Here is a 72,089-nt window from a genome sequence, read left to right as displayed (position 1 = left end):
GCTATACCTCCCAGAGGTATTTGAACATGGAACAATACCTGAACCCAGAGAGGTGGATTTCTGATAGTAGGAAGTGGGATGGGGGTTGGGGTGGGCAAAGCAGGGCAGGGAGGATTGGGGGGTGAGGGCAGAGTCTTTTCCTCCACCCTCATCTCATATCCCTAAAGCAACTTCTGTGTCTGCTCAGGACAGGACAGAAGCCTTGGAGGATTCTGGAAGTGAGCTGAGCAAGAGCTTCTCTCCTCTGTACTTTGAGAGGCCAAGCAGGGCTGTGACCTCGGGATTGAGAAGGAAGTACTGGTCTCATTATATGCATTTACCATGACTGCTGTTTTAAACGCCGATACTGCCACACAGTACAGAAATAGATCCATTATAGGTCTACTTTAGCCTCGGGGCTTGAACACAGGTCACTAGAAAATCCAAGATTGCACAGTAATTCAAAATCTTAAGAAAAAGAAAAAAATTATCTTCAGCACCCATCTTCTCTTCCCCCACCCCCGACCCCTCGGCCGCACTCCCCAGCATAGCAGGGAGCGTCTCTTCATTTCTGTAGTGCCCTGGAATAAACAGCTCTTCCATTGAACTTGAAATTTACATTTTTTCTTCAGCTATTAATTGATAAGAGCAGCTCGTTTTACCTCTCACGCTTGGAAGTAAGATTACAGGGTAAATAAACTGGGTCAGGTTTAGCAGGATGGACGTGAACTGCTCCCTAATTCCTCTTAATCTCTGGTAAAGGAATAACTAGGATTGGGACGTCAACATTCAATAAACAATTACTGTATGTCGCTCCTTCCAACGCGATCTAAATCCGTCCTCTGTTCCCTGAAAGACAGTGGCAATCTCCTTGTTTTGTTCTAGCCCGCCAGAGGAGGGGAGGTGTAGGAGGAGTCTGATTTCATTTATATTAATTTTTAGAGCATCGGGAGCTTGTGTTTGACTTGAAACAGATCAGGGAAAAGGGGTCAGTGAACAAGGGCTTTCTCGACTACTGATCACCACCCCGTGCTCAGCATTTCATGAGCCTGGCTTCTCCTTTCCCCGAGCGTGAGAATCATTATCCAATTATTAATCTCACCCCAGAGTTCTGAGGAGCTTATGACGCCCGTCGCAGTTAATGAAGACTTTTACCTATAGATCTGGCGCTAAATCATTGTGATTGACCAAGTGCCCGCAGTATGGCAGGCACTGATAGAATTGACAGAAGGGAAAAAGAATTAAACAGGAGGAAATTAAGAAGCGGAAGAAGGAGAAGGCGCCAGAAAGGAGGAGGGGAGCAGTTCACAAAACCAGCCTGTGGCCTCATTAGCCAAAAGGGGCCGTTGAAGAAGAACTCACCAAGTAATCTGCCTCTACTTTAATTATTCATTTATATATATTTATGTGGCACACTTTCCCTAGGGAACTCAATGTACTTTGCAAACATATTAAATAATTAACTCTCGCAAGTCTGAGTGAAGTGGGAAGGCAGCAAAATTACTCCATAAAAGGCCAGTCGTGTTAGCGAGTGACGAGTGATGACTGGATGTCACTTTGGTGAGGTAATCCCCTGTGAAACTTACCAGGGGCCATAGGGCAAAAGAGCACCTTCCAGAGCAAGCAGTTTTAGTTTATATATATAAATAATGGTAGCTGACAGATAGATGATAGATAGATAGATAGATAGATAGACATAAATAGATATGAATTACTATAGAAACCATTATATTTTGAGGGAGGGTATTATTAGAAGGCAGTTGAATGGGGTACATTAAAACAAAATACTGCCTTCAAGACAAAAACAGAACTTAGGAAGTATTTCAAAGTAAGGGTGTCGATTGTGGCATTAAATACAATGAAACTGCAAAGGTCGAATGCCAAATGATGTGCAATAGCATGTACTAGGTTGTGTATAAACATGTTTTGAGTTTCTAAAATTTTATCCTCACTGTCCTGTTGACAGGACACCATTCAAAAAACAAACAAACCCGTAACACAAATGGTTTAAACTTCTCTCCGGAAAGTATAAACGTGTCCAAATCAGTGGAGGACAAAAACAAACAAATAAAAAACTTAAGAAATTATTAAAAAGCAGAAGTGAAAGTGGCAGCTGTTTAGATGCAGAGTGAGTAGGGCGGCCACATTGTCATCCAAAGAGTCTGGCCTCCTGGGCGAAGGCCTCTTGCCGGTTACAGGAACAGACTCCTGTTCAGTGCATCTCCAACCTGGCAAATTGGAATCCACACACGTAGGAGGACAGGACGGTCCTTGGAGAGATCCTGGTAATTAAAACCACAACATGTGTTTGTTCGTGTACATACCACCCAGCCACACCTCAGCAGCAGCTAATGTTAAGATGTGGCCAATGAACCTACAGAGAGTTTCAGCGTAGGAGAGAGAGGATGATTAACAAGAAGACAGGTTTTCTTACCTTTTTAAAATGAAAAATGACCTTGCTCAAACCACTAGCAGGAACTTAAATTAAAAAGGGAAGGTTGATGAGTTGGAAAGGAAGAAACTTTTTTTAAAAAAAGCAAATAAAACCACTCTAGTTGATTCTAGTTGATTTCCAACCCCACGTGGAATCCTAACTGCTTTCAGTTTTTCAGTTATTTAGTTACTTACTTTTTTATTTTTATTTTTTTTAAGAAAAAGCAACTTGGTGTGTGGGATAGAATTGATTCTCCACTAATTCTCAATCAAGGCCTTTGAGAAAGTTGCTTGACCCTTCGGAGCTGCTTTATCCGTGAACATAATGATAGTCACTCTCAGGATTGTTCTGAGGATTACATGAAATGGTGTCGGGGGAAGTGCTTTGCAAACTACCTAAATGTGGGCTTATTAGTGTCACTTCTAACAGGATTGGAAGCCTTTACTGTTCAGGGCACATACTTCAGAGTGTCAGGATCTGAAAACTCAGATCTCTTCCTCCCACCCTCTTTCATAAGACAAACATCTCATCCTCCTGCCACTGAATGTTCCAAAATCATGCTCCATTTTCAAAGGTGTTGGTCTCATGTTCTTACTTCCTTCCCCCATTCCCCCCGCCCCGGACTAATTCAAGATTAGCTGGCTAATTTCAACATTAACCAGGGATCAGTCTTTTAGCCTTAATATAAACTCACCAATATTTCCCTGCCCAATCCTCCTGCTTCCAGCAGCAGCACAGACCACAAAACAAAGCAAGCCCTCCTCTCTTCATGTTCCTTCAGGGGCTGTAGATAAATTCTTTCCCCCCCAAATAAACATGCAGGCTGCCTGGAGTGACTTCCTTCTAGGGTTTTCGGATATTTACACCAAGTTTTCTAACTCCATTCACATTGTTAGTAAATGTGGCTTATACCTTCTAAATCTAAAAGATCAAAACCTTTTTTCAAATCATGTAAGCCATGGTATATTACTATTCTTAGCTGGTATTTTATTATTAGTCACATTATGAATCTATCGTAGGCTATTCACTTTTGCTTGAATATATACATATATAATTTGAATCTATTTTAGATATTACATCTAGAGAGCAAACAACTATATATTAGAGATGAGCTTAAACTTATTTTGCATATACAAAATATGTTTATATAATTTATATATTTGATGTACACATAATTTTATACAATTTATATATTTTATAAACACGTAAGTTTAAACTTGTCTATATCTAACCTCCACTCACCGGATTTCAATTTAAGGTGGTTAAAAGGTACTTCCATGACATTTCTAAATCCTGCATCTCCGACTACAAAAAAGAAACATCTGGCCCCAGCATCCTCCTGCACACCAAAAGGTTGTGCATTCAATTCATAGTCAGGCACATACCTAGGTTGTAGGTTCGGTTCCTGGTTGGGGTGCGTACAGGAGGCAACCGATCGATGTTTCTGTTTCTCTCTCTGGCCCCATTCCTCTATCTCTAAAATCGGTGAACATATCCTCCGGTGAGGATTAAAAAAAAAAAAAAGAATGAAAGAAACACCTGTTTACCTAACCAATTTAACAATAAGAAATAGGCAAAATAGTGGGAAAGCCCTGGGCTCATGGAGGTGAGAAGCAACACCCCTCAAATGACAATGCCGGACTCCCAAATGTGATTTCATTAAACCCCACAACACTCAGACAAGACTGCAGTCACTGCTTTTCTTTCACATTTCAGAAAAAGGAGAGTGGAGATGCAAGGAGATTTTGCCAGTTTTCAAGGTCGCTCACGTACAGCATGGTAAAGAGGCCGAGAGTCTAACACTGCCAGTCTGCCCGCTGCAGCAGCTGCAGCTGGACAGCGCTGTCTGGCCCGGGAGAGGAGGTGAGGGGACATGGGACCCTGTCAGAGCGCTCCGCTCCCTGGGGAAATGTTACAAAACTTTTCCATTTTACCATCCCATTGCCCACTGAAGCTGAGATGGGGAGTAATATTTAAAGACTCCAGAGCACAGAAAAAGCCAACAACCAGCTCCTTTTTTTGTTCCTCTGCAAAGGGAAAAATATGGCCAAGCCGCTTTTGCATCTCAAACTTAAAGTTCCAAAGCTGACTTGCAAAACCACAAGCTCAATTTTCTTCCACGAGTAGACAGGGGCCTGCCCCAGGCTTGGAAGTTTCAAGGAAGGCGATGTGTCTAAATAGTTTGAGAAGTGAAACTGATTTTAGTTTGAAAAACCTCTAGCCACATTCCAGATTTTAAAAAAATATATCGATGTAAAACATTCTGCAAATGACTGACAATCCTTGTTTTTATTTCACAAAACAAGCACACCAGGTTTATTAATTATGGATCAATTACAGTGGTTCCAAAGGTGTGTGTGTGTGTGTGTGTGTGTGTGTGTGTGCCCCAGAGGACACGTGGCAATGCTGGGAGAAATGTTTACTTGTCACAGCTAGGGGCATCTAATGGCTAGAGGGGAGTGGTGCTGATAAACATGATGGGGCACACAGGACAGTCTCCCAGATCAAAGAATGACCCAGCCCCAAATGTCCATAGCGCCAAGGCTGAGGAACCCTGCTCTATGCAATCTCAGTCAGTTCAGGGATTAGCTGCCTTTTCTCTTCCTCCACCTCCCCCGCCGAGAACCCTGCCCCTCAGAGGTTTATTGTGGCCTTAGCATGCTACGCCCTACAACAGCTTGAACTGAGAATACTTGTTCAGATCTTTTGAATCTCTGAATGTTGAGTACTTGGGAGTATGAGAATCGCTATGACGTTGTATTTTAATATTAGCATTATAAATGGAGTCCAGAACGTCCATATTTTGAATTTGTCTCCGTTTAATCTCGGCTGTAAATCGAAGGCCCGGCACAGCAAGGCCACACATCACCTTTCAAGGGAGAGATTATGCCAGTTGGTTGGGCGCTTTGTGTTCTATTAACGTTGAAACCAGGCTTCCCTGTCAGGCCGTTACAGCAAAACGCATTTGGATCTGCGGGCAGCGAGCACCGGCTTCCTGCCCACATGGCTCGTTGTGTGCAGAGGAGACAGCAGATCTGGACCACTGGAGCGTGTCCCTCTGCCACCCCTGAGCATCCTCCCTATTATCCACTCAGGCCTGGGAGACCAGCCTGCCCAGCTGCTAACAGCTGTCAGGGGACACCCATGATTGAGTCAAGCTGTGGACCAGGGGCTGTGTTTCTCAAGAACAAGAAGTTCTAAAGCCTTCTTCCTTGTTTGTCTCTGAGTCCCACAACCCACGCTGTGAAACTGGATCCCTTCCTGTCTTCTACCTATTCTTCCCTGTGTGTCATCTTTGCTCTTAAGATAAGGACAAAGCCCTTGAGGGCCCCCAAGGTCCTGCCCACATCTTTGCTCTCTCCATTCCTGCCACCCTGACCTTCATTGAGTCCTCATGTAAATGATACTCTCGCCCACCACAGGACCCTTGTATGAGCGGTTCCCATTTCCTGGAGCTCCCCATCCCTCCCCCCACTTCACTTAGTTAACTCACCTGCTCATTTAACAGACATCAACCCATTCTCACCTCCTCAAGGACATTCCCAGGCCTCCCGAAGTCAGATCCTTCTAATACACACTTCCATCGAAACATGTTCTTCCTTCAGAGAACTCACACTGATTATTTGTGTGACTATTTGAATAATATCTGGCTAGGACACATCCGTGTATTCTGAACACCAACCACACACTTGGCATGTAGTAGGGGCTGGGTATTTGTTGCCTGATCATTTAATTAAGCAAATGAATGAATGGATAAGTGAATGAAACTATCCTAAAATCTAAAATCAGGAGCAAAACCATAGGTATGAGACTGTGTGTGTGTTTAAGACCAGGTAACCATCTGGGTTGTCAGAATTTGGTATTTAGACTTTGGAAGGGAACAGTAGAGAAACTTGCCTACAAAGCATGCAACTGAGAAAAAAAAATTGTATACCTCACTTAGTGCATCAGTGAGTGAGAACAACTCCCACACTCTGCTCTAAGATGAAGCCAACATTCAGATCCTTGTCGCAAACTTGGCTCCGCTAGAATTCTCTGTTCTTCTTTATCCTGGTCCCACCACTTCCTAACGTGAAATATCTACAGCTGCTCTGTTTCTTTACTTATTTTTTTTTTTTTTTGGCAAGGTTAACCTTCCTTCTTCTGTTGTATGTTGTGCAATACCCAAGAGGCCAACACTACCGTTTGAGATATTTAAATATGACTTTGAGAAATGAGTCTGTCTTAGATATAAAAGCCTACAGTCACCATGATGAACATGACTGCAATGTTTAAAATCGCTAAATAAAGAGATGCAGCACTCTCTGCATATTCATTGCTGAAATGAATATTATATATGATTCCTGGTTTGGTAAGCATTCAAATAAGGCAGTAGGAGAGGATGTAGATTTACTTATTTTTATCAATGAAAACAACTTCCCTTGACCAAAGGAAGAATTGTTTTCTCTAGTCTAAAGAGCAATGTGTACACGGAGGCAGTTCTGTGTGTTAGTGTCTGAGCAAAGCTTTATTTTTATATTATTGTGTCATTTTATGCTCAGTCCCCCACTGCCTTGTCAGTGACAGCCACTCATTAAATCACTTAAACTATCATATAAAAATAAAGATGGATTTTAAGCTACACTGAGCCAGTCAGTCAGTTTGCAAATACTGATTGCTCCCCATGGGGTCCCAAGAATTCTTGCAGGTGATGGAGGTATATATTAAAGAAGTATATGGTCCGTTTCCATGAAAGGACTTAGAGAATAATCTAAGTGACAAATAGGTGAACCAGTAATCACAATAAGATTATTCAGATAAATACTGTCTTGGCAAAATGGATTGAAGTTCAGCAGTGGCTTCTCATCACATTTCAGTCAATATGATGCAGATGCTATGTTGGGCAGAGGAGGGAAGCTGTTCTGTGAATAAGAAACAGTTTGGTGAAAGGTTAGGTGATCATGATTCTGAGTGAAGAACCACTGAGAGGTCAGCTCAGTTAATATGCACCTGAGCTCCTCATATGTGGGACAGGTAAAGTCACAGGATAAACTCAGTGCATCTTCCAGAAACATCATTTCCACCTTTTGGCAGAAAAAAAAAAAAGTGTAATAGTTTTGTTTTTTTTCTCCCAAGTAAATGCTGTAATAGTTTTCAACACCGAAACAAACATGGTTATATTGGCCCTTGCCAGTTTGGCTCGGTGCATAGAGTGTCGCCTGTGAACTAACGGGCCCTGGTTTCGATTCCAGTCAAGGGCATGTACCTGAATTGCAGGCTCCATCCCCGGCCCTAGTTGGGCGCATGCAGGAGGCAACCAATTGATGTGTCTCTCTTACATCAATGTTTGTCTCTGTCTGTCTCTCCCCCTCCCTTCCACTCTCTCTAAAAATCAATGGAAAAATACCCTCGGGTGAGGATTAACAACAACAACAAAAAAATTAAAAATAACCCACAAACATGGCTATACCATGGAGAAGAATTTACAATAAAAACCATATGAAAATGTGAAGCCACCAGGACTCTCGTAGACCGTAAACTGGAGTAAAGATTGGTTCAACCACTCTCGAAAATGGTTTGGGAATATTGACTAGGTTAAAACATGCAAAATCCATGATTCAGCAAGTCACTTCTAGACACATACAGTCCCAAATTCTTGCTCAAGTATAGCAACAGATATTTACAAGAATGTTTGCCACCGTATCAATCATAATAGCCAACCACTGGATACAACCTCAATGCCCACCAACAATAAAATGTATGAGTAAATTGTGGTGCACTAAAGTAATAGATACATGGCAATGAAAACGGGTGGACTAGAACTATACATGCATCAGAGATGAATCTCACCAACATGTCCAGTGAAAGAAGCCATTCATAAAGGAATTAATAGTGCTTGATTCCATTTGCATAAAATCCAAAAAGAAGCAAAACCAGATGATAGCATCAGCAATCAAAATAGTGGTTGGTTTCCTTTTGGGAGAAGAGAGTGAGACAGGAATTTGTCCACCTGGTGGTCACGTGCCTTACAATTCATTAAGTTATATTCATATTTTGTGTACTTTTTGGAACGCATGTTATACATGAATCACATGATTAAGACTTTTTCTTAAAGTGTGCCACCATTTAAAAATAAAAATATCGGCGTTCAAAAAAAATACTGCTTGTGGGTGGGGCTACCTCCCACCTCTGTCTACCCCAAATTTGTTTAAGTGTGTGCTCATCGTTTGTGATTAAATTTGAGGCAGTGGCATGGGTGGGGTGGGGAGGGGGGGCGGCGTTATCCTATAAGACCTGGGAGCTAGAAGGTAGGTGGGAGCTGGCCAGGTGCTGATTCCTAGCCCTCGGGGAAATCCAATGGGGTTGCCATTGCCTGGGGACTGTGCCAAATATAAGCATTAGGCCCAGATTATCTGAAGCAACTGGAAACAGATTAATCAGCAGTAGAAGCAGAAATTGGGTTTAACTACAGCAGCCAGAGGGCAGAGCCAGATAAATGGCACCAAATGACAGATATAACTAACGGGTGAGGCAGTAAAGGGGAAGCAACTTGAGAGCAGTTGCTGTGGAGTCCAAGAGCAGGTCGGAAAGTAGAAAGATGAGTCAAGAGCTGGGGACTAGGGCTGACTCTCCCCTGCTGCCACGTCCCATCATTAAGATTCCAAGGACTCGGCTCAGTGGTTGAGCATCAACCTATGAACCAGGAGATCACGGTTTGATTCCCCATCAGGGCACATGCCCGGGTTGCGGGCTCAATCACCAGTGTGGGCTGTGCAGGAGGCAGACAATCAATGATTATCTCTCATCATTGATGTTTCTACCTCTCTCTCTCCCTCTCCCTTCCTCTCTGAAATAAATAAAAAATATATTAAAAAAAAAAAGATTCCAAGGACTCAGACAATTCTGAGTTCAAATCTGGGCTTTGGTGACGAAGGTATATTTGTCAAGGTAGGAGGAGAGAACACTTTTTGCCTAGCACTTTGTTAGCTTGATGGATCAGCTTCTAAGTATTTGAACATATGAGCTGGCTCCATTTATACTCTTGCCCCAGGGCCCATGAATGGTAGGGGGAAAACTGCTAGAGCCTCAGATTCCTCAATTAGGAGAAATTGCCTCTATGGCAAGAGCACATTTTAGTCATTGCTCTAGCTCAGTGGTCGGCAAACTCATTAGTCAACAGAGCCAAATATCAACAGTACAACGATTGAAATTTCTTTTGAGAGCCAAATTTTTTAAACTTAAACTTCTTCTAACGCCACTTCTTCAAAATAGACTCGCCCAGGCCGTGGTTATTTTGTGGAAGAGCCACACTCAAGGGGCCAAAGAGCCGCATGTGGCTCGCGAGCCGCGGTTTGCCGACCACTGCTCTAGCTTATCAAGATTTTTTTTGGCCGAAACCTGGCTCGGTGTATAGAGCATCAGCTTGCGGACTGAAGGTCCCAGGTTCGATTCCGGTCAAGGGCATGTACCTTGGTTGCGGGCACATCCCCATTGGGGGGAGTGTGCAGGAGGCAGCTGATCGATGTTTCTAACTCTCTATCCTTCTCCCTTCCTCTCTGTAAAAAATCAATAAAATATATTTTAAAAAAGATTTTTTTTGAACTCTGATTCTGACATACCAATGCCAGTTATTAGCTGTTTCCCATCCCCCAGCTATGGACAAACTCCACATTGATAAACTTGGCATCTGAATTACTCATGCCAATAAAAATGCTGAGCAGGACAGAAGGATGTACAGAGTTTTGCAGAAAGGTTAGAGATCTCCCCAAGATTGATGTCAGCCCATGAATCTGCACATTTTGGGGGCTATTGTTTGACCATCAACACAACCACCTAGTCAGTTCTGATCTACACATAGGGACATGGTGAGTGGTTCTTGAACTCTTGTAACCAATATACGTGGTGTTTGTGGTAGGCTGCTGCTCTAATACTCGGGAACTCCTGCAGAGAAGAAATGGAGTGTCAAGTCTGGTCACACACTGGGACTGGCCTGGTTCTTGGCGTTCACTGTCTTACTGCCCCTTCTGATGAATCTCCACTCTGTTTCCACTACTGGTTTGAAATGTGCAATTGAATTTGGCTACTTAATAAAGGCAGAGGTGAGCAGTACTAAAGGTATCAAGGCCAACCTTGAGGTTATCTCTGAAGTTTCTAGTTTTAATGGGAAAGGTGGCAGTGACTTTGGAGAACCAAAGTGCAAGGGTCAGCAAACTTTTTCCGGAAAGCACAAAATCATAAATATTTTGGACCTTGAGGGTTATACAGTCTCTACTGCAACTACTTAACTCTGCTTTGAAATCAACAAACGTAGGAAAGCAGCTATAGGCAATACTGAGTGGAATGTGGTGGCTGTGTTCCAATAAAACTTTATTTACAAGAATAAGTGGTGGGCTGGATATGGCTCCTGGGCCATAGTTTGCAGGTCCCTGTTCTAGCGTATAAATACTCCCTGAGACTAAGCAAAGAAATTTAGGAATTACATTAACTTTCTGAGTCAGTGAGAAAAATGATAGCAACACCGTGTATCCTACTTCCGGTCAACCTCATGTAGCCTGCAGATCAGAGGCCACCAGAAGAATCTACCTACAACACTGATCTGCTTGTGCCTTTCTCAGCCTAAAACCCTTCAGGGCTCACATTCACATGGGGTCTGGCCCAGTCACCCTGCCTTCTTTCCCAGACTCATCCTTTGTCACTGTCACATACCCTGTGCTGTCCAGCCATGCAGAGCTCTTGACTGTTTCCTTATTAGCTGTGCAGAGTCATGTCCCCACACCTTTGCTGGTGCTGCTCCTCTGCTGAGAAGACTCCCCTTGCCACTTGAAAACTCTTATTCATTGTCTGAGACATTGTTCAAATGTCTCTGCCTGCTGTTTCCCCTGAATCCATAAGTTGGGTTAATTTCCCCTCTTTTCTGTTCCCACCACACTCTCTACAGACCTATACTTCATCGATACAACTTCAGAGTGATCCCTTCTAATTGATAGGTATCAGTTAAGTTAAACCTTACCTTATACAGAATTTTTAAAATCTGTTGGCACACCCAGCTGGTGTGGCTCAGTGGTTGAGCATCAACCTGTGAACCAGGAAGTCACGGTTGGATTCCCATGGTCAGGGTACATGCCTGGGTTGTGGGCTCGATCCCCAGTGTGGGGTGTGCAAGAGGCAGCCAATCAATGATTCTCTCTCATCATTGATGTTTTTATCTCTCTTTCCCTTTCTCTTCCTCTCTGAAATCAATAAAAGATATATATATATATTTAAAAATCTGTTGGCTTCTTCCCTACTGGGTTGTGAACTCCTTACAGACCAGGCTGTACCTTATGAGTCTGCCTTCGCCCTGAGGTTAGCACTGCATCTGCCATGGGAAGAATGCTGAGCACATGTTTGCACAACTGTTTACCTCGGTGCGGAATCTCGTTGTGCTGGGCCACTGGGGTTCTGGGAATGATTCACAGTTTAGATTGTCTGCTATTTTTACAGGATACTTGCAGTGGCTTAGTAAGCGACTCTTCCTGACAAGGCTCTTGGGAACTGTTCATAAAGGACAGAATGATATTAAAATCAAATCAGGTTCAGAGGTAAATATACAAATCTCTCCTCCACCTGAACTACATGCTTCCTGCAAACCAGAAAGAAATGATCATTTTGGTTTCTACAGCCGTTGTATATTTATGAACATGCATTTTCTCTTTGAAAGGCACCTCATGAAAATTTCTTTCTCGTGTTAGATATGGGACCATGTTGCATCCTTTCTTTGCTTAGAATGGGTTTCCTAGATCTTGTTGATTTGATCTCCGGTTCCATTTTGAACACCCGCGTGATCATTTATTCAGTGGAACTCTAGCAAGCTCAAAAGGTGGCTGCAATTTTTCAAAGGGCCTCCTGGATGATCCCTCATGGGGTTAAATCCAGGGGAGAGAAGGACTCATGAAATGACAGATGTCTAAGGAGAAGAACAAATTGGTGTTTGGGACAAACACGCATTAATTGGTAATTGAACTCTGCCCCATCATCAGGGCTTCCGTAGCACCCACTTTCCAGATGCCGCTCTTTCTGCCAGTTAGTGAATTGGACTGACTGGGGTGGAGGAGGGAGGCAGATTACAGTTTTCTCTGCCCTCAGGCTCCCCCATTAGTCCTTGCCTTGGCTTGTCTGGAATGGGGGACCGGGGAGAAGGGTCACCTTTTTATAACTATACACATAGGCACCTATAGACACGACTGGTCCCCAGGAAACACAAGGCAAAAATTCCAAAGACTGGACACACGCAAAGCCTCAGTAAAAGCCTTACTTCCTCTAAAGCTTCAGACAGCCTCATATTTTTCTCCTTACTTGCCCCAAGAATTCTTGGGAAAGATTAGATGTATATGAATTCCTGCAGCTGGTAAGGCTGACTCAGTCCTGCCCCCGGTTAGGTCTGACGTCACCTCTCTCCCTGTATCCGGGTCCCTCGGGGCTGGCAGTGCGGCTCTGCAGGGAGAACCTAATCGGATCCAGGCAGCCCGATGCAGCCCGATGCGCAGGCCAGCGCCTCAAGGCTATGGAGGCCACAAAACAAGAGAGTGGAGGAGAAGAGGTGGGAATTCGTTTCTTTTAGGCTCGTCTGATTTCCTTGGGGCCTGAGGACGGCAGGGCATAAATAGATAATCAAAGGTTTTTACTTCCCCAGGTAAGAATTATGTAATCAGAGGATGCTACTTCCTTTGTTATTTGGAAACTTCACTGGAAGAAAATTCTCCTTGCATCTCAATTACACGGAGCATCTCCCCTCTGCTTTGACGTGGATGTCTTCACGCTCAAGTCAACAGCCGCTGAAGCTAATCAGATCATTCTGTGTAAACTAATACACACTGGAGTGTTAGAAATATATACCCCCTTTATGATCCTTTGAAGTGTGTGTGTGTGTGTGTGTGTGTGTGTGTGTGTGTGTGGTGGAGAGATACAGGATAACATGCATAACCCCTTTCAAAAATAGCCTTGTTTCCCTCTCCTGGACCCACTGAGCCCAGAAACATGGCCTTAAAACCCCTTCACTCCAGAGCTTCAAAGACGCCAAAGGGCCTGGCTGGTGTGGCTCAGTGGTAGAGCGTTGACCTGTGAACCAGGTCACAGTTTGATTCCAGTCAGGACACATGCCTGGGTTGCGGCAGCGCGATCCCCAGTGTGGCGCGTGCAGGATGCAGCCAATCAATGATTCTTTCTCATCATTCATGCTTCTATCTCTCTCTCCCTCTCCCTTCCTCTCTGAAATCAATAAACACATATATTTTTTAAAAAGATGCAAAAGGGCTCTGCCCACCCCCATTCCGAGAAGGCAAACCTTTTAGCTTCTCTTCGCAGGGGGAATCATTCTTCCCTTAGTGTATGACTTCTGACCTCCGAGGCTTCAGCTCCCCATTGCTCATGACTCCCAACTCTGCTTTTGACTTCTGAGCCCAGACTCTGCCATCTGCCTTCCTCCTGGACATCTCTACATATTGATCCCCCTGGCATCGCCAGCTCCACTTGTCCAAGCCAAGCATCCCCCGTCCCACCCTCAGCCCACCAAACCTGCTCTTCTGACAGCACCATGGCTATCCCCAGTCTGCTGATCCAGGAATCCAATGCCCCTGGTCAGCAAGTCTTTGCTGGGAAACAAGACTCACTCCCACGGTGCCCACGGCCAAGCATAGGTCCAGACACATCAGCCAGGGAAGCCTCGCTCTGCTGAGAAGCCACCTCCTTGCCTGTCTCCACATCCAGGCAGTCTTGCCCCCTCCATTCCCTCTCCCCTTGCTCTAGTTCAGGCTCTCAGCTTCTTTCCTAGACCTCCCCAAATGTGAGTGGAAGTGTGGTTCAGAGCAGAGCCCAGGACCAGACCACCGGGCCAGAGCCTACCTCCACCCCATTTCAGCTCTGCAATCTGAGTCACACCAGTTAATGTTCTGCTCCACAGTCCCCCTCCCCTTAAATAAGAATGATGCCATGGGGGCATTTAGAAAAAACAGGGGTTGACAGGCTTAAAAAGAAAAAAAAAACAGGTAGTAAATATTCCAGGTTTTCTAAGTTAAGATACAACATTAAGGCTATTATATAGGTACTTATATAACTAGAGAGAGAACAAATTTTCACAACATATTTTATTGACAAAGTTCAAAATCTATAATAATAAAAGCATAATATGCTAATTAGACTGGACAGCTGAACGACCTTCCGGACATCATTCTGGATGTTCTTCCAGATGAAGCCGCAGCAGCAGGGGCCAAGGTAGAGGCAATTAGGGGTGATCAGGCAGGCAGGAGAGCAGTTAGGGGTGATCAGGTAGGCAGGCAGAGGCAGTTAGGGGTGATCAGGCAGACAGGCAGAGTGGTTAGGGGCAATGAGGCAGGCAGGCAGGCAAGTGGTTAGGAGCCAGCAGTCCTGAATTACAAGAGGGATGTCCAACTGCCGGTTTAGGCCTGATCCCACTGCAGGATCATCAGCAGTCAGACATCCCCCAAGGGGTCCCGGATTGTGAGAGGGTGCAGGCCAGGCTGAGGGAGCCCCCCCTCCGGTGCACGAATTTTGTGCACCAGGACTCTAGTCCTATCTAATAAAAGAGTAATATGCAAATTAACCATCACTCTACTACACCCACAAGCCACGCCCACCAGTCAATCAGGAGTGAGTATGCAAATTAACCCAACCAAGATGGCTGTGGCCACGGAGCAAGCAGGAAGCTTGGGTTTCCCCGGCAACGGAGGAAGCCAAGCTTTCCGCACACCCTGGCAGGCCCAGGCCTCCACTCAAGCTACAAAGTTCCAATTATAGAAGATAAATAAATCCCAACAAAAATGGCTGCGGCCACAGAGCAAGCAGGAGGCTTGGCTCCGCTCAAGGCTACAAAGTTTCAATTATAGAAGATAAATAAATCCCAGATACCAGGGCCTCTGTTTGGGTTGCCGGGGGGGGTGTCTGGCCTGCAAACCACCACAGGGCCCTCGCCCAGGCCTTCCCACGCCCCAAGGGAACACCCACCCTGATCCAGGACACCCTTCAGGGCAAACCAGCCAGCCCCCACCCATGCACCAGGCCTCTATCCTATCTAATAAAAGAGTAATGTGCAAATTGACCATCACTCCAACACACAAGATGGCTGCCCCCATGTGGACACAAGATGGCTGCCACAAGATGGCCAGCAGGGGAGGGCAGTTGGGAGGGACCAGGTCTGCAAGGGAGGGCAGTTGGGGGTGACCAGGCCTGCAGGGGAGGGCAGTTAGGGGTGACCAGGCCTGCAGGGGAGGGCAATTAGGGGCAAACAGGCTGGCAGGGGAGCAGTTAGGCATCAATCAGGCTGGCAGGGGAGTGGTTAGGGGGTGATCAGGCTGGCAGGCAGAAGTGGTTAGGGGCAATCAGGAAGGCAGGCAGGCGAGCAGTTGGGAGCCAGCAGTCCTGGATTGTGAGAGGGATGTCCGACTGCCCATGTAGGCCCGATCCTACTGGGATCGGGCCTACATGGGCAGTCGGACATCCCTTGAGGGGTCCCAGATTGGAGAGGGTGCAGGCTGGACTGATGGACCTCCCCCCTCTACCCCCCGTGCATGAATTTCGTGCACTGGGCCACTAGTATAATAATAATGGAGGCCAATTTCATTTTTAACACAGGTCTGCTAATGAGAACAATGGAATTCACTTTGGGGGAAGGATAACATTTTGCTTAATTAAGGTTCAAAGCTAGTGTTCCCCATCATCAAAATCTATTGCAAATGTTTATCTGTGAAAACCATTCTTAGCTCCTGGGCTAAACATAAAAATAGGGGGTGAGCTGGATTTGGCCCACAGACCATAGTTTACTCTTCCAGGGGAAGAGTACAAGACAGTGCAAAGTACTTAACACACCATGAATATACAAAGGGTGGTGGTTATTGTAACTATTTCTTATCATCCTACCTACTTTCACCCTTGGCTTCCGTCATGTGAATGCTTAGGGTTTTCTTGAAGTGTTTCATCCCTCTGAGCAAAGGCTGTGTCTTTATCTCCTTAAGTATCCTCTCCTGCCCTTCTCTCTTCTTCCATCTCTTCCCATTCCTGAGGGATTTGTCCACACCCCCCTCAAGGTCCTGCTCAACATGACCCTTTACAGAGACCCCATCTTTCTGCTGTAACATTTGATCATTAATTTCCTTCTCTTTAAATTATGACTGGAAACTATGCATTCATTACTCATGATGTCTCAGTGCTGTGCTTGATCATATTATGTGCTCAGTAAATATTAGCTGAATAAATAAATGAACTTCCTACATGTGGACGGAAGACTCAGCAGAACCCTTCCTTGATTGCCCCCATTCCCAGGGAGCTCTTCATTCTTTGAGTACCTAAAACATTTGGCCCTCATCGATTTTCCTAAAAGAGATACATTCTAGAATAATGGCTAAGTGCCTTGGCTCTGGGTACAAATTCCAGCTTCATCACTTCCTAGCTTTGTGGGTTTATACAAGTTACTTAACTTCTCTGAGCCCCACTTCCTTGTTGGTAAAAAGAGGATAATAATGATACCCACCTCATGTTGCTTGCATATTAGATGAGATAAAGCCTATGAAACACCCAGCACAAGACTGCTCTATTGCTTTGCTCACATTTATTAATGACCATGGTTTAAGCCCTTTCATTAATATGTTTAATCTTCACAATGGCCCTACCAGGTAGGTACCATTGTTATCCTCATCTTACAGATGAGAAAACTGAGGCACAACGAGGTTGTATAACTTGTCTGTGGTCACATAGTCAATGTGGAAGAGCCCAGATTCAAAGCTGTGATGCTAGCTCCAGTGAGTAGACATCTCGCTCTGGGTAGAGATGTGCCTCTTCTGCAAGATTTTAGGCTCTTTGAGGGTCAGGAATGTGCTACAGAATTATTTGTACGCTTCCTAGCTACCAGCACAACACTGCCCATGGCAAGGCTCAGTGCCTATTTCCTAATTCATTTGCTCATCACTCCCCTACCCTGGTCCATAGGAGGGGTCCAAAGAATCTTCTAGAGAGATTTCCTCCTGTCTAGGCCTGACCACCAATGAGTACCTTTGTGTGTTAGAGAATGGGGCAGGAAGGGAAGCAGAAATGAGAGTAATGTAAGAGAGGAGTGCAGGTGGGGTGTGTGGGGAGAATTTCGTCTGCTCCTAGAGCCACCGTGGAATTTGAGTCTATCTTGGAGAAGTTCTGTTGCCTGCTGGGGGCACCAACCCTACCATCAGTGAGCAGCTCGGAGGACACTGATCAACACAGGCTGATTCCACTGATTGTAACATCACTGCCCCTCTTAATCAAAGTGATGTCATCCTCTGATTTCGGAAAGTGAAGGATAGCAAAATTAATGATGGCTCGAGTGGGCTCCTAATGGCCACAGACAGCCGAGGGGCTGTGGGGCTGCCGAGCTGCAGAGCTCGCTGCATCCCAATGATGTGTGCAGGCATTTCTTTGCTAACAAGGGTGCTGTAAGTCTTAATTGCCCAGAACCAAAGCCTCACCTTGCTGCCTGTCCCCTGGGAGCTCCCTGTGAAGTCTGGGAGCTTTGCCTGCAGTTCCGCCCCGTGAAAACTTGCCTGCAAATGTTTGCAAATTACCTTGAGTGCCTCTGATGGAAACCGGAGAGAATTATTTATTTTTAGAATACTGACATAGCCCGTTCTGCTTTGCCTGGCATATACCTCAATGTTCCTCCGATTCCACTCCCTTTACCTCTGATTAATTGTGAATTGCGGACCTCTTTTCTTCGTGGCTGATGGTGATCGTTGCATCTCTTAGGTCTTGCCCTCAGCCAAACCGTCTAGAAATGTCCTCTTGTTCTCACCCATTGCTTAGCAGCTCGTTCTCAAAAGCCTAATGCATTTTCCATTAGGAGAACTGATCAGCCCTTTCCTTTCCAGAAGTGGCACACCCAATCTCCCCACGTGGAGGAAGTTGTGAGTCCCCTGCACTGCTCTTCCTTCCCTCGGCAAGTAGATGTTCCTGGTACCCTGCCCAGGTCCCCCTGACTGGGGGCCGCTAATAGCTCAGAGCTGCTCCCTTCTCGAGACTTGCCCTGGGAGAAAAGCACCAGGCATTTTCACCTGGGGGTGCCGCGGAGGCTCTGCCTTCCCTCTGGGGAGTGCCCACAGCCAGGACTGCCTGATAATGAGGCACACGGCTGGCCCCCAATGCCCAAGAGCTTTCAAGGGGATGAGGCTGAGGCTAGACCACGTCTCCACCTGCCCTTTTCATGCCTCCTCACACCTTCCCAGGTTGTACCTGAGAGCCCTCCCTCAAGAAACTGCTTGCCCAAGAAGCCAGTCTCAGGCTCAGCTTCTTGGCAACCCTACCTAAGACACCTCTACACCACCCTTCCCACTGCAGGCAGAATCGTCTTTAAAACCTCGCTCTGATCATGTCCCTTTCTTTCGTAGAGCCTTCTATTCCTTCCACTGGCTCAACTTCACAGGCCTGGCACTGCTTACCTCTCCTGCCTCACCTCTCATTACACCTTCTGCCTCACCTGAGAGGGCACTTTTTCCAGAGGCTCACCCAGGCCCCCCACCTCCACCCCGTTGTTGGGCCTGGGGCATCTGTGTGTGTACCCATAGCCCTCTGTACTGACACTGCTGTAGCTTCCATCATATTGGAACTCGTTGCCTGCTTCTCTTTCTCCCCCTCTAGATTGCACACTCCTCTGGTATTCCCAAAGCCCACCAGGCATCTGGCCCATATGAGACTGTCAATAATTATTTGTTGAATGATGACATGAACCAATGAACGATTGGACTAGATATTTCATAAATGTTTAGTAATGACATGCAAATTCTAACTTTAAGTTAATGTAACAGGTCAACATTTGCCTACTTATGGTATATCTAAAGATTTCTAAATAGAAGGCCTCACTGGAAATGTATTAAAAGAATTCAATGTTTTCAGTATATACCTATATGCAATTACCTACACTGAGTGGCCAGATTATTATGATCTCTGAATACGTAATAATCTGGCCACTCAGTGTGTGTATGTATATATATATATATTAGAGGCCCAGTGCATGAATTCATGCATGGGTGGGGTCCGGCCAGCCTGGCCAGGGAGAGGGGACATGGGCGGTTGGCCGGCCTGCCTGCTGGTCGAACTCCTGGTCGAGGGGACAATTTGCATACTAGCCTTTTATTATATAGGATATACACTGAGTGGCCAGATTATTATGCGTTCAGAGATCATAATCATCTGGCCACTCAGTGTATATGCAATCTGGCCAGGGCGTCTAGTATAATCCATGTGTGAATGGGCCCCGGTGTCTCAGGAGGTTTCTATTTCTTTGGTCCCTTTGGTTGGCAATCAAAGACTTCCCAGCCCCACCAACCTCTGACTCTCTCACCAGTCCCTTGCTGAATTTTAAATCCCCTTGCCTGCTCCCAACAACAGTAAAATGAACAAATAAGAAACAAAGCAAAACAACCAAACCAAATTGCAATCCCAAGTGCAAGAGCCGCTCTGCTCATCTGAGGAAGAAACCTCAGTGAACAGCAGTGAACCATGCCTTAAAATCCGCCACTTCACAGCCGACTTTTCAGAAAAGCATCACCCTGCGAAGAAGTCGCTCTTCAATGCAAACCCGGTGCCTGGCAGAATCCCCCCGTGCCCCGACTTGCCTGGCTCTCACTTTGGAACTGGGTGTATCGGTCAGGAGAGGTGCATTAATTCCCGATGTCAACACAGACCGAAGCACCGACGCATTAGCAAATTACCAGTGATGGGTATGCAAATGGAACAAGAACAAATATTAAAACAGCCCTATCTCTGTTTGCCGCTACCGTGCCTTGTCCAAAATTCATAGAAATATTAATCCTCCTGGAATGTTTAGCAATGGACTATGTCATAACATTAGCATACGTGGTAACATTCTTGAGGAAGCTAATAATTATCTCTTGTTAGCAAGATCAACCTACTTTCACTGCAGGGACAGAAAAATGTTTTGACTTGCTAAGCTAAGCGAAACACCGTGGTAGGATAAATTAGGGCATTTACATTAACGATAATAAAGACACAGCTATAGTTCCCCTCTACATATAATTGATAAAACTGACAGAAAATAGACACAGTCCTAATAGAAGAACGCGTTATGAGTGGTTGGTTGAAACACAAAGAGACAAACTTTCTCCCACTGCTTATGTTATTATAGCTAATATTTATTAGGCACCCACTGTGCATGCACGACTCTTATCAGGGGCAAGGATAAAAACAAATTACTACCTGTCAGCCACGGGCACAGTAACTTCATTATGAGACTAAGCAGTACTCTTATTAAGTCTTTGGAATCTATTAAAAGTCTCATTTTGAAACAATGAACCAAGAGGAACAAATTTATGAATTGTGGATCCTCAGTATTAACCCAAAGACTCAGCCTTGGAGAAAGAGAAAAAAAAAATTCCTAAGAAAAAACAATTAATTTCTGCCAAGGAAAATCTAAGAACATACGTTCGCAGGCCCAGCCAGATGCCTCTGGCTGTGCTGTAACAGAGATGAGGCAAATATCTAATTTCACAGGGAAAAAATTTATAGACTAGACTGAATCAGGCAGAGTCCAAAAACCTTCCCTGCTGGGTTCTCAATCAAACAGCACAATAAATGACAATGTCCTCACATGTCCCAGATGTCCCTCTGATTTTGGCTCTGATCAGTATCATGTTGTCACCTCCGCTGATGTATCCAGACATAACTCACCCTTTGCATTCACGAGTTAAGTTTGCTTAGTGAACCGGGTAGATTGTTTGCAAAGTTGGCCATAATAAATCCTCACATCCGTGCGTGCACATCTCTCTGCAATGTCACTTTGCTCTGCCTCCTGTCAAGACTGCCTTGAACACGGGAAGGCTTTGCAATGTGCCTTGACCAAAGGAATGCAATGGAAGAGATGTTTTGGCGATTTCTGAGCTTAGGTCTTAAGGGACCTTGCAGCTTCCATTTTTAGAACACAGGGCCACCAGGTAAGGAAGCCTGGGCTAGCCATCTTGAAGATGAGAACTCAAATGGAGAGAAAATCCCAGCCAACAGCTAGTACCAGCTGCCAGATGTGTGTGTGTGTGTGTGTGTGTGTGTGTGTGTGTGTGTGTGTGGCCATCTTAGACTATCTAGTCCCAATGCTATGGACTGAATGTCTGTGTTCCCCTAAAACCCACATGTTGAATCCCTAATCCCCATGGATGGTATTTGTTTTTTTAGTTTGTTTGTTTAAATATTTTTATTGATTTCAGAGAGGAAGGGAGAGGGAGAGAGAGATAGAAACATCAATGATTGAGAGAGAATCATTGATTGGCTGCCTCCTGCACACCCCATACTGGGTATTGAGCCCTCAACTCCGCATGTGCCCTGACCGGAATTGAACTGTGACCTCCTGGTTTATAAGTTGATGCTCAACCACTGAGCCACACCAGCCTGTTGCTATGGTATTTGGAGGTAGGACCTTTGGGAAGTAATGAATACGGTCATGAATATGGAGCCCTCATGAATGAGATTGGTGCCCTTATAAGGAGACACACAAGAGAGGTGATCTGTTTCTGCTATAAGAAGACACAGGGAGAAGGGATCCAGCCACACATTGGGAAGAAGAGTCCTCACTAAATCAGCTGGAACCTTAATCTTGGACTTCCCAGCGCTTAGACCTGCGAGGAACCCATTTCTGTTGTTTGAGCCACAAGGTCTATGCTATTTTTGTTGCAGCAGCCTGAACAGAGTAAGACCCTGAGTCAGGCTATCAGGGGACTCCAGGAGAGATTCAGCAGGAGGGTCACCCTGTTGAACCCAGCACACTGCCGACCCTCGAAAGCATGAACAAATAAAATAGTTACTATTTTAAGCCGCTAAATTTTAAAGCAGTTTGTTACACGGCACGAGGTTACCAGACAACCACAATGTGACAGGCTTTAACATTTTGTGCATTATTTTAAAAGAGAGATTCTTCTATAACTCCTTGTACAGAGCAGCAGCCCCCAGAACCATGTTGATTTGTGAAGCTAAGGAATTTCTTCTCATTTCTTTCCCATCATCTCTTACAGAAATGTACACCGAGACTGAACTGTTCCACTTCCTTTGCCAAGGAAATAATGAAAATGGAAGGCTCAGAAATGCTTGTTCAATGGTTGACTGGTAGTTTGTTTACAGAGAAGTGGGTTGAAAGGCAGCTCCAGACATTCTCATCTGAAAGTCAGCTCCAGGCCAGCTCCAGGTTGAGGCCTCGCCAACCCTGCCACAACGGCAGCACCGTTGCCAAGACCCTGGGGCCAAGGGCAGGCCGTTGGGACAGGGTCCCCTGGATGGTGCCTCAGTCAGGGTTCTCCAGAGAAGTAGAACTAGAGGAGAAACAGAACCAACTCTCTTTATATAGATAAATACACTGAGTGGCCAGATTATTATGATCTCTGAACGCATAATAATCTGGCCACTCAGTGTATATCCTATATAATAAAAGGCTAATATGCAAATTGTCCCCTTGACTAGGAGTTCGACCAGCAAGCAGGCCAGCCAACTGCCCACGTCCCCTCCCCCTGGCCAGGCTGGCTGGACCCCACCCATGCACGAATTCATGCACTGGGCCTCTAATATATATATATATATATATATATATATATATATATATATACACACACACACACTGAGTGGCCAGATTATTATGCGTTCAGAGATCATAATAATCTGGCCACTCAGTGTATGTATCCATCTGTATACATACAGATCTCTTTTTATATGTATGCATATAGTTATGTATGTCTATATACATGTATATAACGTAGAGTACAGATATTGATATATCAAAATAGAATATAGGTATAGAATATCTATATCTGTCTATATACACATATGTAGATGCATATATATCTATACATACATATATAAAGAGATATCTATCTATTTAGAGAAGAGGGGAAAAAGAAAGAAAATTTATTTTAAGGAATTGCCTCACATGATTATAGAGACTTGACCAGTCCAAAATCTTAAGTGATAGGCTGGAAGATCAAGGGAAGAATTTCAGTTTAAGTCCAAAGGTAGTTTTCAGGCAGAATACCCTCCTTTTCTAGGGAGGTCAGTCACCATCTATCTACATATATAAAAGCCTAAGCGACCGGCCACTGGCCGACCAGGTGACTGGCCAGTAGCTATGAAGCGCACTGAGCACCAGGGGGCAGATGCTCAATGCAGGAGTGGAAACCACAGGCACAGAAACATAGAACAGACTGATGAATCTCAGAGGGAAAGGGGGAGGGGAGAGGGTGGGAGGAGATTAACCAATGATAGTATATGCATACTAGAGGCCTTCGGGGATTGGGCTGAAACCAGCTCTCCAACATCCCCTGAGGGGTCCCGGATTGCGAGTGGGCACAGGCCAGGCTGAGGGACCCCACCGGTGCACATGCACCGGGCCTCTAGTTTAATAATAATGGCTTTCTTTTTATTGAATACTGAGCACTTCAGGTACAATATCTCATTTACTCATTCTAACAACCATTTTACAGATGAGAGACTGAAGTTCAGAGTGCTTAACCAACCTTCCCCAAATCACACAGCCAACTAGCATTCTAATCTAGGAAGTCTGACTCCCTAAGCCCCAAAGCCCAAATTCTTCACCACCATACTTTGAAACAAACAAACAAACTAACTAACTAACTAACTAACAACACAAAAAACCTAGGGACACCAAAGCCCAAATTAAGCTCTGTACTCAATCAGGCCAACTAGGTATTTTGGGCCAGAAATACCCACTTTGTTAGATGTTTTAAAGTCACCAAAAAAAAAAAAAAAAAAAAGGTAAGATTGAGGCCTTGGCCTTGAGGTGTTGACGGTCTAATTGACAGGAAGGCACCCATTTGGGAGATAATTATGACTGACATCTCCCCTTTCTTTCTTTCTTTGGGAGTATGGAAAGTTTAAGTTCATCCACAGGGCACACTTTAGCTATCAGGGGGCTTCACCATTTCTAATGCATTGGCATTTTGCTCTCCAAACACATCAGCAGGTGAATGCATTTTATTAGAAGAGTTCTGTCAGTGCTGAAAACATAAAGAAGTTGAGCCAATGCTTAAAATGCTAGGCAGCAGGTCCAAATGGTTGCTAATCACTACCCTAGGCAAAGCGCTGATTAATTCCGACTTTATTTCCTCTCATCTTGAGTCTTCTCCCACATCTGTGCTGCCTACCTGACTCGCAGGAATGGGCAGGGGTGAGGGCTGGTCAAATAATAGTGCTATCCCAGCTGGCAACCACGGACTGTGTGCCTTCACTGTGTTATTAAGACAGTGGCTCCAACATTAATCACAAAGGATAAATCATGAGACCCGTATCCTGGAAACAGAACAGCCTTAGAACATAAAGGAAGGCCGACGCCCTGGTATTAGCTGTCTGCTGCCTTCAGGCACTTGCCTGTCCAAAGCAAACAGTGGGGACCCAGGCAGCCCTTGGGGCCAGGATGTGTTCAGAGGGCAGGGAAAGTTGTCATACAGGGTGGGTCCTGGTGCCAGGTATGCGGAAGCCTGGTGGCTTCACACAGTGGTGAAGGGGAGCCCGCCTGTGAGGTGTGATGGATGGAGAGGGTGAGGCTGTTGGGCTGCTGAGGTTTGTCCTAGCTGGTTGGGCCACAAGCAATCCTAGGCAAGATTCAGAAAAACATCGGTTCCCAGAAGTGGAACCCCAGATGACTGCATCAATTTCCTTTGGCTGCCATAACCAAGTACCCAGAATAAAAAACTGAGTGGCTCAAAACAACAGAAATTTCTCGCCTGGCAGGTGTGGAGGCTAGAAGTCCTAAATCAAGGTGTCAGCAGGGTTGGCTCTTTTCTAGAGCTCGTGGGGAGATTCTGCTCCATGCTTCCCTCCCAGCTCCCGGGGACAGCGGGCAACCCTTGTTGTTTTTGGTTTGTAGATGCATCACACCAATCTCTGCCTCCACGCATATGTGGCGCCCTCCCTGAGCATCTGTGTCTAAGTTTCCTTCTTATGAGTACGTCAATTGTATTGGATTAGGATCTGCCCTAATGATCTCATCTTGACCTGATCACATCTCCATAGAGCCTATTCCTAAAGAAGGTCACATCCACAAATGCCAGGGGTTAGGGCTTCAAGATACCTTTTGAAGGGATACAATTCTACCCATAATAATGACCCTAATGGGCTCTCCCTCTCTGGACTGTGAGCATTTGAGGGATGGGCACTATCTGATTCATTCCACATCCCCAGTGCCAAGCACCAAGGCTGGCAAAAAGCCAACGTCCAGTAAGTGTTGAGAGAATGAATAAGTGATAGCTTTAGCCAGATCAGTATGATCAGAATTATTTGGCCAGAAATCTGAGCGCAAAAGCCTGGCTCTATTACTTCTTTCCTGAGTGGTCTTTGGCAAGTCTCCTAGTTCCTCCGGGCCTCAACTTCCTCCTATCTAAAATGAATATCACACAACATGCAGGATGGCAGTAAGAAGCCAAGAAGACAGGGTCTATAGTAGTAGGTGCCCAGTAAATGGGCGGCATTATTTTTAAAGGCAAATCCAAACTTAACCCTACATTCTACCCTCCGTTTCACATTTCCTTACTTCATGCTCATTCCATATCAATTCTTCAAGACTTTCAAACACCTAACACACAAGCTAATATAAGTGTATTGATCATGATGCTTTCAGTTGACAGTGACAGATTCCACATTCAAACCACAGTTGTAAAAAGCGGGTGGGTGGAGGGTGTCCTATATAATAAAAGCCTAATATGCTAAGTGTCTGACTGTTCATTCGACCGTTCGACCAGTCACTATGACGTGCACTGACCACCAGAGGGCAAATGCTCTGACTGGTAGATTAGCTTGTTGCTGGAGTCAGGCCGATCGGAATTGGGTAAGATGGGCCAGACACACCCTAGAGCCAACCTCCCACTGTTCCTTCCCGGCCTCTAAAATGTTTCTTCTAATTAATTTTCTTTCAGTGTGCACGAATCCGTGCACCAGGCCTCTACTTAGCTATAATGCCCTACTGTCATGGCTTCGGGTGGGGCTTGATCTAGAGTGCAACCCGTTATCAGGGATCTCCTGTCACTCAAGCAGGCTCTCCTCCAGTGGCTGCCAGCAGCCTCAGACTGAAATCTTCCAGCCTAACAACCCCCGAGAAAGACATGGCCTTTCTCTGCAACATCAGAAAAGATCTAAGGAAGATCCTAATTTGCTTTACTTGGATGGTGTGCCTGTCAGAACCTGTCACTATGGCCAAGAGCACAGGGGCTGTGGATTGGCCAGTTCTGGGTCATGTGAATGGGGAAGGGCAGAGTGAGCCTCCTGTGAAATGGGTGCCCTTCAGAAAAGAAGGTTCTGTTTTATTTTCTTTTTAAAAATATGCTTTTATTTATTTCAGAGAAAGGAAGGGAGAGGGAGAGAGAGATAGAAACATCAGCGATGAGAGAGAATCATCAATTGGCTGGGCTGCCCCCTGCAGGCCCCCAACTGGGGATTGAGCTCACAACCCAGGCACGTACCCTGACCAGGAATCGAACCATGACCTCCTGGTTCATGAGTCAATGCTCAACCACCGAGCCACACTGGCTGGGCAAGAAGGTTCAGTTTTAGAAAGGGGAGCTGGAGCGATTTAAGTAAGAAATGTCCCTGGCCCTGGAAACTTCCCATAGGACAGAAAGACCAAAGATGAGGCTAAAATCCATCAGGTTTCTGCAAAAGTACTCAGTGTAATTTTTTGAAAAAATAAAAACGGACACCATAGCTTACATAGGATAACTTGTTGCTTCAATTGAGTGGCATCGGTTATTGCTAGGGATGAGGAGGGCTGGTGGAAGTGACAGGCTGAGGGGCCTATCAGTGAATCAGCTATTGTCACTGGGATGTCCCTGCCAGCAAGGGAGACTGGAACATGGCCTGGTGAGGGGACTTTTTATGGCTTTAACCAGGTCCCACCAGGCAAGGAAGTGGAGTAGGGCAGGGCACAGAGGAAGTTCTGTGGCAGGAAAAACAGTGTGCCCACCCGTTTCTGTGCTAAGGACAACCCTGTCTGAATCCATGTGGGTTTGCCTCACAGCAGTTTTTTGTTTTGTTTTGTTTTTGTTTTTTTGTGTTGTTTTTTTTTTCTCGTGTTAGTTTTATACTAGACTCTGGCTTTATGAAAATACCCCATAACTCAGGTTTAATTTCCCAAGGGAAGACAGATGTGAAACAACCATCAGATCTTTTTTCCCTTCTTTTTGCTACTCTAAGCAAACTGGGAAATATTTTCCCCTGAGGGACAATAGTTCGGTCACTCATACAGTAATCATTTTAATGCTATTTGCTTCTTTTCTTTTTAAATTTCCTAACAGTGCTTGCATGTAGCCCTCCCCATTCTATATTTCCACTTTTTTGAAAAAAAGATTTTTTATTGATTTTTAAATAGCGAGGAAGGGAGAGAGAGAGAGGGAAACACTGGGGATCGAGCCCACAACCTGGGCATGTGCCCTGACTGGGAATCAAACTGGCAACGCTTCTGTCACAAGACGACTCCCAAGCAGCTAAGCCAACGAGCCAGGGCTCTCCATTTTTAAAAAATGAGTAAGACAGATGACATGTCCATGTTTAGGGTTTTGTGAAAACTCAACTGAACTTGGTGGCCAGGGGTGGGTGCAAATGAAATGACTCAGTAATGAAATTAGCTGGCATTTGGAAAGTGTTTGACAATTTATCTTGGACTCCCATTTTACCGTCACATAACCACAAGAGGCATCATCCCCATTTTACAGAGGAGGAAACTGAGGCTCAGAGAGGTAAATTAGCTTGCTAAGGTGCCACACACAGACTTGAACCCACATAATAACAGCTGAACTTTACTGTTCTAAACACTTGGCATGCAGGGTCTCATTTAATCCTCTTTAAAAATTTATGAGGTGGGTTATGGCTATTATACGTCCATTGGCAGATAAAGAAATCGAGGCTTAGAGGGAATCTTTGGCAAAGATTCAAACCCAGATCTATCTCACTGCAAACGTGCGTCCAAACACAGGCCTTCTCCCAGGCCTCACCTGGCTGGGAAAACGCCTCACCAGGTGCCGAGGTGGGAAGCAGGGCTGCACCCCAGGCCACTCCATGGGCTGCGGTCAGGTCCACCCACCACTGGGCTGAAAAGCCTCCGCCTGCCAAGCTGGCTCGGTGGACGAGCTATTTCAGACCTTGGGCATTCAGAAGTGCTGAGGCAACCTGGACAGGAGCCCAAATGCAGAAAAGAAGGTGCCCAAATGACAGAATACCAGAGTGAACAGCTGCCTGCCGGCCTCACCCACTGAAAACTTGGGATCCCCTACGTCCATAAGGATGCCATAGACAGAAAGAAATGTCTGGTCAGCAGAGCAGTCCCAGCAGGTCCGACTCCCCACCGCGGCCGACATGGGGTGTGGACTGATGTGGATATGCGGGGAGGCAGCTGGCCCACAGCCAGTTCCTTCCCTGGCAGCTAAGGACAGCCCTGGCATCTCTCACCAACCTCCTCTAAATGACAAAGCTCCCGCTTTTACAAGTTAATCAAAATCCTGACCCTGGATGAGAAAGAAAAAAAAAATATACTCCATTAATTAAAATCTCAAAAGGTGCCAATGGTAACAGCCTGCAGATGCTTTCTAGCTCTGCTAATCCTATCAGGAGACCAGACATCAGCCATCAGTGCAAGAGTCACAGGTGCTCTGATTAGGCCTGAGAGCATGTAACTGTGACAAGCAGAATGAGGAAGATTTTTTAATCCTCCCGAAATCCTTAGCTTTGACGGAAATGAAATAATTAATGAGAAGCAAGGCTTTCCCTGCCTTTCCAAGAGAGGTTAAATTTCCAAGAATCCTTTCCATACAATAGTGTCTCTAAAGCGCCTGGAGAACATAAGCAAAGGATATCTCCAGCCATGCGACGAATATTTATTGAGCATCTACTATGTGCCAAATATTTTGGAAGGTGCTGGAGACACAGCAGGGAGGTAGATAAGTCCATACACTTGTGGTGCTTGCAGAGGTCCTCAAACTTTTTAAACAGGGGGCCAGTTCACTACCCCTCAGACCGTTGGAGGGCCGAACTATAGTTTAAAAAAACAAACTATGAACAAATTCCTATGCGCACTGCGGGCCCGGGACGAGTCGGCTGCTAAGCAGGACAGGCAGCGGCACCCGGCGGGCCAGATAAATGTCCTCGGCGGGCCACATGTGGCCCGCGGGCCGTAGTTTGAGGACCCCTGGAGTGAGGGACAATGATTAACACGTGAACAGGTAGGTTGAGGGTGCTATAGAAAAGAAAGCAAGGGGATGGATGGAGAGTGGAAGGGGCGAGGACTACTGTAGACTGTGTGGTCAGTGCAGCACTCTGAGGCCATGCCGCTTGAACAGATCCTTAAAGTAACAAAGCTGGGCCCAGGGCATTTCAGACAGAGGGCACTGCCGGTACAAAGGCCCAGAGGCCAGGTCAGACTTGCCTCTAGAACAGACAGGAAACTTGTGCAATAATTGGACCCATTACTGTGAGAGGAGGGAGGGAGATGAGGTGAAGGAGGTAGGCAGGGACAAATGATCTAGAACCTTCTCAGGTAAGATGTTCGGATCTCGTTTGAAGTGATTGGGAAGACTTTGGGATACTTAAGCAAGGTGTCATACAATCTGATTTCAGTTTCTGAAAGTTAGCCCTGGCTGCTGTGTGTAGAATGGTTATGGGGGTGGGTGGCAGGGAGTAGAAGGGACAGATATATTCAGCAGGACTAACAGTCCACATTAGATACTATTGTCTCTGATGCTGCCCGATGACATTTTTGATTGACTTTACTACGCAGGGATAGTAGCTAGTATTTTCAGAATCGATTTCTCCATTGTTTGCAGAGTTCTGTCATTTCAGACTTTCTGGGGTCTTAAGGCAGTATTTTTATTTTATTTTTAGTTGTGGACATGAAGTTTAATGAAGAAATAACTTAACCATGTGGACTTTATAAACTTAAAAAAATACTTTGTAAAAGAACTCGTTCAAAGAATAAAAAGACAAGCCACACCCTGGGAGAAGATCTTTGCAAAATATATCTCTGAAACAAGATTTCTGCTCCAAATACACCAAGGACTATAAAACAAACAACCTCAATAAAAACTGTATAAAATCTCACCAGACACCTAGCCAAGGAAGACGTATGGTGTACTTAAGGCAGTATTTTTATAGGCTTATCTACCCTTTTATCCTTCTAGGAAGTCAGGAGTGGACCAGGAACAAGGAGAGTTGACTATAAAGAGTTAAGAATGTACATTGACCAGGATGACCAGTGGAATAGTTTTGTCATTCTCAAAGTGTATAGAGGCGGTATAATTGTGTCTTGGAAGTACTGAAGACACGCCTGCGCTGTAACATCCAAGAATGTGGCCACCATTCATTCCAAGGTGATGTCCTCCGGGGAATGGTGAGCATGTGGGCAAGGGACCGTCGGCCCTAGGAATGCAGGTGCTACAGGGGAGAAAGGCTAAAAAAAATCTGTCTCCATTTCTTGCACCAACTCTTCACATTCTCATTGAGGAACTGCCATGGTCTGAATGTGTGTCCCCCTGAAATTCATATGTTGAAATCCTAACCCTCAAAGTGATGGTATAAAGAGGTGGGATCTTTGGGATGTGCTTACATCATGAGGGTGGAGCCTTCAGGAATGGCATTAGTGCCTTATAAAAGGGTTCTAGAGAGATCCCTCATCCCTTCCACCATGGAGGACACAGTGAGAAGGCACTGGCTGTGAGCCAGAAAGAGGGCCCCTACCCAACTATGCCAGCACCCTGATCTTATTTCCAGCCTCCAGAACTGTGAGAAAGAAATGTGTGTTGTTTATAAACTACTCAATCGGTGGTATTTTGTTGGAGCACCCTGAATGGGCCAAGACAGGAGCTGAGGCTGTTTTTCAGACTTTTGGCCCATTGATGCCTTTATCTTCTTGAAAAAACAGAGGTAAAAGAGGTTGTTTAATGTAAAAAAATATTTAAATATGGATATGAAGTTTCCACTTATTTTAGATTTGCGTCTCCTCATCCACAGAGTGGGACCTTGTGTACATAAAATGATATTCCCAGGATAAAAGCAGAGTCTTCTAAAACTAGGATCTCGCTGAGCAGGGAGATGGCACTTGTTACTGATGGGAAGTAAATCTGGATTCATTTCTAGCTGGGAGGAAGCGGACCAAAAATGCAGTGTTGTAGGTCTTCGGCCCAGGCAGATGCGCTAGAACGTGAACTATAAACCCCTATCATTTATCTTGGCAGAGAGAAAATTGGAATTTTGGAGGAAAGTTTCCCATCTGGCACTCAGATCCAATAAATACTCCGACTCCTTGTGGAGCTCCCGGACGCTCTGCACTCCATCTAGCAGGCTGTAAAGGATGCTCAGCACTGAACCTCTGGACCACGGTCCACTGGAGCCACCTGGAACACTAAGGCAACTCCATGCCAGCACTCACTCTCTGTACTACATTCTTTCTTCTTTCCCTTTTGTTCATCTGCCCAGAGACACTTCAGCAACACCAATACAGACCGCCTTGAGCGCATTTCCTTGGTGCCAAGATTGTGAGATGCAACAGAAGAGAGAATTAGAACACAGGCTCTTTAATGGGTTCCAATCCTGGCCCTCCCACTTGCCAGTTATGTGGCTTTGGGCAAGGCTGAATCTCCATGTGCCTCAGTTTCCCAATCTGTAAAATGGGGATAATGTCTATCTTGTCTGGATAGAGACTAGATGAGATCATGTGTTTCATTAGATGAGATCAGGCACAAATCAGGCATTTAGTAAATGTTTATTGGTGTTATTGTGGTTATTACATTGAAAGAATTGGGTTACATAAGGTGTATTCCCTCATTGGGGCTTGAAATCTAGTACGTGAGATAAAACACACTGAAATAATTGTAGTATAGGCAAAAGATGACAAACACTCGTGGAAAAAGCTGCGGAGGATATCAGATAACTGTAAACGCCTCCACACTGCCTCCATTGAAAGCCAGGTTCTAGTTCCACTCCCACCCTCCCTGCCCTTGAAACTGGTCTGGCCTGTGACCTGGTTTTTGACCAATAGAGCAGCTGAAGTGACTCTGGGTGCCTTCCAAGACTAACCCATCAGAAGCCGGTGGCTTCCTCCTGATTTTCTTGGGATGTCCTCTCTTGGAACTGAGCCACCATGCTGGGAGATGTCACCTCTGGGTGTTCCTACCAACAGCCCCAGTGGAGCATCAGCTGTCAGTCATGGGAGTGAGCTGTCTCACCCGGTTGGGTCCAGGCAGGTCCCCAGGTGACTTCAGCTGTACCAGTGCCCAGCACACCTGTGGTGCAGAAGAACACCTAGTGAACTCATAGAATTTCGAGGGATAGGAAATTGTTGTTTTTAAGTTTTAAGCACTAAGGTTTGGGTAGTTAGTTATACAGCCACAAATATTCCAAACAAGACTTTAGAAGAGTCCATTTCAAGTCACCATGGAAGGTTCTGTAGAAGAAGTAGCATTTGAGAATGCCCTTGGAGGGAAGGATGGTGACAGGAGGCTCTTGGGAGAAAGCCATTTCAGAGAGAGGGACAGTTAGAACAAAGACCCAGGGGAAGGCCGCATTTAGCACCTGGCAAATGGATCAGGGGTACTGGGAGAAGTGGAGTGAGAGGAAGAAAGCAACGCGGAGAGGGATGTTCAGGGTCAAATCATGGTGGCTTTGAGGACAAGCTTACTTTGTTGCTAGGCAGGAAACTCATTTCTGCTCTTCCGAGTAAATGGCTTTATGGGAAACAATGGGGGCTCTATGGGTAAGAAAGACAGGAATCTATGGGAAGAACGAAAACCATAGAGTAGCTGGACTTCCCAGAAGAAATTAGAATTAGAAGGTTGCTTGGGATCTCCCACTGTCTCCCCACCACAAACCAGTAACATCCTAAGTCCTTCATGGGTTATGAGGTGCTCTTGCCGCGGCTACCTGGCTGATCTCGTTTCCACTCACTGTCTTCTTCACTCACTCCTCTCAGGCAACACTGACCTCCTTGCTGTTCTTTGAAAAGCAAGCACATTGTGGGCGTAGCACTTTTGCACTGTCTCTGTGAGCTTGGTTTATTTTTAAAATCTATTTATTCTCTCCCTCCCCAACTAGAATGTAAGCTTCATGAGGGTGAGGACTTTGGCAAATGCTTAGAATAGTTTCTGGCATCTAGTGGCTGCTCAACAAAAACGGTAGAAAACAAACGAATGAATAAATAAGTCCTTGGCAGTCCTAGGGCTTAAGGTATCTTGTTACATCTCAGCCGCAGGGCTTTCTGGATCTTCATTTTAATTCTCCTCCATCCTTCTCTCTTCCTGCTATTCCCAGGCAGTCCTCTCCCCATCTACTCGCCCGAGTTTTTCTCTCCCAGCTTCACTGACTCATCACCGTGGCTTACTCACAGCTCCCTGCTTACTCACTGCCTCTCCCTGTGCATCTGCCCAACTTCTGTTTCCTCTGCTAACCTCCCGACGCTCCCTGACTTTACAGCTAGAATTCCAGAGGCACAGAATCTCACTGGGTCAGCCCATCCCTCATTAGGCAGAGATTTTGGACCTTTGACTTTGTTTGGGATCAGATGTCCATGCTGATTCAGTCAGCTGTGGCATAGGTGTAGAGCATGACAACCTGGACAGAGACCTGTCACTTTACTTGGCAGGGGCCTTTAATGATCCGTTGGCCAAAGCCTGCGTAATGAAGTCTGAGTAACTCACAATTTAGGGAGATACTGAAGCTTCTAAGAAGGGCAATGATTGACCAGAGCTATGTTTTCAGAAGACAACTTTGGTTACCCCATGAATGAGACAGTTTACGATGAAGAAGATGGCATATGTAAGATGAGTTAGGAAGCCATGGCCGGGGAGAGTTGATGTAGCCTCAAACCAAGCCAGTGGCAAGGAGAGTGAAGAGGCGGGAGTAGGAACAAGTGCATCTTGATCCCAAAGATGTCCACCAGGTACATGAGGCTAGAGTTCAGCAGGAAGGCTGGTTCTGGACACCTAGCGCTGAAGTCATAAAGATATTAGTTATCACTGTGGGGTGCATAGTATGGCAAGAGATATGGGGAACCCTCAGATGTAAAGAGCAGATCAAAGAAGAAAAAGCTGACAAACGATCGAAATCGGAAATATTTATTCAGCTGAGTAGGCACTCAGAAAACCAGAGTGCCCGGTGAACACAGAGGAGGATTTCCCCTGCATTGTCTCAAAAGCACGGGTCCAGAGGGTCCTGCATGAGATCCTGCTCTAGTCCAAACCCCGGCCTCCCAGCCTGTCTGTATTCCTGCAGAAAGTACTGATACTTCTTGGGAACCCACAACATTCTAAAAATACATCAGCTGTGCGGCAGTGCCACAATTAGTGGAGCTGCTGTCCCACGAAACCCTCATCACCATTTTGCTTAGATCAGAGAGCGGATTAACTTTGATGTCTGTCTGAAACCCGTGCAAGACACCATTGGTGGTCTGCTCCCTGCAAGCATTCAATCTTCACATCCAAAGAAAGAAGCAGAAAGTGCTGGGTAGGAGCCCAAACCAATTTTTTTTCTCACTGATTGAGATGAAAATACGCACCCTAGGACTCCTGACATATTTGACTTGCATCATCCTGTCTCCCTGCGTCCCTGAGCTGTCTCTCTCCCTTTGCACAAACACCTTCCCCCAGACCCACACTCCCTCTGGCTTTCACAGACATTCACACAGCTGTGAAGCCCAAGCCCTCTGGATATGCCATGTGGAAATGTCTGTCTCCATAAGGCCTCTTGGTGCCATGCAACCAAAACTGACTCCAATTGAAGTCCAAAAGGAGTGACTGGCCCTAGCCGGTTTTGCTCAGTGGATAGAGTGTTGGCCTGCGGACTGAAGGGTCCCAGATTCGATTCCGGTCAAGGGCATGTATCTCGATTGCAGGCTCGATTCCCGGCCCAGGTCTGGGTACCCTAGGCCATGTATCAGAGGCAACCAACCATATGTCTCTCTCACACTGATGTTTCTCTCTCTGTCTCTCCCCCTCCCTTCCACTCTCTCTAAAAATCAATGGATAAAAGTATCTTCAGGGGAGGATTAACATTAAAACAACAACAACAAAACGGAAAGAGGACCTATATAAGGTATCGGTCAAAGGGAGTTACTGGAAGCACGTTGGGCAACCTGCAAAATACAATGAACAGTAGAGAATCAGACTGCGAGAGTGGACGACAGAAGCTCCAGGGTTTCGGGCAAGTGGAAGATATGCAAAAACCTCATGATAATATTATCAATGGAAAAAAAATCCACTGCATCTGTGCTGTCGGTCCTTGTGTTCCCATTCCTACAAATCTGATTTCTGTGAGAAAGGACAATGGGACCAGGTTAGCATTGAACTCACACTCAGACAACATGAGCTCACTGACTTTGCAAGGCCGTGCACAGTAATGGCAAGAGCAGGTCTCCGGAGATAAACAGCTGGACTTGAATCCCAGATCTGCCACTTACTAGCTGCATGACCTTGAGCTAGCCATTCTTGTTATGCCCAGCTTCCCCCTCTGCAAATGGAGACACGTATTCACGGAGGTTGGAGAGTAGTGCATGGATAAACCTGTGGTTGTGACTGGCATAGGGAAGTTTCTACACCTTGATACTGGGATTGATAGGAATGTACAGGGTGCCTAGATTCACGGTCCAACCAAGAATGAGAGGCATCAGGAGCTATTATGAGGGAAGGCTCAGAGGCCAAACAGCAATTACTACGTGTTGCCACATCTCATTCCTTCACCAGACTGTGGACACCATGAGGACAGCGGACTCTTCTGTTAAATCACTGCTGCCTCCACCAGCATCTGAAAGTGCCTGGCACATTGTTCCTGGCTCAGTGAACTTTGGTGAATACACAAATGCTGACTGCTTCCGTTTTGTGTTCCCTGCCAGCTAGTTCAGTGGTTGGCCCTGAGTAGGCCCACTATAAGACTTTGCTGATTTAATTTATAGGTCGGTGGGATTCTCAGAAACAGGAAGAACACTGGGATCCAAGAGATGGGCTTATATATGGTAGGACTCAGTGGCAAGCAAGGGCTGTTTTTGGTGTGATGATGCTAATAAGCTTATACAAATGGCACGGATGGTCTATAAAACAGGGCAATCCTTGCCTCGCCGCTCAGGGAGATGTTAAGCAAATGAAATCACACCCATGGTGATTTCATCTGGGACTCCTTCTGTTTTCAAAGACAGAAATTCCAACCGGCTCCAGTGAAGGAGGGACTTTGTGCTACTGATAAGGTCAGGGATAGATCCCACTTTAGGCACAGCTGGCTTCAGGGATTCAAATTAACATCAGCATCTGATTTCTCTCTAGCTCTCAGGCCTCCCTCTGATGTATTGTCCTCAGAAGTCTCTAAACGGTGGTCCCCAGCAGCTCCATTCTCATCCTCTCAAGTTCAAAGTCAGCTTTCCAGCAGCTGGGACAGACTCTGGATGGCTCAACATGGGTCATGTGGGTAGGAAGTTGCAGCTCTATTGGAGGATCAACCCCTCTGGTGAGGGAGCTTCGTCAGGCTTGGTTATATGCTTACTCTTGGAGCTGGGGAAAAATAAGGGTTTGAGTGGGGAGAGAAGCCCCAGCTTACTTCATGGATTGAGAATGGGAGAGGAGTGATTTGCCAAAAGATATTCAGGGTACTATTAACTGGGAGCGAAGTGGATGCTGCTAAAATGACAAACATGCACTACAGGGATTTTCCTATGACGTGATATAAAGCATGCATCACTTTATTCCCTCTTTGCTATGAAGTCTTCTGTCCTCACCCTAACAAGCTCCTGCAAGCGCCTGAGGAGCGGCTGCCTGACCGCACAGTCATCCGTCTTCCTCCTCTGAACCTCTGTAGCCCGCAGGACCATATCACTCACCGGCAACATCGGGTCATTAGTTTTCTTTTTATGTATATGTCCTGTCTCTCCATCCACATGGCAAGATCCTGGAGAGCAAGGGTCACCTCTTACTCATCTTTCTGTCCCCTGTAGCACTTTGCCTGGTGTTTGGGGCATGGCTGATAGTTCATAAATCTGCTGACAGATCAAACACCTGATTTATATTCTTCTGGAACCACAGAAGTAGACAGTAGCTTGATTCAATGACAAAACTACAAAGAAAAGAGGAACCTGTGCTCTGACAGCACACCATTTCTGAAAGACCATCGATCTTCTCTGGACTAAATAATGCTGCTGGGGTCAAGATAAATATCCTCTTTGCTCCCCAGCTCCCAGCTGCAGGTATCATTCTTAGTTGTAAAAGACTGAGTGACGGTCCGGTCTGAGGAATCTTAGTCTCGGCCGCCAGTATATCCCTGGGCAGGTCATATGCAGGCATAGCCCACCCAGAAGGATGGAGGATGGCCATCACAGAAAAAGAAAGCAGATGTCTCTCCTCAGTCGCCTCCCACCCCAGGCAATAAGGCAGAGCCCCAAGGTCCCATCTGTGGGACTGGCCTCCGGCTCACTGCCCTGTGCTGATTTCCATTTACTCCCCATCCTCATTGGTAAAGAGAACAGGGAGGCAGGAGGGATGGACAAACAGAGTCATTAAAAGTCTTCTTGGAGCATGGGTGTTGAAACATTCCTCCCAGGATAGTCTTGGTCCAGAAGCTCCCGTGGCTCGGGTTTCAGAATCCACCTGCAGGCCATGCTGGGGCAGGCGATTTGCCCCTTTGTCTCTAATCCCCTCAAATCACCCTCAGGGAGGCCAAGGGGCTTGTCCAAAGCCAGGCAGCCAGATCTTGGTTCCCTCACCAGTGAAATGGGCCGATTAATACGAGGATTGAGTCAGCGAGCCACAGAGAGCACATGGCTCATGGTAGACAGTTGCTAAAATCAAATCATGGCGGAGGGGAGGGTGGTGGGGGACAGGAAAGCGTGCTTGGCAAAGGAGGGGGAGGCAAGAAAGGTCAAAAGAGTGGTGGGTGGGGCGGCTGAGGTGGAAGCCAGGCCGAGGGAGGGGCAAGGCAGGGAGCAGAACAGGGTCCGCATAACGGAGAGCAATGAAACTCCACTCTCAAACCTCCTCTAGTGACCACCCCGCCAGGGAGCGCAGGAGGCGGAGCGCTGGCCCGAGGCCTCGCCCCCATCAAGCCCCGCCCCCAGAGCCCGCCTCTGACCCCACCCACCCTGACCTCGCCCCGCCCGCCTCCTGGCCACGCCCCCCAGGCCCGGAAGCGAAAGCGGCTCTGCGTCTTCCGAGCCGGGTCGGGACCCGGCGGCGAGAGCAGGATTCCGAGTTGCGGGGCAGTTCCCGCCGGCGCCATGTCCCGGAACCTTCGGACCGTGCTCATTTTCGGCGGCTTCATCTCCTTGGTCGGCGCCGCCTTCTACCCCATCTACTTCCGGCCCCTAATGCAGCTGGAGGAATACAGTGAGTGACCTCTGACCGAGTGTGGTGACCTAGTCCCAGGAGCTCCCTCTCCCGTCACCTCCACGTGGGGACGCGGACAGATCTCGGCTCCCGAGTCAGACTGACCTGGGTCTGAATTCTGCTGTGTGCAGCTTTGTGACCTTAGAGAAATGACCCAATCTCTCGGATCCTGAGCAAATAACTATTTCTATGGTATCTAAAATCAAACCCTCACCTCCCCAGAGACTCAGAGGTGGTAATGCAAGTAGCCTGCACCTAGTAGGTCGACACTAAACACTAGTTCATACTGACAGTTAACATTAACTGAATGCTTATCATGTGTCAGGTTAGGCATACACTGGATCGTTACATTTTAACCTCATTTTGAGGTAGGTATTATTTCACGCAATGCAGGTGGGGAAACTGAGGCTCAGAGAGGTTGTATAACATGCCCAAGGTCACACAGCTAGTAAGTGGCAAGGCAGATATTCAGACCCAGGCCTCTGTCTTCAGAGCTTGCACACACTGTAGCCTAAATGATGATGATGGGGGGGAGACAGATTGAACCCTAATCTTACTGAGCTTGAAGATGATTTTACTGGCAACTTCATTTCCACTCCCAGAGATGTCTTTGGATGGACATGTTTCAAACCTAGACTGCTAACCTGGATTTTTTAGTTTTTCCTCTCTTTCCTCAAATCTTTTTTCAGATTCTGCTGTCTTCAGTTGAAGCTGGTTGCTCACATGACAATGGTGAATATCCTGGGAGTAATTTTCCTCCTTAATCATTCAAGTCCTATCATACTAAAAGCCAAACTCTCCTTCCTTGAGACCTATACCTCAGCAAGGATTAGCACTTTGATACATCTGAAACCATCTGTCAGAGAAAAAATATTAGGCATTAGAGGCTCATTTTGTTCTCCAGGAAACCTGAATCATCTTGAAGATGGAAGAGGGCCAACCGTGCCCCTCGAGAATATTAGCAGAAGCTGATAGCTTGGCGATTTGAAGGCAAAAGCTCCGTATAAATGCTCTGCCCATTACAAATGCTACAACCTTTGGTTTATGGAGGCAGAGCATTTTAAATACACATTTAAATTCCCTTGTAGCTTCTATTCATCAGCCAAGATTAAAATGGCCTCTGCATTCTGCCTTCCAGCCTAGGTACCGTGCCTGGAGGGGATGGGGGAGGGGGGTTTGTAGGTCTGCTTGAAGTCCAGCATAGTCTATTTCCATCATCCTTCCTTATTGGATCCGAGTCACAGGCTGTTTTATTACAGCCTCTAGAATTGAACATGGGACAAGGGCGCCTGCTTTGGATCCCACTAGAAAAGTTCATTGTTTTTTTTTAATTTCTTTATTGATTAAGGTATTACATATGTGTCCTTATCCCCCCACTCCCCCTGACTCATGCCCTCACTTCCCTGTTGTCTGTGTCCATTGGTTAGGCCTATATGCATGCATACAAGTCCTTTGATTGATCTCTCCCCGTTACCCCCACCCTCCCCTACCTTCCCTCTGAGGTTTGACGGTCTGATTGATGTTTCTCTGTCTCTGGATTTGTTTTTGTTCATCAGTTTATGTTGTTCATTATATTCCATACATGAGTGAGATCATGTGATATTTATCTTTCTCTGACTGGCTTATTTCACTTAGCATAATGCTCTCCAGTTCCATCCATGCTGTTGCAAATGGTAAGAACTCCTTTTTTACCGCAGCTAGTATTCCATTGTGTAGATGTACCACAGTTTTTTAATCCACTCATCTGCTGATGGGCACTTAGGCTGTTTCCAAATCTTAGCTATGGTGAACTGTGCTGCTATGAACATAGGGGTGCATTTTTGAAGACTAGAGCAGTGGCCTTTAATGGGGGATGACTTTGTCCCCCCAGGGGATGTTTGGTTCTATCTAGAGACATTTTGCTTGTCAGAACTGGGGGTGGAGTGGGGTGGGGTGAGTGTGCTACTGGCTATAGTGGATAAAGGCTAGGGATGCTGCTGAACTTTCTTCAGTGCACGGGACAGATGCTCACGATCACCCAGCCTCAAATGTGCATGGTGGCAAGGCTGAGAAATCCTGGTCCAGAGCAGATGATCAAGGTGTGGGTCTGTGCTGTGTGTCCCAACAACAGTCTGAAAGGGATACTCTGGAATCCGTGGCTGTCTGAGGCACTTGAAACAGGCAAATCAGGCCTTTTAGGTGAACGCTTTGTGAGTGGCCACAATATCTACATTTTAATTGGAAGGCAGTCTACGCCTGCCCACTTTTATGGTTCAGTTTTTAATTCATTTGCCCAACTCGTATTTGAGAGTCACAACTGACTTTTTTTTTTTAAACAGGTAAATAATACTAAACAACTAGTATTTACTGAAAGTTCATTATACATACTATGTGTGGCAACCTTCCATGCACTTCCTATATATTAATGCATTTAGTTCTCAGATCAGCCCTTTGTGGTAGCTGCTATGTGAGCATCATCCCCATTTTATATGTGGGCAAACTGAGGTCTGGAACAGTTAAGTACTTGTACAAGGACCCACAGTTGATGAGTCTACAGACCTGGGATTTGAATCAGTGCCGTTAATCGGTGCACCGTGGCACGGTACTGCCTTTCTAAGGGAGTGAGAAAAGGGTGTAAGGCAGATGAGGGTCTATAGGATGAGGACCCTTAAGGTAAGTCCTTCACCTCTCTGAGCTGAGCCTATTTCCTCATCTGTAGCAGTGGAGCTCACAGATTGACTTTACAGGTTTTGGGGTGTTTTTAATGAGATAACAGGTGTGGAAACACCTAAAACAGTCTTATATTACCCACCCCATAAAAATGTTTAAAAAATAAGGAGCCACGAGGGCAGAGATGTGAGACAAGGAGATTTCAGCAGGTCGACACACCCAGGGCTGGCCGGACTGGCAGGAAACTAGGATCCAGGCAGGTGAGGTGTTCGTGACTGTGGGAAACCAGCGAGAGGACAGAGTTTAAGTTAATTTCAGCACATTCAACTAGCATTTATTTATCTTTAAAAAACAGCTTTTTTAAACCTGGATTGTAGCTCTGGCTGGGTGGCTCAGTTGGTTGGAGCATCATCCCGTACACCAAAAGGTTTCGGATTCCATTCCTGGTCAGGGCACATATGCTAGGTTTCAGGTTCGATCCCCGGTGTGGGTGCTGACAGGAAGCAACTGATCAGTGTTTTTCTCCTACATCCATGTCTCTCTCTCTCCCTTCCTCTCTAAAATCAATAAAATGAAAGCATACCCTCGGGTGAGGATGAAAAAAACACACAAACCCCAAACCCTGGGTTTTCGTAATTACTGTGCACCTGTCACTGTTAGGTGCTGGGTGTACCTGATGGAACAAGACAGACAGAGCACTTTTCTGTCTCATTTCACCTTCGTCCTACCCACCTCCTCTACCCACTGCTTGGGTTCTGAGCTGGTCTCCCTGCTTCCACCAGGCCCCAACTACTAACCATTCTCTACCAGTAGTCACGGTGGTCTTTCTGCTTAACTTTTTATTGCTGATTTCTGCCTTATTTGCATCTGCAGTCAAGGAACGTGGACTGTGATTTTGATTCTTTGATATTGGCGAAGATTTGCCTGGTGGCTTAGTACAGATCAATTTTTACAAATGTTCTCTATGTGCTTGGAATGCTGTCTAGTCTCTGGTTGTTGGATACAGGTTCTACAGATGTTGGTTACAGATCAAGCTTCTTAACTCTTTTAGATATTTTGAGGCCATGTTATTGGGTGCACATAATCTAGAATATTCTGGAGAATTGTTTTCAATTGTCATTATATAAGGGTCTTCTTTATCCCAGATATTCCTCCCCCTCTCCTATTTTTTCTGATATTATTATAGTTAGTCAACTTTCTTTAGGTTAATATTTTCCTGGTATATCTATCCTCTTATAGTTAGCCTTTATTTTTTTGTTGTTATTGTTAATACTTACCTGAGGATATTTTTTTCATTGATTTTTAGAGACAGTAGAAGGGAGAGAGGGTGGGAGAGAGAAAGGAAGAGAGAGACAGAAAGAAAGAAATGTCGGTGTGAGAGAGATACATTGAATGGTTCAGGGCCAGGGATCAAATCTGAAACCCAGGTGCCCTTGACCGGAAATTGAACCTGAGACCCTTTGGTGTGTGGTCTGAAGCGTAACCACTGAGCCACACCGACCAGGGCAAAACTGGATTTGTAATCCAATCTGATTATCTCTTTAACTGTTGCATTGCATTCATTTTCATTATGTTTACTATTGTGTTTACTTTTATTTTTTCCATCTTATTTTGTGTTTTCTGTTCCAACTCTATACTTCCTTTTTTCTCCTTTTGTGCCTTACGGCTTTATTTTTTTCTCTCCTGTACTATGTAGTTTGAAAGTTTTACATTTTGTTTTTATTATTTTATGATTATTGTTTAAAGTTAGTCAATATCTTTACCCGCCTGTGAAATATACAAAGATGTTAGCTCGCCTGAGCCCCACCCTAGTCTTATGCATAACCTCAGTCCTACCCTGTGCTTGATACTCCCTCAGTCACGGTGTGTCTACAGTCGCTGATCGTTCCTCTTCACCCACATTCTTTAGGCACCAGTCCTTCTTGCATCTCACTCCTTTCGAGTTTTAGCTTTCTTCGTTCTGAAATACATCTTGATATTCCTTTGGTGAGACTTTGTAACTGGAAAAATTCGTTCTTGTTTGTCAGAAAGTATAGAGAACCAGGTCTTCTGCTGTGCCTGTTGTCATGCCATTTGTTCTCTGAATTTGATCATCTCGCTGGATTACAATACTTCAGTAACCCCCTGCCGTCCTCAGCGCCCAGCCAGGGGAGGATCACTGAAGCATTTGAATCGGGAGAACGAGGTGATGAGATTCACTCTTCATAGGCATTGCTAGGTAATGTGAGGAGGGCTGGAAGGGTCAGGGCTGGAGGCAGGAAGGCTGTACGTCCCGTGGGCACAGGAGAGCAGGGAGGGGTGACTGGAGCCTGAACCAGAGTGGTGGCTCTGGGGCTGGGAGGAGTATTGATTTCGGGAGCTGTAGTTAAGAAGTAAAGGCTACATGGATTTGTGCCTGAGTAGCCACAGGGAAAGGGAGGGAGAGGAAGGAGAATGGCACCCAGCTTTCTGGCTCCAGCCTCTGAGGAGAGGGTGGTGCGGGTCATTTAGTAAGGAACCCAAGAGGAATCAGTTTTGGGGATGAGGACGAGCCAGTTGCATTTGGGGTGTGTTGAGTTTTAAGTGTCAGGATGTGCTCTTGGAGATTTCCTAGAGGCAGGGGGAGGTGCCAGTCTGGAGCTGAGGTCCTGGGTCCGAGCAGGAGCTAGACATGCAGTGTCATCAGCAGTGGATGGGGTCAGTCACTGAGGTAAGGGCTCCAGGCAGCATTTAGTAATTGAGAGGGACAAGCTGGCCGAGGACCAGAATGCTGGTGGACACTGAAGAGCAAGCTGTCAGGAGACGGGGACCCTCAGAGGGGACCAGGAAGGGGTGCCCCAGAGCGAGAGCATTTAAACCAGGAGAGGCTGTAGTCACAAGCCCCATGAAGACTGCTCTTCATGAAAAGGTATGGTCAGCAGGGGCAGGCTTTTTGGAGACAGGAAGATAAGTGAAAATAGCCTTTATTTTTTAAAAAAGGTAAAGGTCATTGGTCATTTTGTTAAGAATGCTTTAGGCGGTTTGGTAGTGGGCAGAAAGCAGATTGCAGTGGATTGAAGAGTAATTAGTGTATTAAGTTGACTAAAGGTGCTTGGCTGTATGGGGAGGAGAATGACGAAGTGTATTTGCAGCAGGTCCAGGAGTCTGGGGAGAGGTTACATTTTTGTTTTGTCTGGGAGGGAAGGGAGAGCCAAGAGAGTCTCTGGACCAAGAAAGATGCTGGAGAGAGAAGACAAGCCATGGAGTGGGAGGGGCATGGGACCGTGAGACCAGATGGAGGACAGAGCCTTGGACGGAAGGCAGGACACTTCCATGAGCTCAAGAGGAAGGGCAGGTGTGGACGCAGCTAAATTAGGTTTGATGTTGGGAAGCTGTGGGCACTTGCAGGTGATGACTTTTGTCCTTTGTAATACAGGAGGTCGGGTCGTCTGTCAGTGGGAGGCGCAGACACCAGCCAGGCACTGCTTCCTTGAAACCCTCTTGTCTCTGGGCTTCTGTGACTGCCCGCTCCGCCAGTCCTCTTGGTTTTGCTCTTTTGCTCCTGCCTTTCAGCCACCGCTCTTAACCTCTCTTGTTAGGCCTCCCTCTCTGACTGTCCCTCATACATTTATATTCCTCACGATTCTGGGCAGACCTAGGAGAAACCCACGGTTCTCAGAAGGGCAGGCAGGCATCCAGTCCTTGAGAATTGCCAACAGTGGAAAGGGAGGGGCCGAGGCCATGTAGGGCTCAGGTGTAAAGTCAGGGTGGGCCATTCAGCTGGGCTGGCCTGACGGATGCTGGCTGGCTCGGGTGTGGGGAGGAGTGTGGGGTCAGGGAGGTTCCAGGGCCTCTGCCGGAATAAGCCACAGTGCAGCGGCAGAAAAGAGAAGGCTGCCTAGGTAAAATCAAGCCAAGGAGAGCTTCCATGCTTTATAGTCAGGCAAGTCTGTCACAGCACTGCCTCATGGGACTTCACGTCCACATGCCCTGTGACCTTCCGCCCTTTCACTGACTCAGCCACACTTCACTCTGCGTTACGTGAAGTACAGGTCAGTTCTGCACGTGCTACGTCGGTCCTGAAGGGAGCACTGGGACGATGCAGTTGGCCTTCATGGTCAGTGATCCCAGACAAGAAGTATGGAGACCATTGTGCTTCTGAGGGAGTCCCAGATGTGCCTTTTAGCTTTCATCCTGTTGGCAAAGCGTGGCTTGTCTGAAGAGCCCATGTTCAGGGACGAGAACAGGTGCTGCAGCTTGAAGCCTAATCTGTCTTCGTATAGCACTGTGGTTGCCAAACCGCGGCTCGCGAGCCCCATGCGGCTCTTTGACCCCTTGAGTGTGGCTCTTCCACAAAATACCACGGCCTGGGTGAGTCTATTTTGAAGAAGTGGCGTTAGAAGAAGTTTAAGTTTAAAAAATTTGGCTCTCAAAAGAAATTTCAATCGTTGTACTGTTGATATTTGGCTCTGTCGACTAACGATTTTGCCAACCACTACTATAGCCGAACTAGACAATGATTCTGAATATGGCCTTTTCAAACAACCTATCTATGGCATTTTAGGCCAACCTGTGAAATGAGATAGAATCAGGTCCTTTTCTGCGGTCCTGCTTGTTTTAAAATTTATTAGATCTGCAGACGCATAAAAGCATAGTTTTGCCAGAGACCCTGTGCTCCTTGTCCTCTCGTTTAGGGGACTTGTCCAAGGTCACATAGCATATTGCTAGGTGGACACGACCCTAACTCCCCAACCTTGTCTGCTGCTTACTGCTGCGCTTCTCACCTGACAGCAAGGAGTGTTTAATAGCAGAGTGCGGGTTACACGTAAGAGACACGAGAACCTCAGTTCTCCTACCTCTCAGTTGTGTTTGCTGCAACTTGCTGCTCCCAACTAGCAATATATTGTACAGAGTCCGAATACGGTTACACGAAATCACTTGGTGTGCAAACCATACCAGAAGGGCATTTTCCCTATCACATGCAAGGTGCTTAGAATATGCTTTTTATTCCTTCCACTGTGGAGTCCAGTAAGGTGCACAGACAGACAAGCCTTAATTTCTAACCAGCATTACAGAGCTCTCTGGATTCGACTAGACTCTGATGAGGAAGCAGAAGTGTTTATGGGGTTGGGAGGAGCCAGTGCTTCTAGTGGCCATTTGGTCTCCTCAGCTGCTGGCTCACACTCACACTCGCCGCCAGTGCCCATCTGGTTCTGGATCACCCCGTGTGCATCTGGATGATGAACGTGTTCAGGCAACAGCAGCAGATGGGAGCCTGGGATAGCAGTTTTTAAAATTTATATTTGCTATTTGAAAAAAGCTACTTTGAAGTAATCATCATGGAACAGTCACAGTGTTGTTGGACTTCCTTACACTTGTTTTGCAGTTGTGTATTTTTGTTATTAAAAAAAAGAAGGGCCGAAACCGGTTTGGCTCAGTGGATAGAGCGTCGGCCTGAGGACTGAAAGGTCCTGGGTTCGATTCTGGTCAAGGGCATGTACCTTGGTTGCGGGCACATCCCCAGTGGGAGGTGTGCAGGAGGCAGCTGATTGATGTTTCTCTCTCATCGATGTTTCTAGCTCTCCATCCCTCTCCCTTCCTCTGTAAAATATCAATAAAATATATTTAAAAAAAAGGAAAAAACAACAGAAAAGACCTAAGAATTGTGCAATAAATTCCTGTCTATCCTTCACCTAGATTTACCAGTTACCTTTTTTTAATCCTCACTCATGGATTTTTTTTTTTTAAATTGATTTTTAAAGAGAAAGGAAGGGAGAGGGAGAGAGAAACATCGATGTGCGAGAGAAACATCCCCGACCAGGGATTGAACTCACAACCTAGGTATGTGACCTGACTGGGAATCAAACACACAACCTTTTGGTGTACAGGTCGACGCTTAAAACCGACCTAGCCCCCTGGCCAGGGCATCAGTTAATATTTTGCTACATTTGCTTTCTCCCCCATATGTAAAATATAACAAATCTATACATACATATACATAGAGACACATATACATATATACTTATATCTATGATTAGAATTATTACTATTGTTTTGCTGAACCATTTGAGAGTAAGTTAAAGACGTGAGTTCTCATTCCTAAACATGAGCATCTATTTCCCACGAACAAGGACGACGTTCTCTTACATAATCACAATACAGTTATCCAATCCAGGTAATTTAATATTGATACAATGCTATTATCTAATATTTCGCCTACAACCAAATGTTGTCATTTGTCCTATTATTACTTAGGTTGTGCGTTGATATTATTTTCACTGTTTATTGGCAGGAGGAGATGGGGTTGGGAGTTCCTGAGGTCATAGTCTACACCTGGACAATATGGCCATTAAATATAAGGATATGTTTTCATTTTCAAAGACTTAAAAATTATTAGGTGATCTCTTTTACTACCATACAGAAACCTCCTGGTCTGCATGCATTACCAGCTTAATAATGCACCTCGGCCCTATGACTAGAGATAAGGATCCTCAATTAAAACTACAAATCAAACCTCTGCCTTAACAGCAGGGGGCAGAGTCGGACTTGCTGAGACTCAGAACAGGGCCTTTTCCAGCCGGCATTGTAGAGCCCCAGGCCCAGTCTCACATATTTGCGTTTTAATCATTTCGCTCCTAATAAAGCACACACTCATTGCTGAAAAGTCAGTCATGAGCTTATCCTGATCTGTTCCCATCGTTCAACCCCCTGACTTCTGCGTTGCCCTTTTCCTGAGGTTTATAGACATCTGCTATTTCTCTAATGATAACACAATAGAAACCTAACTGTCAGGCTCATCAAGATGTACTTGCTAAATCCCAAGGGACCAGTTTGTTTTCCTTTGGCGCATTCTGCATTCACAAACAGTGTCTTTGTGTCATGTCGTGAATTTATATAAGACTGCTCTGGCCCTAAAGTATTTATAAAACATTAATGGGTTGAAGAACCAGGGATGTAGATAGGCTGCTAATTCCGGTTATCAGTTGTTAGGAACTGGTTCAGCAAATTGGTTTAAATTGCCTGTCCAAGCCAGTAAAAAAAAAAAAAAAAAGAGGTGGTTGCATAAGGACAAGGATTATAAAGTGATTATGGTCTATTTAAATTAAATCCTCAGCCTCTCCAACCTCATTAGCAATTAGCAAGAATGTGTGAGGACAGGGATTCCTTTCTCTTTACTCGGGTCTCCATCGCATTATAAGAGCTTAGACACAGTTAGGCATTCTGTCCTTGCCTCAAAAGTCAACTTCCTGGGATGGTTGGCATTCCGCCCGCTGCTTTGGCTTTGCAGTACCTGCCTCTCAGAGAATGTGTTTGGTACACCAGGATGTCTGATTTCCTTACATCTGTAGGTCTAGGTTGCTTTCTGGCAATCAATTTTTTAAAAAACTCACTTCCCTCTTCCATAATACTAGAGAATGGACCTTTTAGGTGTGGAAAATATATCTTTTTTGTTTGTTTGTTTTTGTTAATCCTCACTCGAGGATATTTTTTCATTGTTTTTTAGGGAGAGTGGAAGAGAGAGGGAAAGACAGAGAGAAACATCGATGTGAGAGAAACACATCAATTGGTTGTCTCCTGCAGGAGCTCTAACCAGGGCCCGGGCTAGGAGGAGCCTGCAACCAAGGTACATGCCCTTGACCGGAATCAAACCCAGGACCCGTTGGTCCCCAGGCCACTGAGCCAAACCGGCTGGGGTGAAAATTATATCTTTTTGTTCCTGGGACAGTATAGTCTTTTACTCACTAGCATTTCCTAAGTGCATGTTTGAGACACATCCAGACTTTGAGACTTCCATGTTGACACTGGGGTGGGCCCAGTCTTTTAGGACTTCAACATCTTAAGAAATGAGACCACCTGTTGAGTTATATTAGAAAGACTTATGCCTTAGAGCAGGGGTGGGGAACCTTTTTTCTGTCAAGGGCCATTTGGATATTTATAACATCATTCTCGGGCCATATGAAATTATCCACTTAAAACTTAGCCTGCTATATTTGGTCAAACATTTAATTAACTGACCCTTAATGCCTTGGCAGGGCCAGACCAAATGATTTTGGAGGCCTTATAGGTCCTCAGGCCAGACGCTCCCCACCCCTACCTTAGAGGCTCCATCATCATCCCCTCCAGGTGGAAGAAGTCTTTGGCACATCTTGGTCCAGAGCATCTTGGTTGCCGTTCACCTGCTACTCTTCACAGAGGCCCAGTGAGACCTCAGCCGGCCATTGTCCGTAATGGGCTTCATTATGCTCTGATTTCTCTGTGTCCCTCTTAGAATTGGATATCAAGATCCATGTCATCCCTCATTCCCAGTTTTTTATTTGTCAAAGCAAAACTTAGCATTGATGAAGCTATCAGGCAGGTCACTTAGGATTGACTTTCTGCCACATCGCCGGAGAAGCAAATTCAATGAATATTGGCTTGGGCAAAACCCTGTTTCTTGTACCTTTATGCTTGTGTAACTTCATGAGAATTCAGAGGCCAGAATAAAGAAAATGGCCTAATATTAAATAAGAGCTAAATGTGGATTTAAAGAAACACTGTCAGCCTGATTACAACGAAGGTCTGATTACAACATTTAATTACTGTAATTTAGTAGTAAACATCCTCTGGCTCCAAGTCTTTCCCCTGAAAAGCCACCATTTGTTTTTCACGATACTTAGAATAATACATCTTTGTCTTCACAGACCTTGGGTTTATTCTAAACCACTTAGAAAGATGTGTCAGGGTGCTTGAAGCCCACAGATATAAAACGCCCAATTTCTCTTGGCCCTTGCCTGTTGGACATCTCCAAAGAGATCCGCCAAGCCGCTGTAGCTAACACACACTTCCTAATTGGCACAGCACCTGCAATCAATTAGGGAAGCTTCAATTACCCAAACCAAAGCCACCCACCCAAAGATTAATTTTCTGCTCTATTTCCTATCAAAAACATAGCATATTTAGCTCTGGGCCTACTCCTTCAGTGGAGTACATTTTAGACATATAAACTACATCGTTTTCTGTTAATTGTACTTGTTCCTTCAATTCAGCAGCCTTCCCCTCATAATATCACGCCCACCAGTTCTTTCAGAATTGTTTTTTCCGTTGTTTTGTTGCCTGTCCAAAAATGCTGAGCGCACAGAGAAAAGATGTTAGTTGGGAGCTTTTCTCTTGAAATATGGCTTGCTTGCTTTTCCTGAAAATACCCAGGCTTTTTGCTATAGGATCTGTCTTCCATAACATAAAAACTTTTCGTAATGGCATCTCTGAATTAAAAGCGCTCACATAAAGTGGTTTCTAGTTGTCCTGTCATCCCATGGAAATACAAGTCCTTCCACCACCACTGTCTCCCCTTCTTGCTAAAAAGTAATTGTTCTGTTGTGTTTCTCAGAGAAGGAACAAGCTATAAACCGGGCTGGTATTGTTCAAGAAGACGTGCAGCCACCAGGTAAACTTAAAAATCAAAACAAAGTCTCCGTTGTACTGTTGTGTGTGTGTTGGCTTTGCAATGGGAAAAATCTTTTCAGTTAGATGCTGGATTGTGATTTGCTGCTTATTTCACAACAGTTGCTACCTCATAGGTGCCTCCTCCAGATTTCATTTTAATATTTCCCTCCAGAATATTTTTTGCAAGTTTTGCACCCTCCTCTTTAGCCTTTGATAAGTAGGCGTAAAAATATAACATGTACAATTAAACATGGAGGGAGAATAGCTGTTTTGCAGACTTATTTGCCAAGCACCTATTTAAACACTACCCTCATGTGAAAATACTGTTTACTTGTGAGCTATTTTAATTGATGCAGGATTCTGCTTTGTACAAAAGCTCAAAAGTTCCCTTTATGGCTGGATGGTTAGTTACTTTAAGATGATCCAAGTTGGCTGAGAATGAGAGGTTTCCAGCTTATTAACCCAAACTCTGGTAATCTGCAGCAACATTCTTTTTTATTTCGTTTTTAACTGGGCCAGAGGCATATCTTCTTGTTCGGGGCCTTTTCTGAGCCATTTAAAAGTCTCTCGTGGCTGCCATGGCTTCCCAGCCGTTCATTCCAGGGCTCCGGCAGCTTGCCACCTTCTCAGACTGCATGTCAATTGCACAACGCAATTCTGATGTCACTTTGCTTGTTGGGGGTTGAGGGAAGTGATAGGAAGTTTAAAAACGAACTCTGTTTTTATTCATGTTTCCTCCTATAGGGTTAAAAGTGTGGTCTGATCCATTTGGCAGGAAATGAGAAGGCTGTCACCAGCTCTGATTATGAAATTAGACATCTTCATGCTCTCCATTCTGCAGCAAGTGCGATAAACCACCTCCTGTAGAACGACGGCTGGAGAAGAAAACTGTAATGCCATAAACATTACTGTGCACAAGGACTAATATTTCCCTTCTTAATACCCAGAGAAGCCTGGAACAAATCACACCATTAGGAAGGTTTTCGTGATTCGCTTTACTTTCTACAAATGAAGCTGTCTCACCCAGCTGTGTTTGGAGAGCTACTTATTATTCAGTCTCTACTTCTTACCCAACCGTGTGCTGTGATATGAATACAAGCAACCAGGAGACCTGGGAGGATCCTAGTCTGTTTTGCCATCTTCCAAATAGAAGATTTCAGTGAAAACCCACCATGCCGAGGAGCCTCGGAGGTCTCTCTGAGAATGTTAAAGTTGATAAAACTCTTTAAGGACAACGTTCATTGTCCTCTTTAAGAATAAACAGTTCAGCTGAACTAACTCGCTGAAGGTAGCTGCGTGTTGGAAAATAAATACATAGGAATCAAGTCAAACTAAGTAGGAATGCATGCATAGCAGGAATCAGTGTTGAATTAATAGAAATGAAACGGCATATTAAAATGATTTCTTTTTACTTGACAACAGTCTAGGTTCTTTTGTAAATCCTTTCTTATAAATGCACTAAATTATACCAATGAAGTGCTATTTGACTAGATTATATTTGACTAGATATTTGAGTGTGTGGTGTTTGTCAGTTTGTATACAAGTAAAAATTTTAAAGGCAAATAGCAAATTTGTTGAGACAAATACTCACTGAATGTGATTCTCTACCAGGTGCCTCACCAGGTGCTACGAAATGAGTGTGAGCATACTCACTTCTCTCTGGCGCTCAGTCTGGCCCCTACTAGATTATATGGTGCTTTTGAAAAGACACATCTTTTCCAGTTGTAGATTTCCCAGAGTGCCTTGCACATTACTGTAGTCTCTTTAGATGAGCTGCCTGATGACATAATTTTATTATTGTGAACTGGGAGTTTACTTAACAGACAACTGGCTAGATTCTGTAATTATTGTCAAAAAGAAATAGGATTGCATGGATGGACCTGGAGAGAATTATGCTAAGTGAAATAAGCCAATCAGAGAAAGATAAAGTATCCCATGATCTCACTCATATGTGGAATCTAATGAACAAAATAAACTGATGAGCAAAATAGATCCAGAGACACAGAAGCATGGAACAGACTGTCGAACCTCAGAGGGAAGGTGGGAAGAGATCAACCAAAGAACTTACATACATAACCCATGGACACAGACAATAGGGTGGTTAAGGGCTGGGGGTGGGGCTAGGGGTGGGGAGTGGGCTAGAAGAGGTCAAAGGGGGACATATGTAACACTTTGAACAATAAAGATTTAAAAAGAAAAGAAATAGGATTATTTCAAAACCAAAGTCATAATTTTTGGTAGGATTCTCCTAACATTTCATTGACTTATAGTTAACAACACAATAAAAGAAGCTCATTTGGGGTACAATTTGACCCCTCTTTTCCTTGGAAGGGCCACCAGGAAGTTGTGTAACGTAAAGTCCAGTGTTCTGTGGGTGCTTAATTGACATTTCTTTATGAGTGAGGCAAGCTCGTGTAGCATCTGCTTTGGATGATATCCAGGCTGAGATGACTGTCTCGGAGAACTTTGGGGCCTGGGCTGCCAGTTTGTCAGATGAAACAGACTCAGTTTAGTCTCCTGAGTGGGATCTTTGTCCTGGCCTTGACCCTGCCCTTGGTTCACCTCTTCCCCGAGATAAAGGGGGCTCTCTTGTTCTGCTCAGCTGCCTTGATGTTTATAAAAGGATCACTCTTCCTGTTGTCAGAGGGGTAACGTAATATCACATTTTGCTGCCCACACTTGACAAAGACTGGTTGTAAGAGACGCTACTCAGAGGATTGACCGAGGGATTTGCAGTTCATTCATCCCAGGTGTGCCTCCTGGCTGCTGAGGAAAGCACTGGAAAGAGGGGATCTTGGTCAAATACATTTAGGAAACAGTTAAAGTTAATTAACTACTTCTGAGTTGATGATTTTTGAGAGAGGCATAACATTTCCCAGATGTATTTGATCACAGAACATCTTTCACGGATTATCTTCTGGGATTCGTGACCGTCAACATCCTTTTGGGGAAGTCTTCCTCTAGACTGGTGCTTCTCCAACTTTTTGGTCTCAGGACCCTTTAACACTCTTAAAAACGTTTGAGAACAAAGTGTTTCTCTTTATATGGGTTATATCAATAGATACCGTATTAAAAAGTAAAACAAATTTTAAAAATATTAATTCGTTTGAAAATATCAACAACAAACTCATTAGGTTAGTATGACATATATTTGTGTAAAAAATTTATTTCCCAAGACAAAATCATTTGCTAATTAATGTCCAGCTTAATAGAAGACAGCTAGATTCTCAATTGGCTTCTGCATTCCATTTGTTGCTAGATCACATGTCATGTGGCCTCTGAAAAACTCCACTGTACACACTCAAGAAGATGAGAGCAAAAAAAGGTAAACGCTTTCGTGACCTTGTACAAATAGTGTTAGCCATACAGAGCCTCTATGAATGTCTCAGAGACCCTCAGAGGTTCCTGGACCACACTGATTCTACTCCCCGCTCCATCCCTGGCCCCCCGTGGATATACGCAGAGCTTTTGAGAATTGTGGATCTGGTTGCATTAGTTCCCTAATTGTTGCTTATGGTGAACTGTGCTTTGGCATGCCCATATTAAGGGAGATTATCAAGGAAGGGGAGACACTGACAATATTTTATTACTGAAATGAAGTTGGTCCTATATTTTTGATGTCCAACAATATCCTCTTTTTTTGATGTTTGTATTGATTTCAGAGAGGAAGGGAGAGGGAAAGAGGGCTAGAAATATCAATGATGAGAGAGAATCATTGATCAGCTGCCTCTTGCACACCCCCTACTGGGGATGGAGCCTGAAACCCAGGCGATGTGCCCTGACTGGGAATTGAACCCTGGCCTCCTGGTTCATGGGTCGAAGCTCAACCACTGAACCACACCAGCCAGGCCAACAATATCCTCTTTAGAAAGTCTTGGGGTGACATTTCGTTTTTATTATTAATGTTTTCATTGATTTTTAGAGAGAAAAGGAAAGGGAGAGAGAGAGGGAGAGAAAGAGAAACATTGACTGACTGCCTTCTGTATGCCCCACACTGGGAATAGAGCCTGCAACTGGGCATGTGCCCCCGACCAGGAGGCAAACCTTTGACCCTTGGTGCACAGGATAATACTCAGCCCACTGAGCCACACTGGCCAGGTGGGGTGGCATTTCTTAAATCTCAGAACCAAAAGTAGCCACGCTGCTGAACAGTTGGTACATCTGTCCAGTGAGCATTGATTTGTCACTTGTTTCCCTCTTTGTATTGGCTGATAGGAAGCTCAACCCCATATGCAGTCAGCTTCTTAAAAAGCACCTGAGACCAGTGGGTCATTACATTCACTTTATCCCTTTCCCCCCGGCCTTATTTTCCTTTTTGCTTTCTCACTTCAGTTTTCTATCTCATATTGTATGGGAGACCCCTCATTTGAAAGTGAGGCAGGGCATAAACAGTATTTATTCAATTGAAAACCACTTCTAATCTAATAAGGGAAATGAAGTAAATTTACAACAAAGATTAAAATAATACGGACTATGAAAAGTGCCTTTAAAAAGGTTTAGAGTATGTCCTGACGCTGGACACCTGCAAACCTCGTGTCCCGCACTTCTCCTAGTTATTCAGGCAGCAGAAATTCATTCACGAGTTTGCCAGAAGACACGCTAGAATGCCCACAGCAGCCGTGGAAACTACTCCAATGCCCATGAACGGGACGATGAATAAATGAACGGCGGTGGTCACACAGATGGAATACGGTATAGCTATGAGAATGAACAACACAACCTCCGGAACGATGCTGAATGGATGGAGCCAGTTGCCAGAGCAATACTTTTTAGATTCCATTTAGATAAAGCCCAGAAACAGTGTAAACTAGGCCATGCATCTACAAGTCTGGGTAGTGGCTACTCTCACGTAGGAAGGGGAAGTGTGACGATGGATTGGTCATGAGAAACAACTGGGCACTGACCTGGAGGATGAATCTGAGAGGATGTTCTCGGGTCCACGCCAGACGGGGCTCAACAGTCCTGTGTGGTCAGCAAGCTGCCTGCGCTCCCTGCCCACCTGTGCCTCCCGGTTCTGTTGAATCTGCAGCCCTGGATGGGACTCCATGGACAGGTGGTTTCACTCTCCCTGATTCACCCACACCTGCTGAGTGCAGGAGGCCTTCTGCAGCTGATTCTGCCTGTTGGTAACAAAATACATAGCTCATTGGCAACCCCTGTGTGTGGGAAGGCAGCAGGAGCACCCGGGAGCTTGCTGCCTGCTGTGCTGAGCAGTGCCTGAGACGGGGTGACTCCGATGCTCTCTTCCCTGGAGCGGGGTGCTCAGCCAGGCAGTGTCAGCCAGGTCCCCTCCCCAGGATCTGCCCCCTAATTGGAAGCAGCAGGGTGTCCATCATTCCTCTGCTTGCATTCTGCTAAGTGGTGTTTCCCGAAACGGGTCATCTGAACACACTGGGAGAGACAAGAATTTTGCTCCTTATAAGAGTGGGGGAACGGTCCACAGCAATCTCCTCCTCCTGGTCTTCCCTTTCCGTGACCATACCTTTGTCTGGACTCTTTTGGTTGCCAGTGACAGAAAACCAAACCCCAAATGGTGCCTTCCCAATGGCTCAGTTGGTTGAGCTTTCTCCTGTGCACCGAGGGGTTGCTGGTTCGATTCCCGGTCAGGTTGCTGGTTTGAAGGTTTGATCCCTGGTTGGGGAGCATATGGAAATACGGAAAGTAACCAATCGATCTCTCTCTCTCTCTCTCTCTCTCTCTCTCTCTCTCTCTCGTCAGCATGTCCACAGTTGAGGATTAAAAAACCCCAAAATGGTGCAATAAGAAAAGTCAGTTACGTAATTAAAAACTTCAGGAACACCATCATTTTATGTTACCACGATCAGTTTTTAAAAATATAAGCCATAGGTCACAATCATTTGTGAATATATAAAGTAATTATACCCAGAGCCCTCACGGAAGAGCCCTGCTGGACAGCCTAGATCAAGCATGTCAAACTCAAAGGCTAACATGGGCTAAATAAATGAGGCATGCAGCCCACCGGCCGCGCGTTTGACATGCTTGGCCTAGATGGTCACAGGCTTTGCCTCTCCTGGTAGACGGTAGCTGCTTTCTCTGTCCCACTTCTTACTTCCTCTCTCATGGGAATGTTTACTCCCCCCTTCCACCCCCAATTTTGCTCGTCCCTCTCCCACTCTCTCCCTGCTTTGGGCGGAGCAGACCTACCCTCTGCTCCAGGAGTAGTTACGCGGTCTGATTTTGACCAATCAGATTGTTGTGCAAACTTCTGGCCACAGGGATTGGACGTGGGATGGGCATGTGGCCCAAACCAAGCTAGTATCCATCTTAGCGTGAACATTGCCTGCTGGCCTGTGTGGTCAGACCAGGGGAGGTCTCTTTTCCACCAGATTTGGAGCTATGGGCAGCCGTCTTGCCACCAAGAGGGCAGAGCGGGCCGGAGACTAATACCGTCATAGAAGGAAACAACGGGAGATGGAAGGCAGGTCCTGAAGACACTGCTCACACGTCCTAGGTTCCCTGTGTCTGGTGCAAGGATATCTCTGAATCCACACATCATGTGAAGAAATTCTCTTTTTGTACCAGTTTGCGTTGAGTTTTGGTCACATGCAACCCAAAGGGTCTTGACCAAGCATCTCAATTTCACATTTTAATCATTTTTCTAAAATGTATTCCGCACTTCATTTCCACCTTAGGTAAAAGAGGTTAAACACAATCCAGGCTTTCTTTATGGCTTCGGTTTACTGCTATTGCGCAGTGTGTCCCAGGGGCTGTTGGGGTGGGTCAGACGTGTACCTGCTGTGCTTGTGAGATTTCTGACTTTTCTGTTTTCCTTATCTCTGCCCGGCCTCACAGCTGTAAGGAGCAGGCTCTGGCTTCATCTCAGGTTTGCTGCTTCTAGTCCACAGTGAGATGGGAAATCAGCCAAAAATCTGGAATCTGGCATCAAATGAAAGCAAACCCCTTCATGTGGAGTTGGAGGCTCTGGTATGGATACATTCATTGCAAGGCTTTGTGGCATTTCGGCTGCCCCGAGGTTTTGGTGGTGGGGGGGGGGCGGGGGTAGTACACATTTGCTTTCTGATTCTGTATGGTTCTGGATAGATGAGGTTTCCTGATGTTTCTGCTGGTTGAGACTTTTACTCTAACGAGATTTTCACACCAAAGGATTGCACAGCATGGGCCAGTGCACAAGGGTTGAAGTGCCTTATTACTTAGCAAAGTTCTTCGGTTTCCTTCCGAGCAGGAACAGTAACCCACTGCCGTATTCTGAACCTCCGGGCTGACCTTTCACATGTTTTTCTTCCTTTCTAAAATAGCCCCTTTATTGCCAACCTCTAATAGCATATGCTGACTTGCAAGGGGAGGGGGAAAGCAGGCACGCGTGTGTCAGAGGGAGCGGTTTACTTAAGGCAGATGTGGAATCAATTTGGGCAAATGTGAGCTGCCAGCTACTGAACTATGCTGCGAAGCAAATGTGGCCTGGAATACGGCGGGGCCGTGTAAGTCTCATAAACGAGATGCTAGACTGTTGGGTAAACATGTGGAGGGCACGCAGCTTGCTGCCCTGGCTGAACTGAGTGCAAATCCAAAGGGGCACACTCCTCTGAGAAGCGCAAATGAAGACAATTGTGTATAGGAAAGACATTACCGGTGTCTGGTTCTGAAACGACCAGGAAAATGGCAGCTCTGGTGATTGATCTTACAGAATAAGCAAAATCTGCCTTCTAAAATGGCTATTTTTTATTTTTATTCGTACTCCCGCTCGATGTAGACTCACATTACAGACATCAAATAGCCAAGCACAAAACTATTATTTGGTTTTTTAATCAAGAGAGCAGGATGTGGTGTTGTTTTTTTTTTTTGCAGGTCCCTGCCTTTGTAAGTTCAGTCTGAGGCTTTGGGGAACAAGCGAGGTGGCGGGTGGAGAACCCCAGAGGGGTCACTCCTGTTTCTTAGCTAACTAAACATGTGATGCCTCGCTCCATGATGGCTCCCCATTAACTTTGCATCAGCTCTTGCCAAACACCGTGGTTTCCAGTGATGATGAGAGTAATTGCATCGAGTGCGTGTCAGAGAACTTGGTACAGCCAGTCCCCAGGGCCCTGGCCTCCTGGATGTGTTTCCAGTAAAGGGAAGGGAAGACAAATGATGACAGTTGCTTCTCTGGTCTCTAGAATGCCTAACACATTTACACAAACACTGTAGGTGGCATGGGCTGACCTGTGTCCCCTCAAAATTCATATGTTGAAATCCTAACTCCCAGAACCCCAGAATGTGACTATTTGGAGACAGGATCTTTAGGGAGATGATTAAGATAAAGTGAGGACATTAGCGTGGGCCCTAATCCAGTGTGACTAGTGTCCTAGAAGAGGAGATTAAGACATAGACCCACATGGAGGGAAGAACATGTGGAGACACAGGAAGAAGACAGACATCTATAAGCCAAGGAGAGAGGCCTCGGAAGAAACTAAACCATGTGGATAACCTTGATCGTGGGCTTCTAGCCTCCAGAACTGTGAGAAAATAAATTTCTGCTGTTTAAGCCACCCAGTGGGTGGGTACTTGGTTATGGTGGTCCTATCAAATAATACAGTAATGACAGAGTAAACATCTACTGGATATTGTTGTATCATCTCTTGTGAATGTTTCTTTAAAGCAACATCTCTTTGTCCTATTGGATCAGTGTTCACCCTGCCAGCCTTCCCATATTGCTCACCCACTTGACCCTGCATTTTAGCCCAACTAATCCACTCATGACCCTCAAAATACCTTTAGTGCCTTCCTGCCCCTCTCCATCCCTCTGCCCACCTCAGTCCTGTGGAATACCTTCCTTTCTTCTCTTCACCTATCTAAACACTACAGTTATTTGCTCCTACCTTCAAGGCTTCCCTGACCTTGCCTTTGAGGGGATCACTTTCCCCTTTGGCCTGGTTCACACCACTCATTGGCATCAGGTGGCATGGCTACCATGGGTTGCGATTTTATTGCTAGCTAGCAGGTGGCAACCTTCAGCTCAGGCTAAAATCCTTGCCTCTCACTTTTGCTCACACCTGACAGTCTGACAGGAAACCAATGGGCTCTGCCAGCACCAGACTCTGACCCTTTCCCATCTCCTCCATTGTTACCACCCTGTCTAAGCCCCTGTCTGCTCTTGCCTGGATTATGACGACAACCACAACAGAACTTGGCTTCCATCCTTGTCACTGTGTTAGGCAGAATTCTAAGATGGTCCTGGATGCTCCCCTCTCCTGAGGTGGGACTTATAAATATGAGGGTGTGGTGTCACTCCCATGACTAGTTTACTGATCAGTTGACTTTGAGGGATATCTTTGTTGGTCCTTACCTAATCAGGTGAACCCTTCAAAGGGACTGAGTCCTCCCTAAAGAAAGAGGTTTGAAGTGTAAAGAGAGATTCTCCGTCTGGCTTTAAAGAAGCATCCATGTTGTTAACTGTCTGTGGAGAGGACCACATGGCAAGGACTTGTGTGGCTTTAAAGATCTCAGAGCCATCCCAGCCAAAAGCTGGTAAGAAAATGGAATCTCAGTCCTGCAACCACAAGGATCTGAATTCTGCCTGGGAGAGGGCCCTGAGTCTCACATGAGATTGAAGCCTCAGTCAACAGCTGGATTTCAGCCTGGTGAGACTCTGAGCAGAGGACCCAGCTGACCCATACCTGGACTACTGAATCAGGAACTGAGACAATAGGTATGTGTTGTTTTTAGCTACTAAGTTTGTGGTAATAAGTTACACAGCATGGATCACGGATACACCTCACTTCAGTCTCTTCTCCACAGGCATGCCAGAGGGATCCTGTTAGGACCCAAGGCAGATCATATCCCTCTTTCTCCAAGAAGCCTCCAGTGTCTCCTGCTGTCCTTGCAATAAACCAAAGGCCTGGGACATCCTCCATGATCTGACTTTTCCCACCTCTAATCTTACATCCTATTACTGCCTCCCCTGTTGTCTCTGCTCAGGCACAATGGCCTCCTCACTACACCAGGAGTGCATAGGGCCTGCTCATGTTTCCACCTCAGGAAGTCTGTCCTATCCACCTGGAATTTTCTCCCACCACATTTCCCTATAGCTCCTACCACCACCTCCTTCAGTTTTGTTTGTTTTTTGAAGAGGCTCCCCTCATCTCTACATTGAACAATGCAACCTCTCCATACTGAACCCAGCACTCCCAATGCCCTTTACCCTCCTCTAGCTCTGTGTAGTTTACATGTTTATTGTGAATATTATTATGTAACACTATGTATAATTCATTTATTTTTCATGCATATTATATTTCCTTCTCCTGTTGGAATATACACTCCACAAAAGCAGGGATCCCTGTCCCTTTTGTTCATTGAAATCAGTAATCAATACTTGTTGAATGAATGGATAGTTGTTGTGGCTTTTCACAGTGAGATGCTTTCTGTTTAGTCTCTCTGGAAAAGCTGTAATGTTCCACTGATATTCCCTCCACCTGTCTTAGAGGTCACCTACAGATAGTTCCCCAAAAGCAGATGCATCCTGGGCCTCTGACTGTGCTCATGGGGCAGTATAAATTGCCAAGGAGCAGGCCCCCAACCAACGAGGGATGGGAGTTGGTGAAGAAACAGCCCAGCTTTCTTGCCCCTCCATGGGACTGAGCCCCGGTGTGCATAGCAGCAATCCACTCGTTAACACTCCTTAACTGGCTTTATTGTTTTCCCTGTTCTACTTCCCTCCTTCTCACATCACCTTCCAAATAAATGATAGGGACTTTGTTTCAGGGTCTGCTTTTAGACTAAAGGAACCTAGACTAAATGAGTTTTCTGGTTTAAAGTATTATGGTTTTATGGTTTTAAGTCACATTCTTAAAAGCAAGCTTTGGAATTGACCAGCAGATGAAACCTCAAGTATTTACCCCCTCGGAAGAGCGCAGGATTTACATCCTAAGGATATCAAACCCAGAGGACTATAGAGAGCTTTCAGCCCAGTGGGTCCTAAGACTTCTTGGGGCTGGTTAGGGATGAAGTTCCATCAAAGAGAGAATGGAGATCTAAGAACTGCTCTCGATATTCTGATAGCCTGAGAGAAATCATTCATTTACTACTAACAAAACCATGTGGGATTAATGTAACATTTGCTTTTGGGGGCTGAAGGCATCTCTCATTCTTTTCTTTTTTTAAAAAATGAAGTTGGATATTTTCTTTTTTGTTGTTGTTGATCCTCACCCAAGAAAACTTTTCCATTGATTTTTTTTAGAGAAAGTGGAAGGGAAGAAGGAAGGGAAAGAGAGAGAAAAGACAGAGAGAGAGAGAGAGAGAGAGAGAGAGAGAGAGAGAGAAAGAGAAAGAGACACATTGAACCTGCAACCCAGGTACATGCCCTTGACTGGGAATCTAACCCATGACCTTCAGTACGCAGGCCGACACTGTAACCATTGAGCCACAGCAGTCAGGTCAGCATCTCATTCTTATGGCATACTAGAGGCCCAGTGCATGAAATTCATGTCTGGGTAGGGTCCCTAGTGACTGCTGGCCAAGGCCTCCCTTCCCTGGCCTGCCAGCCACTGACGGGGGCCTTCCTTCCTTCCATGCCACCCCCTGGTGGTCAGCGCATGTCATAGTGAGCGATCGAACTCCCCATCAGTCAAACTCCTGAGGGGACACTTTGCATATTGGGCTTTTATATATATATATAGATTATTCTGATCAAAAGCTATTACAGTTATGGAACTATGATTAATTTTTACAAAGAGGGGAGACACCTTATTAATTTATCAAGGGCATTAGTGTTTGAAGGAATCTTTCTAAGTAGAGGGTTTGGGTATAAGCACAGTTGGAGACCACTCAACTAATTCAATCCACTCATTCTACACAGAAAGCATCTGAGGCCAGAGAAGGCCAGGGACTTGGCCAAGGCCACTCAGCTGGGGGCCGAGGGCCAGGGCAGAACGTGGGCCTTTAGCCTCCAGTTCCACACTCTGGTCACTTCACACAGGAAGGGAATGGCCTGCACTGGAAAATCTGGAATTGATGTTTCATCTGGAGAATATTTTGATAGAGCCAAAATTTTCCTTAAAATGCACAGTGAGTGAATTTTACCCATTAGGAGATAAATTAGCAGCAATGACAAACTGCTGAATATTTGCAACATCAAATGAGCTTCTCTGTGTGAAACAGCTGTATGGCATATGAAAGAATAGTACTGAAAACACATTCACTCATTCCGGAGGCAGTGTGATGTAATTACATGCCTGGCATGGTACCTGGCACATAGTAGGCTCTTTGTGTCTAACTCCTTGACCTTGAACAAGTGACATGACCCCCTCTAAACCTCTTTCTCCTAATGTATAAAATGTGGGGGGCGGGGGGAGTTCATGAATTTCAAGTGGGGAAACCCAGTTTCAAGTAATTTTTTTAAAATCCTCACCCAAGGCTATTTTTCCATTGATTTTTAGAATGGAAGAGAGAGAGAAAGAGAAATATCAATGTGAGAGAAACACATCGATTGGTTGCCTCCTGTACATGTCCCAACCAGGGCCTAGAGCTGGGGAGGAGTCTGCAACCAAGGTGCATGCCCTTGACTGGAATCGAACCCAGGCCAACGCTCTATCTACTGAGCAATACCAGCTAGGGCATCAAGTCTTAACTTTGTCATGAGATTCTGGGTAAGCCACTCTAGCCCTCTGAGTCTCAGTTTCCAAGTTTGTAAACAGAGAATTGATTATAAATTAAAATGCCTTTTAGTTCAAAAATTCGGAGTCAGATGGCCTAGATGTTTCCACACATCCCTTTCCCCTTTCCAGCTCTCACAATCTCTGATTTTATTGGATTTGGAATTGATTTGTTTCTGAGATTGATTTTTTTTTAATCGAAGTAAAAAGAAAATGACACCTTCCCCACCTTCCTTTTGGCAGTTGGGCTAATCCCAAGCAAGCAGCTCAGAGATCAACAAAGAAGTGTCAAGTAGACAAATAGAGATGAGGCCAACCACAGCAGGGGGTGTTCCAAAGCCTGTTTCCTTCAGCCAAAGGTGATCCTGGGGCAATTACTCTTCTTCCTGTGACAGCAGGTAGGTGCTGACAAACCCAGGAAAGGATATGAGCAAGAGGGCTGTTAAAGTATGGATTTCCTCAAAGCCTGTTCTTAGATTTCTTTTGAAGAGAGCATACTGCGGCAGGGGTGTCTTTTTCCTGACCAACATCTTCCTAGAACTCTTAGCAGGATGTCATGTCACCACCCCAACCTGATTTCTCTACAGGAGGGTATTCCCAAGGCAGAAACTGGGAACACAGATTTTTGAAAAGATGCCACATACAGTAAATCCTGCATTGGAATTTCATTCTTGATCTGGTTTGCAATATTTCTGTGTGTGTGTGTGTGTGTGTGTGTGTGTGTGTGTGAGAGAGAGAGAGAGAGAGAGAGTATGGTAGAACTTTTAGGCCCTGGCTGGTGTGGCTCAGTTGGTTGGCACGTTGTCCTGTGCACTGAAGGGCCACAGATTGGATTCCCAGTCAGACCACATACCCAGGTTGTGGGTTCAATCCCCAGTCCAGTCAGGGTGTGTATAGGAGGCAACTGATCAGTGTTTCTCTCTTTCCCTCCCCCTTTGTCTCTCTGAAGTTAAAAAAAAAAAAGAAGAAGAACTTTTGGAAGTTGTGTGCCCAATGACCAGGCTCCTTGGGCAGCCATGTTCTTATTTTGTTGCTGTTGTTTTCGTTGTTTAGGGTCATGTACTTATTTTTGTTGCTGTTGGTTAGGATGGCCATGTACTTACACCAGCGGTGCCACAGCTGGGAAATAATTTTAAGAACTCCCCTCTCAGACTTGCTTTCCGAGTCGAAGAGACAGTCTTTGAAATTTCCTTAATGGTAGAGAAACAAGGTGTTTTAGGAGTGAATCTGAGTTTTAAAAATAGTCTTAAGTCACTCAGAGCAAGACTTGAATAAGGTCAGTTCTCTAGCTCTTTAAAATCAGGCAGAAGAATTCTGCTTGACAAATGGGGAAGGAATGAGCAAATTAGAACATCATCATTTTGTAACTCCTAGGGAAATAGTTGATTCAGACAATGATCATTAACAGATGAACTCATTAGTGAAAGATTGGTGGTGAACTTGACCATGGAGGGATCAGGCTGTCACTACCTGTACCAGTGATCAATCTCGGTGTCACCGAAAGTAGGACATTGTGGGTCTCCCCATGTGCAGATCACAGTCCTACCAGCAGGTGTCCCTCCACGAAGGCCAGCAGTGCCCCACCCTGAGAGCTAACTTCCATTCCCAGGAATCATGGAGGGACAGCAAAACGGCTTACATGACACGACAAGGAAGCAAAGACACAAATTCACAAAGTGAGCCACTTTACAGGACAACTGACTTGACTTCTGCAAATGAGTGGAGTGAAATAAAGACGGCGGTGGGATTATTCAGGATTGAAAGAGAATGAAAAAAACACACAAAAAGACGAAAAGAGAATGAAGAAACACAGCAACCAAGTGTCATATATGGATCTTTTTGAAAAAACTGTCTATAGAAGGGACACTTTGGAGGCAATGGGGGAAATTTGCTATGGACTATGCATAAGACAAGAACAGAGAATTCGTATTAACTTTGTTAGCACAATCATAACTTTGTGGTTACGTTGAAACAGTGCTGGCACGTCTCACACTGCATAGGAAAGAACGTAGGGATGAAATGACCAGATGCTGGGATACATCAGCCAAGCACAGAAGGCAAAGAGAACTTTTAAATTAATAAAAATAAAGTAAATGCCACAGAAGCTTGATAATCACTGCATCTGGGTGATAGTATATGGGGCTCTGTTGTACTAGTGTCCTATTTTTAAATCCTCATCTGAGGATTTGTTTTCATTGATTCTACAGAGAGAGGGAGAGAGGGGGAGGGAGAGAGAGAGAGAGAAGAGAGAGAAACATCAATGTGAAAGAGCAACATCGATCAGTTACCTCCCATAAGTATCCCAACCCTGGATTGAACCCACAATCTTAGTATGTGCCCTGACTGGGAATTGAACCCACAACCTTTCAGTGTATGGGATGATGCTCCAACCAACTGAGCCACCTAGACAGGGCTAGTGTCCCCATTTTTGTTTGAAATTTTATTTATTTTTATTATTATTACTAGAGGCCCAGTGCACGAAATTCATGCACGGGGAGGGGGGGGGTAGGGGTGTGTCCCTCAGCCCAGCCTGCACCCTCTCCAATCTAGGACTCCTTGAGGGATGTCCGAGGCAGTCGGACATCCCTCTCAGAATCCACGACTGCTGGCTCCCAACTGCTTGCCTGCCCGCCTTCCTGATTGCCCCCTAACCACTCCCCTGCCAGCCTGATTGATGCCTAACTGCTCCCCTGCCAGCCTGTCTGCCCCTAACTGCCCTCCCCTGCAGGCCTGGTCACCCCCAACTGCTCTCCCCTGCAGGCCTGGGTCCCCCTCAACTGCCCTTCCCTGCAGGCCTGGTCGCCCCCAACTTCCCTCCTCTGCTGGCCTAGTCACCCTTAATTGCTCTCCCCTGCAGGCTTGATCGCCCCCAACTTCCCTCCCCTGCTGGCCATCTTGTGGTGGCCATCTTGTGTCCACATGGGGGCAGCCATCTTTGACCACATGGGGGCAGCCATCTTGTGTGTTGGAGTGATGGTCAATTTGCATATTACTCTTTTATTAGATAGGATTATTTTTAAATCTAAAGCAAACAGTGGGGGGGGGTGGAGTGAGGGGGGAAGTGGTGGTGACTTTAAAAGCTGGTTATTCTGAAGATGGGTGCCAGGCCACAGGCTCTCTATGTCCCTTTCAGGTCAGGTAGCAAATATATTTTTCTACAAGGGAAAGAGGAGAAGAAAAGGAGCGGGGAGGGCGAGAAGAAGGGAGCACATATAATATTTGGGGCTGTAATGACCTCCAGGACATATTTTTGGTGACAAAGCAAGAAACAGAATAGTGGGCTTAGAATGCTACCTTTTGGGTAAAAACGAAAGGGGGTGGGGGAGAAACCTGCTTTCCCCTGGAAAGACACAGAAGAAACCAGTGGTTGCTTGAGAGTAGCGATTTTCAACCTTGTGCCACGAGCATTCTTAAAACATGCAACCTGACTATTTAATCAGGGGCACTGACCTGTTTTCCCTTAGATTGTCAAATAAAAACAAATGACAACAGCCAACACAACAGCTGTCCTGTGTGAATGAATCAAAATTATATCTTTTTTTTTTGTTAGATCAGGTGAAAAGGGTTGAAAATTGCTGCCTTAGAGGAAAGGAACTTGTGACTGAACAGGGTTAAAGGGAAATTCACTGGTACACCACTTACCCTTTTGTATTTTTGAATTTTGGACAGTATGCCTGTGTTCTTATGTTAAAATTACAATTTTAAAGAAAAACACCAAAATAGACCCATGCATTTAGTCCTGTATTTTAAGCAGGGTGTTTGTAGTCCAAAGCAGGCCTTAAGCCTTGAAGGATTTTAGATTTGGGCGATTTCCCCCTCGTTTATACTATCTCTTTGGGAACTACCTCCCATAGACCTATGTGGGTGGGACTCATTGTCCCAATATGTATGAGACTCTGTTCCTTAACCTGTGGGTTTGAATGTGGCATAGTCGATAGATATTAAGAGCAAGGACTCCTAAATTAGACTGCCTGGGTTCAAATCCAAGTGCTACCATTCAGAGTTGTGTGGTCCTAGGCAAGTTACTTATCCTCTCTGTTTCTTTATTGGAAAATAACGCCATCTATAGCAAAGGGTTATCATAAGGACTATATTTGTCAATATATGAATTTATTGACAAGGATTTAAAATGGTGCCTGGCACCTAGAGGTTACTACTATTGGGGTAGGGCTGGGGGATAGTCCTGCTCAGCTGATCCTTTGTAACTGGAAAGATGGTTTGTTTAAGGGGAAGTTGAAAAAGGTTAATGAAGACCAAGATGCCATTTTCTGAGGCTTTGGGTGGAGTTGAGGGAATCAGTAAAGGATGATGAAGGCCCCAGGGACCAGCCACAGCAGGATGACAGAGGGGCAGGGGGAGGAAGTGGAGGCAGTGGAATCTGATGAGCTCCGTAGGGAGAGAAGCCACCTCACAGGTGCTGTGCTGCAGGGAGAGGAAGCAGCTGCTATCAAACCAAAGCTCTGTAGGGAGAGATTGGGGGTAACAGCACCTTCTCTCCCTCCCTCTCCTCCAACTTCCTCACTTTCTGCTGGTAACTTCCAGTTCCCACTGGTGATTTCCTGGTGCTCCCTTTGCACTGAAGTCAAAGGGCAGAGGAACCAGCAGACTCTAGGTCCCAGAAGGATAGAGTATGGATCTGGAAGGTTAAGTTCAGAATTAACCACACACACACCCCCTTCCCACAAAGACGGGTCTTACTGAGGAATCCAGGGCAACATCCTGAAAGCAGTACATGCTCCCTAAGCCACACCAACTGGGAGGGGGAGATGTAGCAGTTGACGCTTACCCACAATTCCACGAGCTTCCTGTGGTCAGCTTTGGGCCAATGGACTGGGAGCAGAGATGACAAGCAATTAGGAGCCAGTGACATGGGACTTTGGAAGCTACAGTTTCAAGACAGTGCAGCTTCAAATGCTTTCTTGGGGTAAGCCTCTGAGATTCGGGGATGTACCTGTTACAGCACTGAACCTATCACATCCTAACTAATGCAGGCTGTGACTAGGCCTGGAGATGCCCTAGCCACTGGAGAAAAAGTCCCAGCAGAGACTTGGAAATATGTTGGAAATAGTTTAAAACAAAAACATCGCCCCACTCACCTCTATCCCTGGAGGCAGTTAGAAGTTGACTCTGTTTCCTAAGGGTCTGAACTGTGTCATCTGAGTGAATGGAACCCAAAAAGTAGATGTTGGGGCCAGAGAGTGGGGAGATTAGACTGGAAGTGCTATGGGGGAGGTGAAGCGGGGTCTGAGGCAGCAGGGAGGGAGGAGGAAAGACAGGGGTGTTTCCACAGTATCCTAGCTAAGGCTCTACTTAGAAATGATGCATTTCAGCCAGTGGATAATTTTTTTCTTTTAAGGGGTGGACTCGAGGAGGTAAGCATTATACCCTTTGAAGATCTGTTTCTGTTGTAAACATCAAAGGGTAAGGAGGGTCCCTTTCTGAAATTTATATGTAAGGTTTTGCCTCTCAATGCCTTGCTTGTGTTTTAAATTGATGCCTAGAACATCACAGGATTCAGGAAGGAAGCAGAAGCTCAGATGTGGAGCTGGGCCCAGAGGGAGCAGGCCCGAGGGAGCAGGCCCTGGGGCAGGTCCCAGGGTGAGTGCCCGCCCTGCGCCCAGGCGTAGGCTTGAGGATAGCTTGGGTCCTTGTCAGGTTAGAGCCCTCGGGGTCCAGGGACTCAGGAGTGGAGCTCCCACCCTGCCCTGGAAACAAGAAGAGAAATTGGGGCCCAGAGATGGAAGCCAGTCAGCAGAGACCTGCCGACTCAGTCAGTCTTGGCCTAGACCTGGGGACTGACCTTGAGGCTACAACCTTGGGGCTATCACCCTGGGTGGGGACCTCACAGGACCGGGCACGGACAATGGGAAAGGCCAAGGTGGAGAAAGCGAGGCGAGGCTGAGAGAAGGCACCCAGGCCAGGAAAACTGCCAACTGAGTGTGAGAGCTGGACTCTACCATCTCTGGGAGGATGGGTGGCTAGGAAGGCCCAGTCCCTAACTCGGACACCACAGTCACTGCTTGCCTCAGTCCTTACAGCTTTTCATTTACTATTCTCACTGCTAACTGTCTCACTCTTTTCTAATGTCTCAGTTCAAGTCCTTGAAGAGGGAATCTGATGGCTCAGCTCACCATTTTTGCCCTTGGGTTGTACTGAGGGAGCTGGGGCAGGAAGGTGCCAGAAGGTTTTAATGGCCAACCTGGAGGAGAAGACTGTGGAAGTTTAGCTTCTCCCCATTCTCTTACATAGACAATTGATGTTTTTGCAATTTTATTTTATTTTAAAATATATATTTTTTATTAATTTCAGAGAGGAAGGGAGAGGGAAATAGAAACATCAATGATGAGAGAGAATCATTGATTGGCTGCCTCCTGCACACCTCCTCTAGGTCCCCTACTGGGGATGGAGCCTGCAACTGGGCATGTGCCCAGACTGGGAAATGCACCGTGACCTCCTGGTTCATAGGTTGACGCTCAGTCACTGAGCCACACTGGCCAGGCTTTGCAATTTTATTTTAAATGTAACTTCCACTTCTTCCCAATCAGAAATTCTGAAGCCTCCATGGTTTGTACAAATTAAGGCAGGGCCGCCTAGGAACTAGCCCCTCAGCCAGGCTGTGGGCAGGCCCTTCCCTGGGAGAAGGCTGTGTGTATGAGGCCAATAATGTCCGTGTCAGAGTTAGTACTCCAAGCTTTCTGTGAAAAAAAAAAATTGTTTTTAATGTTTACAAAAACGCTTGGAAACTACTGAAAGCACAAAGGAAGAGAATAAAAGCGCAAAGAAAGATAATCACTCCTTGCATTCAGGGTCTTTCCTTGTGTGTGTGTGTGTGTGTGTGTGTGCGTGTCTACATTTAGAGGGAAATATTTCTTCCCCATAATAAGAGAATTGCCCTACATATGCTGCTTTTTATAACCTGCTTTTTCCACCTTATCACTGCACATTTTTATGTGCCATTAAATATGCTTCTACGGCCTCTTTTTAGTGTCGCCCCAGCTTCAGGCTCGGCTCCCTGCCCTGCTTAGCTACCTTCTCAGCCCCTCCCTCCCCAGGACACTCTGCTGTGAAAGGTACCCATGTAGGTAAATCTAATGAGCTCCTCCAGGCCCCTGTAACCCTACGTGACAGCTGCCTTGTGGGGCCTGGGCTGGCTACCCTGCGGAGCTTCCCCAGAGGCCCCGGACTCTCCCAGGAAATCAGTCAGCTCTCTACAGCTTCCTCACTCCCCACACGCTATCTCCAAAGCGGACTCCAGACACTGTGAGCTCATATCATCCCAAAATTGGAGCTGGAAGCTAGCTCCCTTAGAAGGCTGCTCCAGTCCCTCCTAGTTAGAAAGGGGGAACCAGGCCCAGAGAGGGGAAGTTATAGCCCACACTGGGCCAGGGAGTGTGTGGCAAGGCGGGGACTCAAGCTGATGTCCCTCTGGCCATGCCCAGTCTCTTCTTACCGCCACCTGCAGGGTGAGGTCTCCCTGGTGTTCCTGAGCCCCAGCCCCAGGATCGGCCTTGGGGATGCGGCTGCCTGTCAGCCTCCTGGATCAAGTCCAGGTTCACATCCCAGGGTGTGGGTCTCTGCCCTGGTCCTGCCTCGGGGCTGCGTAAATATTCCAGCAACAGGCCTTCTCCTCTCCTGGCCGAGCTGGTGAGGTGTCTGGGCTCTGGGGGAGACAGCAGCTTTGCAGACTCGCTGAGCCACAGAGCCTCCCCCCAGCCTCAGGCTCTCAGAGTCACAGAGTGGAGCGAGCAGATTGCAGGGTTGTAGCAGCCCCAAGAGTTGGGACACCCCTGCCCTTCCAGCTGCACTGTCAGGCAGGGATGCCCTCAGTGTCCTACCCTAGGAGTCTCTGGTTTCCAGGGGAACCCAGAGAAGGCTGTGCCCCTGCGTGATTAGAGGAGTCGCAGCCCAGAGGGTGCCTTGGGAATGGTTCTTCCAGCCAAATGCCAGCTCACTCAGTGTGACGTGGGAGGAGGTGATCCCAGCTCCCCATCTGCCGTTCTTAGGGTCTTAGGCTCCGAGCCTGAATGCAGCCCCCCCACCCCCACCCCGCTCCCATGGGGCCGTGTATGTGAGCAGCATGAATGGAATTGCAAGGCCTTATTCCCCTCTTTGCTGAGCCTGAGCCCCAGGCTCGGGTCCGGCTGACCCCTGCTCAGTCTGGCAGCTGCCAAGTGTTTCCTGCCCGCCCAGGGTTCTGCTTCAGAGCCTCGGCCGCTTTTACCGCGTGTCTAGCGGGTGTCTTCCTTCCAGGGGAACCGCTGCTGCGGTGTGAGCCTTCTCCAAGCCCCAACCCCTCTGCTCTTTTCTGCATCTTAAAGTGCACGCTGCCTCATTTCATCTTCAATCCACTCGCTTCTGCAGAATTTTTTTTACGTGACACGCAGGACCCAAAATTCTTGGTGGCCATCAGGTTTGCTGAGAACGAACTCAGTTTCCTTATCTTCTTGGAGACAAGAGAAGCAAGACAATGACTGACCCCGGGGCAGTGGCAAGTGGGCCAACTCTCCAGGTTAACACACAATAACAGATCGTGCCCGGCTTCCTTGATGAGCCTGAGCAAAGCCTGATGCCCACAAATCCTTCAGTGGCGCGTGCCCTCTGTCAGGGAGCCTCGGCTAACTCTCATACCCCCCTCCAGGTGAGGAAACCAGGATTTTCACTCTACAGTGTTCATGGTTTTATAAAGGCCCTGTGACTCCACTCCGC

General features: G+C 46.0%; 1 protein-coding gene across 1 annotated transcript; it reads left to right on the top strand.

Annotated features, from left to right (window-relative positions):
- The first annotated feature begins 38,544 nt into the window (after positions 1 to 38,544).
- Positions 38,545 to 52,963, top strand: SMIM20 (small integral membrane protein 20). Its single transcript, XM_080672478.1, has 3 exons — positions 38,545 to 38,745; positions 50,720 to 50,776; positions 51,520 to 52,963. The coding sequence occupies exons 1-3, from the start codon at positions 38,637 to 38,639 to the stop codon at positions 51,555 to 51,557; spliced, it is 204 nt and encodes a 67-aa protein (XP_080528604.1). The 5' UTR covers positions 38,545 to 38,636; the 3' UTR covers positions 51,558 to 52,963.
- The last annotated feature ends 19,126 nt before the right edge of the window (positions 52,964 to 72,089 follow it).

This window comes from Plecotus auritus (assembly GCF_963455305.1).
Source record: "Plecotus auritus genome assembly, chromosome: 1".
Lineage (NCBI taxonomy): Eukaryota > Metazoa > Chordata > Mammalia > Chiroptera > Vespertilionidae > Plecotus > Plecotus auritus.
The sequence above is the reverse complement of the archived record's forward strand: the minus strand, read 5'-3'. Positions and strand labels throughout refer to the sequence as shown.

Bases quoted from the DNA above. Each gene is read 5' to 3' on its own strand.
- SMIM20 (XM_080672478.1), top strand. From the start codon at position 38,637: ATGTCCCGGAACCTTCGGACCGTGCTCATTTTCGGCGGCTTCATCTCC. The intron at 38,746-50,719 runs GTGAGTGACCTC...TGTGTTTCTCAG, and splicing joins AATGCAGCTGGAGGAATACA to AGAAGGAACAAGCTATAAAC. The intron at 50,777-51,519 runs GTAAACTTAAAA...TTCCTCCTATAG, and splicing joins AGAAGACGTGCAGCCACCAG to GGTTAAAAGTGTGGTCTGAT.